Here is a 72089-nt window from a genome sequence, read left to right on the forward strand (position 1 = left end):
TGTCCCTTGACTTTGTGCCAAAGATCTCTGGTTTTATTTTAATGGTATTTGGTTGAGCTGTCATCTAGAAAAATAATACTTGTTCAATGAAACATATGTGAAACTTTATTTTTAGCAGATGTCTTCACATATTTAACATAACATATTGAATCAAATGATTAATTATTTTGTATTGCATGTTTTAAACGCCAGTGTTGAGATGTTTCACAGTGGAAGAGCGCTTACTGCAAAAAAGCGTTTGTGATTCACAGTTCATTTATATATCTTAAGTTTCAGCATATAACTGAATATTTTATTTTTATAAAATTAACTGTCTCCGCGATTACGCCTAGGTTTATTTGTTCTATATGCATGTATGAAATGTTGTCAATTTTTTTAATTTTCATATTTAACTTCATTAAAGGTTTAGGTAATATATATATATATATATATGTATTTATTATTAGAATAATAATTAATAAATATACGAATCAAATAATAATTCGGTTGAATGACACTCTAAGTCAGACCATTTGTCATATGCGCTAAGTGATCGGAAGAATACGAAACGTTTCGGATTATTGCATTTTTTCCGAATATGTCTAGAAATGCTAACCTTTGAACTATAACCATGTGAAATAGTTATTTTAACACATAGTTTACAACAATAATCAAAGCATAAGTGTATCTAAAGGACCAAAAATTGATGATGAAAAAAAAATGATTTTTGATTGCTTTTTCAAACTGCAGATATTAATTTGAAACTTTGAACAGTGATTCTCAATACTTTGGGAAATATTATAGAGCGCGTAATATTTTCCAGTAATAAATATCACATATTATATATATATATATATATATATATATATATATATATATATATATATATATATATATATATATATATATATATATATATATATATATATATATATATATAATAAGATATATATAAGATTCCATTTTTTAAAAAATTGTTTCACTTATAAAATATGGAATATTAAACTAAATTATTCGAAATGCACAGAATGTCAGATAAAGTATTTGTAAAACGCTATAATAATACCTCTCTTGTATTCTATGGACACTCGAAAAAATAGTAATATATTTAATATAAAAATTTTAACTGCACATGTACGAACTATAAAATATCTTACTTTTAAAAATTTCAAAACCAAGTATGTTGGGCAGTATTTTGTTGAACTGTCATCCAGAAAAACAATACTTGTTCAGTGAAACATATGTGAAACCTTATTTTTAGCAGATGTCTTCAGATATTTAACATAACATACATTTTAATACAGATATTTAACATAACATTTCAAAAAATTTTAGTCCAACCTACTAAGATTCCAAATGGTATCGTCGTTGCAATGAGCAGAATTTCAGTTGCTCACAGAAAAAAAAAAACTACAATGTGTGGAATTTTCTATAAATTATTGTTCTTTTAACTTGAATCTTCGAATAAATATATTGAAATTTTACAAGGCTAGAAATACACATAATATATTTTGATAGTTATAAGTTAAGTGTTAACATAAATTGAAGTAAATCATGCGCCATACGTAACAAAAGAAATAATAATGTTATTCAATATTGTCTGCTCAAACATTAGATCAACTTTTGTACTGCACTGACAGTTACTACTCTTTGAGAAATGCTTGTCAAAGGACTCAAAATGTATCAATCAATTCTTCAAAAAATTTTCAAAATATTTAAAAAAACTCAAAGACAGAAAAAGTTTAAGCCTTTTGGCCAACCATTTCTGGTACTTCATCAGTTGTTATATTCTTTAATAACGTATGTCATCTAACGAGTTTTAACTCAAAGACATGCGCCTTTTTCTCGTAAACTATTAAAATGTAATTTATATAGAAGCACCTTACTATCCTCTTTGTTTGTGCATTTTACAATGTTATTAAATTTCATAAGCATAAAAATAAAATATTTTAATATAAATTCTACTTTTATACTTGTTAACTAGAATTTTAAAAACCCTTCAAGACTTTCTTATATTTCATACGAAGTTTCTGTTTCCTAACATTCCTTTCGTATAAAAAAATTCCAACTGTGTATCTGCTGCAAAAGTTGAACTTTGAAAACTTTGTAAGCTAGCATTGTAGAGACTAGTTTTTTTTTATGCAACCTGGAATCACTTGATTTGACGAAGAGATTATTTTTAATTAAATCTCATTGTTTTCTGCAAAGAACGTAATTCCACGAAGATCTGTTTCTTGAATGAAAATTAATCTCCCTTGAGAAAGAGATATCTGCATTTCTTTCAAATTTAAAAGAGTCACTCTCGTTATTGTATGTCTTAGCAAGAAATCGAAAAATACAAACGTTTCACCTACATTCTTAGAAAGAGGAAAACATTTTGCCTTTTAATTTTGAAACAATATTGTACAATCATGCAGAAAAATGTAGTAATATTTCTTTCCATTTTTTTTTAAATTCATGATTGCTGCATATATTTTTTTTAATTAAAAACAAAGTACTACATTGATATTTATATCTTAAGACGGAGTTGTTATTTAAAACAATTTTTCAGCCAAGCCAAAAAATACCTTTAACGGAGGAATTATAATTAAAAAAGCTCTCATTATTCTTATTTTAAATTCCAAAAAAATTTTTAAGTAAAATCTTAAAACTTTGAACTGCAAATTTTTAAATTATAACATATAACCATCTAAAAAAGAATGCTGAAAGTTTTTATATATATTAGGTGCTTGCATATATTTTAATCAGCGACATCTATTGATAAGCATGCGAAATATCTATATAAATGACAATGGTTTTGGGTTTTACCAATTTACCATTACTTTACTGTTATCATTTTGAAAATTTTCTATTTAGTATTTTTGAGTTATTCAGTCTATAAAGACCCAAATTCATCCACATTGCCTTTTCGACATACATTGCTTTTTTTTATTGATTTGAAGAAATTTGCTGCCGAAGCCCATCAGACAGACATTTTTAGAGACTTTTGGTGATGCTTCTCCGTCATATCCCAAATGTCGGTTTTGATTTCAACGATTTAAGAGTGGTGATTTTGTTGTCATAGACAAAGAACAGCCAGCAGGACCAAAAAACTCCAAAGACAATCAATTGCAAGACTTATTGGAGGAAAATGAAGGAAAATATTTTGGTTGATATATATTGTAACAATTTTTCTCAATAAATGCCTTTTTAAAGTGAAAAAATGATCAAAATACATACAAGCACTTGATATTAATAATCATTTGAAAATGTTTCCTCAATGTTATCTAATTTTGACTTTAATAAAAGAATGCTTTATATATATTTTTGGATAAATTTATTACATCCTTGGATTAATTAAAGCCTTATTAGGGCATTGCATGAAGCAGGAATGCATATTCGGTTTATAATGAGATTTGTGTCGATCAGGGACCGACGCATATTTATAGAGTAAATAGATTGTAGCGTAATATGTTGTGTCACATTTATAAAAACAGATCTCTTTCAGAAAAAATATTCAAAAATTATCAAGATGTTTCTAAATAGGGTTTTTTTCCATATTCTTATTCTTATATTTAATAAATTAGACTGGATTTAACAGTCGTAGGTTATTATATATTCAGTGTTTCAGAACTCAAAAAGTACCTAAGAACTTAAAGATAATTTAAATCAGTGTTGTCTAAAGACATTTTGTACCGAAAACTGATACGGGTTTGGTATTAAATATAAAAATATCACCTCTTAAAAGTAATAAAAACAAATCCTTTCATGAAATAATAGAACTATGTAAACTTTCTTAATGAAATTCAAAAAAAATTAATTTGAAGAAATCTGCTGCCGAAGCCCATCAGACATTTTTAGAAACTTTTGGTGATACTGCTGCGTCATATCCCAATTGCTGGTTTTAATTTCAACTATTCAAGAGTGGTGATTTTGATGTCATTGTAAATTAAGTATGTCGTTTAAATTATTATTATTTATTCCTGAAATATAACACTAAATACTGAATTTCGTTACACTAAATTTGCAGAATATTTATACTGCCTGAATGAAGAATGATGGGTTAAATTCTACATGGTTCTACTTTTAAAAGAAAATACATGAAGAGCAAACTTCATGTCAAAGACAAAATACATGAAAATGTCAACAATCTGGTAATGATGAAAATAATTACATAAAGCATTAGAAGCACTGCGAATTTACTAAAAAAATTAATTACAAAAACAAATAAAATGGTTTGTGATACGTACGCATGCATGTCTCATTGAAACTCCAAAATGGTTTTCGGAATTCTATCAGAATAGAATTCTTTCTGGCTATTTATAAGCCATCAGGAGAACTCGGTTGCTTGGGTTGAAATATCACTTAGCCAAACTTTATACATCTTAGTCAAATCATGTGTCGAAACAAACTAAATGCAAAATAAAAAAAAATATCAACAGCAGACATCGAAGAAATGAGAAATTATGCATTAAACTACAATCAACTTGTGTTTTTGTGGATTTTGTGTTACAAGATCACGCAAGATCAAGTTTTGATCATGCTGCCCCACTAAATAATAGAATCAAGGTACAAAAATATAGTTATTTCGTTTTAACTACTGACAAGAAACTTTCAGTGCAAACTGAGTAATCTTTAAATTATAGAGTAGAACCCAATAGCTTTCAAAAATTTGAAGGGATGAACATAAGGAATTTTCTCAAGCAATTCAGGAAATAAAATTTTATCTAACTTCAAAAAAATGTAAGCTCTTGGAATTAAATTCAAGCATTCTGATGACGAATGGCGATAGATTCGGTGACGATAGTATATGAAGAATGTTGATGTGTAAGTCTAATAATTTATTTATGTTATATAGTTTTTAGTTTATAATGAAGAAAAGTTTTAATTTCAAAGTTCATCAAGTTATAGTCTGATAAATTCTAATAATGATATTAAAGGTTGAAAATGTGGGGTTTCGGTGCATATGTTTCATTATGTTAGTGTATGTGACATAGAGACCTTTTGAATTATAGGTTTCAAATTTGGTACAAATGTATAGTGGAAAGCAAAAATGCGCCTTTCGGCTATATTATTCAAGAAATTTTAATTATGATTAATTAAAAATTCTAGGTGATTGTAAAGTTTCTTTTAAAAATATTTTTCAAAATATTAAAAATGAAAAATTTTAAAAATATTTTTCAAAATATTAAAAATGAAAAATTTTAAAAATATTTTTCAAAATATTAAAAATGAAAAATTTCAAAAATATTTTTCAAAATAACTTTCAAAAATATTTTTGCACAAATTTAAATTTTTCACTTTTCTAAAATACAATTTTTTTTTAATAATACTACAGCAATTTTCATATTCTCTGAAATTTGAAACATTTAAACATATTTATTTACATAAGCATCAATAGTATATTTCAATGAAATTCAAAGCACTTTCAGTATTTCAAAAAATAATTATTGTATTAATTTATTATCTTAGTAACCTTTTCAAACACAAAAATATTTGCTCATTATTTGTTTTTAAATTTTATTAAATAAAATATTATGGTTGCGAAAGTGTGCCAGGAGATTTTATAGCATAAAATTCTGCCATTTCAGATTTTGAGAGAAAAAAAAACAATAATAAATTATTCATTTTTCTAAGGCTTTTGAAAGACTAAAATTTTTATTTCTCTAAAAAGAGAGAAGGGCTCGTAAAAAAATTTTATGGCTTGACAAAAGCAGTCATAAATAAGAAAGAATCAAACGCCAGAAGGAATTCGCCTCTGATGAAAAGAAACCACAGTTAAAGTGCGATAAATCAATAGCCTTGAAGTATACCTCCAACTCTAAGGCAAAAAATTGTGGTTTAAATAGTTTTTTGCTCAAAATATGACATTGTATACATATTTAAGTTTCTAAGTTGATAAGAATTGTAATCCCTAAGGCGACTAGGAAAAACAAAACACATTAAAAACGTATAAAACAACAATACATTTATTTCAAAAATCGGGAAATTTTTAAAAAGGGAAATTTGTTTTTGGAATTTTTTCTGTGTCTCTTTCTTATTTGCCTACTTGACAGACAGCAGAAAACACACATATAAATCGTTTTCTTTCGATTTTTTCTGCTATATCATGTTAGAAAAAAAAGCGTAAAGGATTTCCTGTGAATCTTTTATCAAAGACTATACCTTTGGGCTTAATTGCGTTTTTTGGGAGGATCACGAGAAATGAAGAGACCCCTCTTTCGAGAAACTTCCTTCGATACAAGAGATTTTCTTGTGCGTAGATATTGTTCACTTTTGTGAAGGTGGAGGTGTCATTTGACGTTCAACTGAGCGGAGCAGACATAAGGATTTTATGTGTTTGAATGCTTATTTTTATATCTCAATACAAAGAAATAATAAAAAAAGGAAAGTAATTGCTTTAAAAGTATTCTGTGGAATTAATCTAATAAGCATTTTACAGAGCATTTTCATATAAATAGATCTTGGCGATTTAGACGCAAAATATTTAGGTGATCCCTAACCGCATGTTTATTACATCCAATGAAATGATCAAAATTTTTATTTTGAATCCATTTTTAAATGCATAATGATCTACAAATCTTTGAAAATATTTAGAAATATGTTTATTTTTTCTGTAAACTGTAAATACTCAACAATTATTTTTATATCCAATATCTGCTTTTGTGATTATTTTAACACGGAATAACACTTCTTTTTGATTGCGTGTATGTTCTTAATAAATATCTGCTTAGTTTTATAAAGTTTTGTTTTTCGTTGTCTTCGTAACAGCGGGCTTGTCCATGGCAAGTGCCATAAGAAACAACAACAACATAAGTTTTGTTTTAAAAAGGGACATATGTTGTCATATTTGAAAAAAAGACCACTAAATACATGCATTTGTAATTTGCAACAGACGATTTAAGAATATCTAAGGGTCAGTGTAATTTAATGACACATAATACCTAAAAGTGTAAAAATTAAAAAAGATGTAGAAAAGGATATAATAAGTAGGATTTAAAATTTAAATCCCAAATCAAATATTAGCATGCTCACATTTTTCTTTTTCTAAAGAGAATCCTTGAAAATATTAGTTATCACAAGTCTTCCATTTTTAGCTTTCACTTTAGTCAAAGATCGACTTTTCTAAAACACTAAAATTAAAACAGTTTCGAAGGAAAAACGTATACAGAATCACATATTCATCTTCATCTGTCACCCATTTTGTCATTTGTAGAATCAAGTCTAATCCTTATTTTTCTTTCCCTCTCGGCATGAACAAGTTGTAGTAAATGCTGATAGTTTCTAAATCGAAGGTTTAGGAGTACAGGGATTCTAAGAAGATTAGCTATAAATGTTAACATCTTGGACAATACTGAAAAGAATAAAAAAAATCTTCTACAAGTGAGTCAAGAAAGCTTGTTGGGGAATGTAGTGCTTTTTCTATTTATCATTTTTGTTCCTTTTAAAAGAATACTAATATTAATAAATCTTAAATGTCTTAAAATCATATATTTCAACGCAATTTATTTCTAATTTATAGCCTGAATCTTAGTGAGTTAATTTTTAAGCATGGCTACTTGTGGTATAGATTTATAAAAATGGTAATAACATAAAAAAGGCTAAATTCCAATGAAAAAAATTCTACGAAACATTTTGCCAAATTATAGTGACAAAGTTGTGCTTGCTGATAATAACTATCCAAATTCTACTCCTTATTATTAACTTCAACTGGCCTAATAATAAAAATCCTCATAAATATTAATAATTCCAATTAAAATAATATAAAAACATTTTGAAAATCGTAATACTACCTTAATAAAAAATCATAATTTTATTAATTTATGAAGACAGTATACAAAGACTACTACAGTTACTGCAATAAAATATTTTAACACTAGTAGCCTATTACTAGGTGATTTCCCAGGAGTATTAGGAGCATTGGTTATATTTAATTTAATTTAAATCTTTTTGATATAACTTCATGCTTGGGATTCCGTCAAATTGTGAAGCTGTGTTATTTTAGTTATTTTACATATGCTTTGCTCATTGAATATACGACCCTCAATAGTGATATCACAGCTCTATTGAAAGCGTAAATGCCTTATTGATCTATCTTTTGAATTCTGCGACATGGAAACTTCAATTATTTTTATTCATCTTGTAAATTTCACAATTAATCAAAAAGATCCTTCTTTCATTTTTAAAAATGCAAGGTAATCATGAGATTCAATATTTAATGAAACAGAGTAAATGTTTAGCATTTCATAGCAGCAATGTAATCTATTGTCGGAAATTAAGCAAATAATTGTTTTTACAAAATTTCCAAAAATCAACAAATACGTGCACGATTATCAAAGTAGTATAATAGAAAAGGCAATTATTTGAATTTCAAAATGCGTGAAGTAAAATCAATTTTACGATGCAATATTCTCGAGCTTTATGATGGAAAATGTCAAAAGATTGCTTAATTTTTAATTAATTAAAATTTGAACTAAAATTTAAAAAAAATCGCTTCAATTTACATATTCCATCCTCCATAGAACATATGCGCCAAATTTTGTAGTTCTAGATGTCATGTCTGTAGAGCTCCAATACACACTCTTACATTCATCTTTATTATTAATAAAGATAGCGATAGATATTACAAATTGGAATGCTATCTGTATATTTATTCATGCTACATTCATCCTTTAAAACGCTTTAAATGAAAGATCATTGGATATAGAATTGCCATATTTGCAATCAGCAAATTCTTCATTAATAAATGCGCCCTAAAAAAGTTATTAAAATGTTGTTAGATTCATAACTAAAATGATTTAAAATGTCTTTTAACAACGATGGAGTTTTTTTTTTTTTTATTGAATGAGAACTATTTTTACACCACTTTTAAAATAAAAATTATAAACTTTAAAAAATATTTCTGTACAATTTTTTTCTATAATTTTTATCATATTTAAAAAAATATTTTAAAGTTTTTTCCATCAGTAATTTCATTTTTGTTTTGTAATTGCGTCTATACACTCATGTGTTTAGACAATAAATGTTGTTTTGTCGATGTTGTCGCTGTTATATAATTAAGGCTAAATTTTCCTTTCTTATATTTTTCAACTTGAATAAAAAAAAAAAAAAAGATCAAAAATTGAAAATGAAATCAACCGATGTTTCATATTCGAAGTTCGAATATCTTTTTCACTTTGTTATAATATTTTCAAATTATTGTTACTGTTGCCACTTGCAAAAGCTTGTTTGATGAAACCTTTTATGCCCTTGGGTTTTGAATATTATTTGTTAAAAGTTTATACTTAGTAATCAGATGTTTTACTAACAAATGCATAAATTTCATCAAAGCATTTTTAAATAAATTGTAATAATTCAATTTATCGTAATGAATTCATAACTTATTGAATTAATTCCAAGTAGCAATATTTTTAAAGTTTGATATCTTTCATAGAAAAACATGGTAAAATTTCTAATAATGCAAGATATTTCATGCACTATCACTGAATATATTAGATGCAAATGTAATTATTGAATATTTAATCAAAATAAGCCCTCAATACTTTAGAAAATCCACAATCATTTTTATTATCACCATACAAAAGGTATTTTTAACAATAATTAAAAAAATTCAAAATATTGAAGAATATGTGCCTGAATTAAAGAATAGAATGACTATTTATTTTTTAATATTTATTAATTCCGATAGTCTTTCTAAAATATTGTGTTTTTTTATTATAAAAACATTTCACTGGGGTACCTACAGATAAAAAATTTATGCTACATTACACAATTAGATTATAATTCTTTCTCCTATGACGTGATATTTTTTTCAACCGTTCCCAACTTTGTAGGTTACTAGGTATACAAAGAGAAAACATTGTAATCGTTAAAAAGTTTGAACCTTGGAAATTGACAAATTTTCCCACATCAGACGTCCATAAACCTGAAAAACATATTCTTGGAATTATATCAGTCTGACAACACGATAACTCAATAACTCTTTGAACAAGACGGATGAAATTAGTCGTATGGTCTGTAATCCAAATTTGCAGATGTTGAACGAAATCATTCAGAGGCAGAATATCTGTCCGATTGTCTATGAAGTTGGATGGATTACTAATTATTAAACGAAAAGGGCTGAATGTGATAATAGATGCCATAACAAATGTTATCTACATTACATCTATTATGTAGATAAGTATGAAAGATCAAATCAAATCATTCAACAGCTTAACCCTCTTTTTGTCTGTACTTTCACAATCATATAAACGCAAAGCAAGGATTTAAATATATGAAATTTGGTAAGTAATGTTGTGACTACAATTGTATTTCTGTGTTAAACTTTTATTTTAAAAGCTCAGATAAAAGCGTCCGTCATATTTTCTCGTTGTGCATTAGTCGCTTCTCAATGATTAATCACTAATAATCACACACTAATAGGCTGTTTCGCAACTATTCTTCGCCAATGGCATATGGTTAATAATTCACATGTACATTTATTAGTGAGTGTTCGAGAGTCACTCCAGGATGGAATCACTGGTTATGGACAAAATATACTCTGTAACTATCTTGGAGAAAGTCCCAAGTTGATCATAAAGTGTGCGCGTGATCTTGCGTCTAACGTTTAAGAATCATTTTGTTTCATTCCCTTTTGAAAGATTTATTTGTTATAACGTATTTTGCGATGTTTTAATGCTTATAACACTTTAAAACATTTCTAAAAGAGGATAATTTGTAATAAACGAATCATAATCGTGATAACTGAAATAATAAATGTTGAATTTAAACAAATCTTTATTATAAACAGGCAAATTTTTCTTTTTGTCGAACAGATAACTGTTGAAACAAATATCTGAATATTATGAAAATCCTGAATTTTATAACAGAATATATTTAGATATTACAGAGCATAGAATGTATGATATAGAATAGAATATAATAATTTTCTTCCGCGAATCTCAATGAATATTTTTATAAGCCACATTAAAAACATATCTATACTAATCCCTTAAAACATTTAGATTATTCTACTAAAATGTTTTATAAAAATTTATAAAAAAGCTGTGTTTGTATTATCGCTTGAGTATTAATTAATCAATATTAAAAGGGATTTAACACATGCCAATCAAATAAAAACATTTTAAAATTTTTAATTACTTATTCAAAATACTGATAAAAACAGTTGTTACATCTATGTATTGCTAATTAGAAATTTTAGTCAACTCTTATTCATATTGAATGGCGATGGTTTTTGAGAATTAAAGTTACCTGCCCATTGCTTTCGAAAATTTTCAATAAATTTCAATTTCAGTAACTAAAATAGACCATAAAATGAACGTGATCGCATTACGGAGTTCCATTAAAGGGTCTGAAAAGATTCACAGACAGGACTTATTTATATAGTTAACAATATATTTCACAAAGATGAATCAAACGCTACCTGGAGCACGACACCGATGAAAAATAATCCGAAAATAATCGCTTTACATTTAAAACAAATCAAATCAACAGGTTTTAATGTGTCAATAACCTTCAAATATAAATAGAAAGCAGTGTCTTAAAAGTTTTGACAAAAATATGCCCTCTCTTTCGCATCTCAAAAAAGAATGGCAGTCTCCCAAAGTGACAATAAGAAACAAAATATGTAAAAAAAATATATAAAAAATTAAGATAATTTTGTAGAACTTTAATAATTCCCAAAAACAGTGATTCCTGAATAAATTATAATCAAAAATATACTAAAATAATCTGGTTTTCTACTACGTTCCTGAAACCAAGCAAAATAGTGCGATTGATTTCATAGCACTAAGAAAACATTTAATGATAGACTTTTCGCATGTTTTAATCTGATTATTTACAAAATTTAAAAATACTTTCGTCAAAAATAAGAAAATTTTGACAATATGTAGTTTTTCTTTCTTTCTTAATTCTGTTGTTCAAGGCACATTAGAACACAAGTTAGGAAGCATCATTTTCCCATATGATAATGATACACGTTGTAATCTGCCGCTTCTAATTTGGTTAATAAGATGATCAATAGAGAAATAATTGAAAATTGTAATATCGGAGAATCATTGAGATTAAAGTCAAGAGGAGGAAGATGAGATTCTCGATTAAATTCTTACTTGTATAGACTGGGAAATGTCTTTTTAAAACTTTATTTGCACTCTTGAAGTCCAAGGGTTTTTGGGCCGATGGCGCTGTGCACCTCTCATGGGTTTTATTTATATTGAGTCAGTGTCTATCTGTGTAATGTGATGTCTAGTTGTGTTGCTTTCGTCTTTGTGCGCTTTGTTCCTGTGTAAATGTGCTAGCTGATTCCGAAATAAAATGTGGAAAATCCATTCGTTGCCTCCAATTCCTTTCTGACAAGTAAGGGCTTTTTGAATTATCTGTTTTCTATTGAAATATAAATGCGAATTTGAATTGAAGTTTCTCGAAATGAATTGGCGGTGGAAGGTACATAAATGTGCATAAAATCAAAAGAATGACCACAACAGCTGAGTTGAATCTGACTGTGCATTTTCTTTACATGGCAAGTATAAAGAACAAGATAAAATGTTCGAGATCTAAGATGAAGTTAGTTTTTAGTGAAGGCTTAAAATGCTTCTTGCGGTAAAATTCTTGATCAGTCTCAAGTAGAAAACAGTACCAACAATTTAATATGGTTGAAATTTAAAAAATATGTTTTAAACATGCAAATTTTTACATTTTTTTAATACTTTTTGCAGAACTGTCTATAATTAAAGATTTAATACTATTGTATAAAATATCTTCATAATTTAAACAAAAATATTTTTTTATGTTTCTTGTGGATTTAGATTGATTTGAACACGATTGAAAAGTTATTTCTTTTTCAGAATGATTTTGAAAATTGTGTTTTTATTAGTTTAATATATGAATTTTTAATAAAGTTGTTTGTGTCTTCATAAAATGTAAAACTAGTGATATAGACTAATGAATTATTATGGTTTTGAAGTATTTTTGCGCACGGAAAGTTTATAATGCGTTTGGAAGGAAAGAAAAACGGAGAAAAGCTGTTTCATTTTATGGTACGTAAGGGGAGTGCTAAATTTAAAGATGAGATATTCGTTTCGGCATTAATTTCCGTCCGATTACTCCATTAGTAAGAAAATAATATATATATATATATATATATATATATATATATATATATATATATATATATATATATATTATTAGATCACTCGATAGATGGCATTGGGACCCTACAATTGTTTTTCACCTTAAATGCGTTAGCTTGAAGGTGTTAAAAAGCTGGAATCATAATCTATAGATTGAAATTTTTTTGCCTGCTGCTGGTATTTTTCATTCCTTTTTGTTCTCATTACTGGTTTGAGTATTATTATATGGATTATTATTGTATTTATGTTATTGTATTTTTGCTTATTAGTGGATGTATTCTTCTAATTTATTGTTTTGTTTTTTCCTTTCTTTTAAAATGGCTTATCTCTTGGGCCTAATTTCAGAGAATTTTTAGGTCACGAGGAATCATTATTAGACTGTCTAGTCTGCATTCCTTCACAGAAAAAATCCCATTTTTTTTAGTCCCAGCCTGAGGGTGACCCTTGAAAAAGTCTTGAGGCCGGTTTCTTTTTTATTTGGTTTAATTTGATTTTCCTATTAACCTGAATTTTTTTACTTTATGTATATATTTCCCCTTTTTTGTTTTAATTTTAAAAATTTCAAGGAAGAATTACTAGAGGATAAAAGGTAGAAATCGTTCGTTTTCTCAAAGACATTTTTTTTTTTTTTTTGAAAATAAGATTTCTTTGACAAAGGAAATTTTTCATCTATCACACATTGTTTGATTTCTAGTAAACGGATGTGACTCCCATGTTTCTGGATATAGTATTATTGGAGGGATAACACTGTATTACTTAGAGCATTATTTGAGGAGGATATAAAAATATCTTCCTCAATACTACGGAAATGCATCATTTAACGATACTTTTCTATAGGACGGATGTCACGAGCATTTTATTGAATTTTTCCAAAGCGCCAAAATTAGAAAATTCAATATCAGATATGAATCTCCAACGCAATTTTGTTTTGAAATCCTCCAATAATGTGTGAAAGTGTTTGACCGATGGATCATTAACTTTCCGTTTGGATAATAATAAAATTAGTGCGTTCCAAATCTTATATAATTTACTTGAAAAAAAATGCTATTACAAACTTTTTTTATAACATATTTGAATATTTTTTCTTTTACATCTTTCCTAAAATTTCAAAGTTAGTCATTCTGCTAAATGTCCTTGTATGTTTTGATCCACACTGAGAGATTATTAAGAAATAAGTCAGAAATTTCATTAATTTCTGTCATTCTTTATCTAGATTTCTAGTTTAAATTTCCAAAAGTGTTTCTTACGCAATATGGAAAATTCTTAGATTGATTAAGAATGAATTATCTTTTTTCATTTTTGAACTAACAGCCTTCTCCAAATGTTCGCACCACACCATGAAGAGTACGTTCCGTCCACGACATCATATTTAGCATGCAACCAAGCCCCTATACACAGAGATATATCCCCTATATCCAAGCCACTATATACAAGGATTTTCAGTGAAATCAAATTTTAAACCTACAGTTCTCTGGCTGTGAGATTGGGACTTCACAACTAATGCTATTCTCAAAATGTGACATCCTTTGTTAGAGACAAATGAAAAAATTTGGAAAATAAATTAAAAATATTAGCTAGAAAATGTTACCTCTAAAAAATGAATTTCCCCGCCTATTCACTGTCATCGAGAAATGCTCGGACAGATTATTATTTCATACTTAGATTATATTTGAGATTTAGGTTTCAATTATTCAAAACTAAAGAATTTATTGAAAACAATTCACTTTGAAATAATCTTACTTCGATTGAAAGCAAAGGATCATAGTCTAAAACACTGTTTTGACACATGCGTTTAAAAATGGCATTATAGAAAACATTAAATAGTAGTTTAAATTCTAATCTAGAATGTAAAATACCAGTCAATTTTAAAATATTAGTGACAAAACAAAAGCACTAAGGACATAAAACATTAAATGTTTTTAAATACATGATTTGAATGAATGAATATATTAAAGAAATGACTTTAATTTTGAGATGAATATATATATATATATATATATATATATATATATATATATATATATATTCATTGTATACAACTGCAATTTTCATTAAAATCATCTTCTCAGATTGCAACTTACTCTATAAAATATACAAATTCCTATTAAACTAGTTTGTGTATAATTAACTCCTCCTCCATATTTTTCGCAATGTCCGCATGATATTTACTTCCATTTAGTCAACATCTGGTATTTATATTCAATTTATAAAAAGGAAAGCGCAAAGTTTATAATTGCCTCAAGAAATGAGCATCTGGGAAATGTCAACAAAATTCGCCAGTTTATTCAAAAGTGTATTTCTCATTGAATTTGGCGATAAGAAAAAGTATAGAATTTATAAAATTATTGTACAAGTGAGAAACATGGTGATATTTATTGCTTGAAAATAAGAAATATCTTTATTTTATTTTAGATTAAGCGGTTATGGGAAGACTTCGTTGGAAGTTATTAGATATCAACTTTGATTGAAGGAATTTTTATAAATAGAAAAAAATAAAGCAAAGAATACTAATTAAATCTTAGAATCGATCACATGATTCGATTAGTCAAAACTGTTACTCAAAAAACTTTGCTCTGTTGACTGCATAATACGAAATTTCCAAGATCTAGAACTCACAAAATTATTATTCTATTTTTATTGCCACATTGCTGTTCAATCAAACAATGCTTAAAATTTAATTGTCCTTTAAAACTTTAAAAGAGTTATTTTCTTCAAAGCAACAATAAATTATATATTAAATTCCATCCAGAGTTTTCAAAACATTCCAGTTTTTTTTTGTTTTGTTTTTTTTAATTAATTCACAGATGAGTATTTAGTTTTAGCACTGTCAGTTAGAAAGGTCAACATATCATCCACCTCCTGCAAGACGTACTTCCAATAGGAACTCTAATACTTCCCAGAATAGATGTAGTTTTGGTTGGTGACATTTAATTTAGAGAAGCTGTAATAATTCGAACAAAAATATAAAGAAGTAAAAAATAGTTCAACCTTTCAGACACACATCTGAAATCTCTTAAAGCAATGGTATAACATTTTGTCTCTTCTTTTTCATAGTACACAAGACGTTTGCTAAAGAAAAATATTTATATAGAAACAACATTTTGAATTCTGATAAAGAATTTCGCTATATTTTGAACAATTTTAATAGCTTTAAAGCAATTCAAATATTTTCAAGATTTTAGCATCTTCAATTTATAAACACTTGTCTAAGATGGAGTCGTAATTTGGGCTTATTGATAATTTTGTATCAATTTTCGCTGCTTATTATAGTGTAATCTGCATCATTAGAAATAATTACATAATTCGAAAATAAATTCCTTAAAAATGCAATAAGTGTGATGAATCAAAAGAAAAATAACTGGAAGGAATTCCTTTGGATTTTTCTAAAATGAAAAAAATTCTGATATACCATTTTTTAATCTAAACAAATAAAATATCACTTAAATTAATTGAAAATTTAAACTGAAGAAAGTTTTTGAAATGCAAAAATCAGAAATATCGGGAAAAAAACATTTATTTAAAAGACATGACAGTATCGAAATAAAGCATAGCATAAGATAACATTTTAAACATATCCTCAAATACATAAGGGATTGTACACAAACACTAATTGACATTGAAACATGAATAAATATAACTAGTCTATAATTAGCTTCTATTATCATACTAACAGTTTAGCAGATAAAAGAATGGATAATAAAAAAGGAATTAAATAAAAATGTTATTTTATTCATTGTTGATTGAATCAATGAATGCAATAGAAAATTAATTTTGTCAAAAGTATTAATTTGTTTTTATCCTTTCACAATCTTTCTTGAATGATCATCACAAAAGAAACTCTATAAAAAATTTGCATTGAAAAATACTTCAATGCAAATTAGGATCCGTGTTTATTATCTAAACAGATGTGTGCATGTTTAATCCAAAACATTCGTTTTTTTCCCCTACTGGAAAGAAATTTAGTTTATTGAAATAAATTAAAAAAGAAAAGAAGAGTATTGTGAAGAAACAAGTTTGTATCGTTTATGAATTAAACGTTACACTAACAATGACTCACAGTTTAATGAACAGATAAAAAAAATTGTAAGACCTTGGTATGGAAAAAATACGAAACGATGATTAAAATGTTAAACTACAGTTACATTTATCCGTACAGAAAGTGAATAAAAAAAGACTATTGATGAAAGAAAATTATTATTGAAGATCCTTTTTTTGCAAAGAATAATGAAGTAATATGAATTATATGCACCCTTTTAAATATCCATAAACTTAAAAGCATATATATATATATATATATGATACCATATATTTATATATTAATATTCTTCAGAAAGCAGGGATTTATTTAATGAATAACTTAGCGTGAGATATACTTTCTAATTTTTAATACTATAAAAGAAATAGACCTCCATGTTTTCATTATAAAATTCTAAATTTGGAATCGTATCAAATTTAGATTGTGGGGTACATCATAAAATAACAGATACTATCCAGTATCAGTGTCCATAAATGGATATTAATGAATTTCCCTTGCAACTTTTCATTTTTCTATATTTTTATTTCCTTTTCCAGCACCTATTGCTTATAAGTATAATCTTTTCCTCTTGATTTTATGCCAAAAGCTTTCTGATTTTATTTTAATAAAATTTGAGAGTCGGAGGGAGCTCTCATCTGGGAAAATAATACTTGCCCAACGTGTATATATGAAACTTTGTTTTTAACAGATGTTTCCATAAAGCAGTATACCCATTCACACATTCACAGCATTCTATGTTTTAAACAGAAACAGTGATAGGTATTTTAGAATAAAAAGTTTTATATTTTAAAGTGAATGCAAATTTAAAGGGAAATCTGCCTAAAATTAATAGTTTATTTATTATTTCTGAAATTTTTAAATTTGGTGAATTTTTTTAAAATGAAATTAAAAAAACAATAATATAAAGTGTGGAATATCAAGAGCTATGCTAGCAATAACAAGTTAGAATACTCTCCTGGATGTCAAACATATTTTCATTTTTTTTATTTATCCTTGTCATCTATACTTATAATAAAGCTCAGTGTGTGTGTGTGTGTGTGTGTGTGTGTGTGTGTGTGTGTGTTCGCGCTCTACAGGCCAGACCGTTTGACCTACACCTACCAAATTTGGTACATGTATACCTTGGAGGTTGGGAATGTGCACCTGGGGTTCCTTTTTTCGAATTTTTAATTAGAATTTTAATTATTAATTAAAAACTAACTTTCCCGCCAAAAAAATCTTTCATTTTTCCCCACCGCCAACTTTTCCGCCAAAAAAATCTTCCATTTTCCCCACCGCCAAATGAGAAATGCTTCAGTTTTTTTTTCTCCCAACAGTAATTAGGCTAGGGTTAAAATTTTTCGGCGGATTATTTCAATCGATTCTGTTTATTTTCTTAATGTCTGATGCTTTTAAAATTAAACATTGTTAATGAATCGATCTTTCAGATTCATTCTGAAGTACTTTTGAATTAAAATAAAACAGAATAAAGGAAATTAAAAATTTGTAATCCGCAAAGCGTTACCCCAACTGGCGTAGATAAAATCACGTATTTGCGTTACGTAACTGGCGAAGAAAATTCACGCATGCGCATTCTGTTTTGATTGTTGCCATGACAACCGTTATCAATGGATGATTTAAATTATTTTTGGGTTAGTTGCATGCTTTTGTAAGTAAATTGTATTTATGTTAGTTATATATTTTTTGTATATGCTTATAGTTTTAAGTACATCGTTTTTTAAGTAGTTTTTTTAAAACCTGTTTTCAACCGTTTATTTTAAACGATTCGTTTTATTTTCTTAGTGTTTGATGCATTTAAATTTGAACATTGTTAATGAATCGATCTGCTCATGATGAATCTAAGAAAATTTTGCATTTGAATTCCGTTTCGCATTTGAATTGTATTTGCAATATATTCTCCAGAATCTTACATCCTATTTATACAGAGAAACCTTACAAATCCAAAATGGATATGCGGGTAGTTTACAAACAGTCAGTCTTAGATTGTATTTGTAAGCCCAGTCGGTGTAGAGAAAAAAATAAACAAATAGTAACAAATGATATCAAGTGAATGACGTTTATTGCTTCCAAATAAAATTTAACGTATGTAATAAAAATTTATTTAAAAGAAAAAATATTCTTGAATTATAATATAATTTAAAACTTATAGTCTCGTGTTTTTCATTTTATGATGGCGTTTTTCTAAAAAAACTACTGATTTAGAAATAATTCACCCAAATCAGGAACAGAAACATCGAAATTTTTGATTATTTGATTCATCAAATCAAACTATATATTTTCGAATAATTCTGAAAATATTAAGATTTTCAGAATCTTTATACTGTGAATTGGTTCTTAAATGAACAGGATTTTAGTATCAAAAGCTCAATGAGCTTTCAGAAGAAGCAGATACCAATGTTAACATTCGATTTTAGGGGACAAAAAGGAGGAATAGTTACAAAAAAAAAAAAAAAAGTTGTTGTTTTTTTTTTAACTTTTGAAAGGTTATGAAAGATTATGATGTCATGTTTGTGTTTAAGGAAAGAAAAACAAAAATTCACAAAAACGAGTGCTAACAAAACTTTTGTTGACAAGTATCTTTTTTTTCTTTTAATCCATGATATTAATGTAATATTGATAGTTAGCAATCAAAATTGATTTACAACAAGGAGCAGCAATTTTTTTGTAAACAATCATATTAAAAGCAAAGATTTATATTAAAATTCACTTCCAATATAATGAGACTGACTGAACTGTTAACTCCTGAATAAATGTTTCTGCAATCCACAACTTGGTTATTTTATTTCCCATAAGAAAAATTTTAATGTTCCAAGGGCTACTTTAACGATTAAAAATTGATTTTTGAATCACCTGTCTATTGTAAAAAAAAAAGCTAAAATTTAGTTTTTATTTGTAATTTGTATCACACTTTTATCCCACAAAATATCTGTTGGTAAAATTGCCTTAAACTACACCTGTGAGCTGGTGGCTATAAAGGAGGCTTTGACTCTCTACTACACCAAAGCAATCCAAAATTCTAATGGACTTTTATTATTCTCGAACTCTTACTCTGCCCTCCAGGTCATATTAAGAGGAAACTCCCAGCTCACCCAAGATATCATCCTGATCTTAAACGAAATAACTAAGGCCCAAAGAACCTGCATTCTCCAATGGATTCCGGCACGTGTCGATATCGAGGGAAATGAGAAGGCTGATATCCTGGCCAAGGAGGCCCGGGAAAACACTCAACTTTCTTACAGCCTGACCCTGACTGATGCTGATTAGGGTTTGACGGTTTTCAAATCCGGTTTTAAAAAACTGGTTTTTTAATGTAATTTGTCACATTCGAAAACCGGTTTTTAAATTAAAAAAACTGGTTTTAAGAATTAATATTATTAAGTAAAAATTATTTTTGAACTTATTTGATTTGCTATTCATCCTATGCAACGGGCAGCAAACACATTTTTTCAACGTTGCAAATTGCGTTGGCCAGTGCTTGTGCACTGCACAGTTGCTCCTCCAATTCGTCAATTAATGTGTTTCATGAACATCCCTTTTCACTTTTTTTTCTAGGTGAAACAAAAGTTTCATAAAGTTCATCTCTTGCTTCGCGTCGAATGTTTTGTCTATCGGTATGAAGACGGTGCTAATAGAAACGTCAGCAATTTGACTGGCTCGTTTCGAAGAACGTGTGAAAGGAATAAATAATTCCCCGTTTTCTGCTTCTTGATCACAGTATTTAATGATATCATCTAAAATTTTCTTCGCACCACTCCTGAAAGCTTTTTTACACCACTTGAACTTGCCATATCAATACGAAATATTCAGTTAAAATAAAATGCTGTCAGAAAGGACATAACACTCATATACACGTGAAAAAAAAATAGAACTAAAAAAGTATCGAATGCGAGAAATCCAAGGGCAAATGTGCTGCTTATCGTTCCGCGTCTCACCCCTTAATTATTTATTTATTTATTTTTTTTGACAAAAATTCAAAAACTGGCTAAAACCGGTTTTTTTGGAAATATTGAATTCGAAAACCATTTTTTCAAAAAGTTGGTTTTTGTATAAACCCTAATGCTGATGCAATAGCCAGCCGCAGACTACTTCCTGCTTCTTTTCAGAAACACTCCATCCCTGCCCTAAATTGTGATCGTACTACATCCACAACCATTGCTAGATTGAGGACTAAACACTTCAGGGAAATGAAAATATCTTCCGATGGCCATCGAAGCTACAGAAGTTGTCCTCACTGCATTAATACTGAACTCTCCCCCGACCATATCTTTGATTGCCCAACCATTTTGGCGAAGCTCTACAAGATCCATCTCGATGCACCGCATCAATTTCTCTACTCTGCTGAGGTTATTGATGTGGCCAAAGCCGCTTCAGACACTTTTGGACAGATCTAATACTATTGCACTACTGGACAAGACAACAACAACAACATATCACACTTTAAATATCTTATGGGTAACCTATGGAAAAATTTATGTACATCAAATGCAAAATTGAACAAAACAAACTTTTATGTAATCTAAAAATATATATAATTATTCTATCATATTTTACAATAGAAGAAAATGGAGCAACTATTAGAAGTTAGAAATAGCTATCAAAAGGAGAATCAAATGGTACGAGGCACACACTTTTGATGAAAAAGAAGCTAAAGAAGGTCACTTAACATTTAAAAAGCTTTGAATCTCTAACCAATATATCTCCAAAGCAAATAAAATTCTTTGGATTAATAGTTTTAGCGAAAATATACTCTCTTATGCACATCTCATTTTTTGTGAAGAAAACAACAGCAATCCCTAAAGCAATACATCGATTTTAATTAAGTTCTTGATATCTTTAATAGAGCTGAAAAAATTTCTACTTTTGGGAAACATGATCCATTTCACAAAGAAATTTTCTGGTAATGTCATATTGTTCATTTCCTAGCAAATAGACATGTCACGCAACACTCAAGTGTAAAGTACAAAAAGAGCATTGTTTGAGAAAGGATATAACTTTATATACCTCAATAAAAATAGACACATTCAAATTCAAAGCCGTCTCTTAATATCATTGCTGTATAAAAAGAATATCATGAGCCTTTTATAGAGTCTATTCAGATGGACAGAACTGGGACTTTTGGATTCGAAGCTGTCAAAACAAATTGTTTTTGCAATCCTTTATCAATGTGCCAAAATATTTTACTGATAAATGATTAACCTTTGTTAGGAAGAATAAAATGCGTGTTTTTCAAAATCTGATATAATATACACAAAGCAATAAAATTGTCAACGTTTTCTATTGATCATTGAATTGCCCGCTTTTTTTATTTTATTTAAAAATTTTAAAAGTCAGTCGTTTCTTCCAAATTTTCAGATTTTTAGATCTGAATTGCAACGTGAAAACTTTAAGAATCTTTTATTAATAATAATGTTAGATAAATTTCTATTTTTAATAGTTTCAACAAGAATTTTTCTCAAAACTATTCTATAATCGTAGTTGTAGGTTTTTAAAAGTGCTTCCTCTATAGTAAAGATAGGGGGGGAAAATATCATTCCGAAAGTAATGTGTGATGAAAAAATTATAGGAGACAAATAACGTGCGATGAAAAAAATAACATGAAAACTGAAATGTTATATAATTTAAAAAACCTTTCACCTTTAAAAATAATGTGAAGTTGTGGAAAATGATTCTAACGTATTAGAAATAAAGATTTCTTGAATCGTGTGCTATTCCCATCAATGTACTTTTATTGAGAAATACATGGAAGAATTAACATTTCGTAAGAAAATTATGACTAAAGTTTGGGTATTACTTATTAAAAATTAAATGATTTGCCTCAAATTCATTTTAAATTATTTTATTTAGAACAAAATCATGATATCATAATCTACAACGATATTTTATTTCATTATTTTGGAAATAATATTAAAGAAAATATTGAGGAGCAATTTGCACTTTCAAATATAAAATATGACTTGCAGATCATTTTTAAATCATTAGTGGCAATTTCAAACCTCAGTAGAAGTTCAAATTTCCCTTAATATAATATTTCTTGATATAATAAATATTATATAATGATAGATTTTTTTATATAATTTATATCAAAACCATCGTCTTAAAGTCTCAATTTCTTAACAAAATATTCATATTCTTATTAAACTTATTCTTGTGTAATTGACTTCATGCTCTTTTCTTTCATATATATATTCACACTGTTTCAAATTATGGTTTTCCATTTAGTGAAAATCTGTTATTTAACTGTGTTCATTTCATAAAGAGGGTGTGCAAGGTTAAAGGTTGCCTCAAGAAAGTAGTATGAGGGAAGTATCACACTTCTCAATTTGCTAACAAATATTTAGATTTTTGTTTCCTCTTAAAATTTCGTTAAAGAAATGTATAAAATTGTTTTAGTATTTTATAACAGAGTCTTAGCGAAATTTACGAATTTCGCAGCAGCTAGTGAGAAATTCTTTTGTTATGGTTAAATGTATACCAAACGAATACCTCAGTACATTATTAGCAGTCAGTTTCGCCTCAAAGAATTTTCATGAAAGAATAAAAAATTTAAAAATAATGCTGATTAATCATCGATTCGATTACTTGATCTAGTTACACAGTTAATTTGTACAGTTCATTTAATCTACCTACCTGTTCAATTAGTCTATAAAAGAATTTCTCAAATGGCAAGACTTTTTCTATTGATTGTTTAATATACATACAAAATTCACAAGATGAAAACGATTTATTTATTAAATTCTTAATTATTGTGAATTTAATAAACAATTCACAATATATTTATTAAATTCTTAGCGATGAATCAATCTTTCATTACATATTGTCACTCTACTATTCCAAAGTTTCAAAAAACGAGGTATAGAATATACCAAGCAGCTTAAAAGTGCATGGTTTCTTTAATTCAATTCACTGACGTTGACTCAATTACGAAAACTTCAGAATATTTTGAATTATCACAGTATATTAAAGTGATAAATGTATATTATAAATGACATTACTATAGTAACACTGACTGATTCTTCTCATGTTAACTGCTTCACGCTTTATGATATTTTATTTATAATTCCTGCAATTCCAATTTTGAGCTTATCAAGAATTGAAACAAAATTATGGTCTTTAAAAACGATAGTCTGTGTCCAACGCTTAAATAAAACAAAACGTTCAGATAAACGAAAAATATGGCTATAATTGAAGAACTTCCTTCTTTTACTCCCTTGGGCTTGATGTAACAATGAGAAAGCAATTCATTTCGTAACGTTTTGATTCCTCAAAGTCTGCTTGAAAGCTCTCTACCTTATTGAAAAATAAAATATTCACTATCAATGTATAATTATTAGAGCAACATGCGTACTTAAGTACTTCAAGTGCCATGTTCTGCTAAAAAAATATATATGGAACAAATTAATGCCAGTAACACTGTCAGTTTAGTTTAATTATATTAACGTTTCGTTACAAAGCAACACTAGAGCTATTTTGGGACGAAACCCGTTATTTTGAAGAAGAGGATGACACCTGAGCTGGCACTCCTTCTCCAAGCTTCCACACCAGTGGGAGCCGAAGGATTTAATGTGCATCAAATCCGCTTACACGGCGGTTCTTCGTTGGTGTTGGGATTAATTCCTTTACCTAACCCTAGATGGCAGCGCATTCCAGTTATCTTGAAACTTATGCAGAATAGCTTGCGTGTTTTGCTTGGCAGTCAAGAAAGGAGTCGTTCACGTGATGTGAGTAATGAGTCGCTCGAGAGGAAAAGCAGAGCATATTTATTTTGACGATCACGTGGAAACTCAATGAGTTTCTCATGAAATTAGTAGTTTATGAAGAAAATAATTTTTATTGTCTAGTAGAAATATTTGTAACCGTGATATGGAATTGCTTATCGGAAATTGGATAAATAACAAGGTGTGACTCGATGTAAATAAGTGGATGAATGGAAATATCAGAAAACTGTTTCCTGATTTTTCTTGCTTAGAATCTTCTATATTTTGCAAACAGGAGCATGGGGTATGTGCTTACGAACAGTGCAGAGATACTTCGTTAGGGATATGTTCCCTTTATTAGACAGATGACATCTGTGCTCGAACTGAAAACCCTCCGGTTTCGAAGCTGACACTTTATCACTAGGCCGCCGCGGGCCATAGTAACACTTTCAGGAATATACGGTTACTCCTTATAGCAATAATGTAACAATTTTCCCCTCTATATGATATACAAGATGACTTTTATATTTACTCTATTTAAACAATTTATGATTTAAATAGTTTTAGAATCTTCAATCAATAATTATGAATCTAAAATATCTGAATTGTGTTTATAATTTGTGGATTTTTAGGATAATGTTTAATTCTTATTACTTTTCATTTAGGTCTATATCTATGAAAAACTAAGTATTCACTTGGTAAATCTTTTTCTCCTTAAAAATGTCTGTTGTATCAAAGATATAATGTTTTTAAAAAAAATTGATATTTGTAAATTATATAAAAACAAATGTACCATTTTCAAATGTAAATAAATAATAGACAATTCTAAATTATTTAAAAATCCAAAGCTGAATCACTAGAAATATTTAAAACCTGATAAATTTTCAAACAACCGAATGAGTGAAAAAAAAAACATGGAAATGCAAACTACAGTTTTTATACAAATCCCCATACTAAAAAAAAGGCATAGCTACTTAAACATTCCTTCTCAAACAAAGTAATAATTAAAATATATACTAATTAAAATAGGGACGAATATATATAGTCTATAATTAGCTCTTCTATTAACAATTCAGTAAATAAAGGTTTGTTTTGTTACTGAATAGTTAGTGAAATCTGGTTCAATTAAGATCTGATTTTATTCATTAATGGTAACATTTGTAAAGTCAATGGAAAATTAGTTTGTCAGAGACATTAACACCTTTTTTTCTCTTCAATATTTCTTTCATAATGAAGATATAAACAAGTCTGAAAAAGTTATATTGAAAAGCACTTCAGTTTAAATTAGAATCTATGTTTATTATCTAAGAAGATGCATGCATCTTAAATCTAAAGCTTTTTCTTTTATTTTTGTTTTCAACTGGAAATAAAATGAGTTTTCTGAAACAAATTAGAATTGAAAGAAAGAGAATAAAGGGAAACAAATCTGTTTCTTTTATAAATTAAACATAACATCAACAATGGATCACAATTTAATAAGCAAGTAAAGGAAATTGTAAAACCTTTATCATGAAAAATCGGTTAAATTGTTGCTGTTAATGGATAAAAGAAATATGTGACAATTGATTAAAAAAATAAACATTTTGTGATAAAAAAAAACATTTAAAAATATTTTACTTCATTATTTACGCCTTAAATACATTATGAATTATTTGTATATCATTAAATATCTATAAACTGAGTAATGAGTATTAATATAGCCTCACATATATAAACATTGTTAAACATTTAATGTTTCAATTTTTTTCATGAATAATTTAACACTGGATCTTTCATATTTTCTAAACCTTCAAAGGAATAAAGCTGCTTCAATGCAATCTAAAATTTGGAATCTTATCAAATTTCAAACTTGGGATGTGTCATAAAGCAACTGATGTGAGCATCATTTTCTATGAATGGGTATTAATGAATTGTTCTGGCAAGTTCTCATATATCCATATTTTTTTTTTCTATTTCTCAGCTGCTATTGCTTGGAAGTAAAATAATTTTCCCTTGGTATCCTGCCAAAGCTCTCTGGTTTCATTTTAATCGGATTTGTGAATCTGCCCATGCTGTCATCTTCGAAAACAGTGTTTGTTCCTTGAGCATATGTGAAGCCTTATTTTTAGCATATGTCTCAACAAAGCAACATACTCAATCAGTCAATTTCATTGTACTCTACGCTCAAAGCGACAACTTTGTTACAAATTTTGGAGAGAAATTATGTTTTTCAGTATATGTGCGTTTGACCTACAATTTGAATTATTCTTCATAATTCACATTCTTTCAGTTTTTAAGAATTTTCTGAGCGTTTTATAGAAGAATTGGGAAAATTACAATATGAAGTTATGAAGAGTAAAATATCAAAACTCTATGCAATAATAGCCAACTGAAGTCTTCCCCCTGATACTTTCACAATATTGCTTTTTCTTTGTTTAGATTTATTATGCAGTAGAGAAAATGAATTTGATTTCTTCCGCCATTTCTTACTTCTTTTTTATCACTATCTGTCCATTGATCAATTGGACTCAGTTTGATGCTGTTACAAACCTGTAATGCTGCTTCCCAGGACGGTTAGTTCTATCACCGGAATGGTTTACAATCATCTGTATTAGATGCTAATCGAGTGTCAAGTCAGTGATCTCAGAGCTTGGCCACAAACTTGGCAACCATTTGGCGACTTGGAGACGAATTTGGTGACAAAATAGAAATTAATGCAAACTCCGAGAATTTTATCAATCCATCCAATAAGAACTTAGATATACCTGATTGGTCCGAGAAATTCTCGGCCCGCCTCCCGGGAACTATAAAAGGCCGGCAATCTCAAGCTGCAATCAATCGCAGACAGTCGGAGTCATGTAGCGCGTCGTCGAGAGGAAACGAAACACGGCGGTTACTGAACTGAGCTGTGTGCAGAATCCTGTTTATTTTAAAGCAGAATTGAATCTTGTGAGGAGTAGCCAGTCGGGTAGTAGTGTGTCAGCAACTGGATACAGCTAAAGCGATGAGACAGTGGGGAATTACAGCCGTTTGGAGAGACCGTAGACTGAAATTACGCAGATTTCCTCTCCTGCTGAATTCAGTCTGGCCGCTTTGTGTGCTGTGGCTGTTATTACTACCGATTACGATCTTGTGGGCTACTATTTGTTGTAGTGTGCTGCGGAGTTTCCTGTCTTCATCCCGGCTGTATATATTTGTCGTCTGTGCACTCGTGTCCTTTGTGTCGTTTTCTATTTCTGCATCGACCATCATTTTGCATAAAGAATCCCGACGGAAGAGTAAATTCTTAAGAATACGAATATTTGATATTCAAATTTGGTGACAATTAACATAACATTTTTTTTAACTTGCTTACTGTGTTTTTGAGTTTTTATACTAATTAAAACTCAAAGAAACGTATACGGATAGATATTAAATCCCCAAAACAGAATTTCGAAGTTTTATTTATATTTTCTATTCCAATAATAAAATTTGATTTAATTTGCTGGTTGCGTTTTGAAAACATCTTGTTCACTTAAACAAAGTTGGACAGACTTCTCGAAAAAAGTATTAGAAAAAATTGTTAGAGATCTACAGTTTCTGAAATCCATTTTTGAGAAGATAGATTAACTAGAAGTTTTGTAAAAAAATCGCTTTATTGTTCCATTATTAATATTCATAATGCTATATAAATAACTATTTCCACTTCATTTTTTATTTTTTAAAATTTTTATTCACTTGGGAAAAAACATTTTTTTTTTCTGAATTAATGTTTCCATTATCAAATAAATTAAATGATTCATTATCCTCGCTTTGTTCATCTACGAATATCTGATAAGTTCATTACTCATGCTCTCCAACATTAAATGCAGTCCTTAGTAGACCGTTAGTTTAAAATAACCGCAAATAAAAATATCGACATTCAGTTTCCTCATTCAACTTACATCGTATATTTCCATTGATTAAAAATTTCAGTTTCTCCAATCATCTTTCCTCCTATGCGTCCAAACCATTTCTGTTAATCGGAGAAAAAAATATTTAGCAAAAACGGATTAAGAGTGGTTAATAATCGTCATTTCTCCCAGAAAATATTTTTTTTGAACCACTGACACATTAATGGATAATTAAAGCTCGTATTTGGTTATATATTTAGGAAAAGTATTTACTAGGCATGCAAATTAATCGTTAAGTACAGCATTTTCCGAGCACATGCAAGATTATAGATAAATAAATAAATGTTCCCTCCTTTCAACATTAACCTTGAATGCAAATTAGCAATTCAAGAGAAACCAGGGCAATTGTTTGAAAAATTTTACCACAAACCATACGAGACAATGCAAACGGCTTATGCTTGTACAAAAGTCTCTTCTATTCATTTACCATTACTTCTATCATTACTAAAATGTTCTGCTATATTGTAATATTAAGTGAATCAATAACAACTATTTCGCCTAGACCCATACTCTTACAAAATGCCTTCTTTCTATCTCATTGCTTTTTGAATTATCGCATTCATAAACATAATCGAAATCCCTTTTTGATTTAAGACAATCTAAAAACTACATTGACAACAAACTTACATTAAGTTATAGGAAATACAAACAACATTACTTACATTAAGTTAAGTTAATGACAACAAACTTACATTAAGTTATAAGAAACCATAAATCTAAAAATAAGCGAATTAAAGATAAATCAAAATCGACATCGATTACAACCACTGCTTTTAATATTTGTATTTCACACACACAAAAGTAAAAATCATACAATAGAAGTGTATCAATTTTATAGCAAATAAGTATACGTATATTATAAAACTAACTAATATTTTTTTTATCTTTAAAAAAATTAAATTTTTATAATGTTGTATGGAAAAATAATGGCTAGTTAATAGAATCCAATTTTCTCGGTTAATAATTTATTCGCTAATAACTAATTTTCCAATTACAATTTAAACACTTTTATTTAAAAATATAGAGCACTGAAAAAAATATGGAAATATTCATGATTTTAATATAAATTGATATAAATAATTGATTTATTGGTCTGGTATAAATTTCAAATTATTTTAAAGAATTAAAATTATGCAAGAGTCCTATGGAATTCACTTGAGGTTGGCTGTTTTTCACGATAATATTAGGTTTTCAACATAAGATTTTACTTTAACTTCATTAAAGTTTCCCTTAATTAAATATAGGATCAGCCTCTAAACGTACCTGTGTTTCTAAGACGTAGAAGTTAGTAAAGTTTTCCAGACTTCTTTGCTTTTAAATGAATTAAGGTGAATGACCTGTAGTTTAACCTCTTGAAATCCAAGAGACCTGAAGTTTCTTGGTTTATTTTTTGGTCTCCATGGAATCACAGAAGAGATTTTCAATTAAAACTTGGGTTAATTGCCGCATTTTTATTTAAAAATTACTTTTATTTGCTTATTTAAGTTTCCAATTAATGAAAAAAGTTTAAAAGTATTACTATCATTGACATTCGAGAAAATGCTAACTCATAGTATTGTTTGAAACATTGATTTTTGTATCAAGCTAAACAATCAGTTTCTGCATTTATGAGATACATTAGTTTTGAAATGTGAATTATAATTGTTATGATAAGGTGAATTTATTATTAAACAGAATTTATAAAATTTATGTCTTTAAGAAGACATTATATCTTAGAAGATATGTCGTTAAGAGGGTTTAAAAATTTGTTGTAATAACCAATGTTTCTTACTAATTATTGTACAAAAATGCAGAAGATATAGAGATTAGTTCAGTTTATTTTAGTAACAATAACATCCAGTTTTAAAGCAACACTAGGGCTATTGTGGGAAGAACCTCGTAATTTTTAACCGAGGTCAGATGACGAGGATAACACGTGAGCTGGCAAAACTCTCGCTAAACTTCCACACCACACCAGCGGGTGGACGTTCGACCCAGGCGGATTTAACGTGTACCAGAACCGCTTACACGATGGTTCTTCGGGGGAATCGAACCTGAAACCCTCTAGTTCCGAATCCGAGATCTTACCACCAGACCAACGCGGCTCCAGAAAATAGAGAAATAAAGCAGGTTTTTAATATTATTTGAATAAAACAATAAACTCGGCCATAGTTCAGAACAAATTTATTTACTAAAACAAAGATTATTCTTTTACATGTAATATTCCAAGTACAATTCTTATTTAAAATCTTAATATATCTGCAATTATATAGCCAGCAAATTTTAAATTGATAAATTTAAATTTCATGAATAAAACAATTTTCCTACAATCTTTACAATTAAAATGATTTATAATTTAATGTTTTAGCTTAATTTATATAAAAAAATATGTAATATGTCTTACATTTCACATGCAAGGAAAAAGTTAATAAATCATTCAAGTTTTGAAAGAATACAAGTCATTTATTTATTTATTATTTCTTTCATGTAAATGTTTAAATAATAAATATTTCGACAAAATGAAAATTGACATAAAATGATATATCCAGCTCATTTATTTCATAAACTTCATCTACATCTGCATTGAAGAAAATTGAGTACGAGTAGCAATTTAGCAATAAAGAAACTTTTTCCTTAATAAGTTGATGGCATGTTCCGAAAGATTTAATTTCAATCCAAAGCTCCAAATCTTATGAAAAAGTATTTCGAAATTTCCAAAATAGCTCCGTATTTTTCTTCTTTTAAAGATATAATAAATTCAGTTTATATTTTATTACATTTTGAAAAAAATATTAATATAATAATATAAATATGCATAATATAAATTTCAGATTTTTGGGTTTCTATCAAAAGAATTTTATAAATTAAATGAGATTAATTAAGCAAAAGATTAAAGCAGTCCGAGAATAAAAATTAATTTGCAAACATATTTTTGTTTTAAAAATTCATAAAACCAATTATAATTTAAAGTTGCTTCATTGCTCATACGTTATAGCATAAGTATATAAACAATATTTCAAAATATAATGCGGTATTTTTGTTAATACAGACTAAATACTCTAAAAGCCATGGAATAGTCTTTTATATACTGACTGAGTAGACTGCATGACATACAATTAATGAAACTAAAACTGAATAACTTCATGAATTCAAATGGTTGAAAGATTTTTTTTTTCAGAGATATATATTTTTTCCTATAATTCCCCTTTTATCAAACTTTTAATCTACAAATATTTTCTGTTTATCTAGAGTAGAGTAAAAAAATCAATCCTACAGAAACTAAATTGCGTAATGTTTGTTGCATAACATTTTATATATCCTTTTTGCATCTCTTACCATATACTTTTTAAACTGATTTTATTACCAAGCGACTCACATCAGTCCTTTTCGTATTTCTTCACAATCTATTCCTTTCTTCTCGTGATTGCTCGATGATTTTATTTCTTTTCGCCAAGTTAGATTTATTTCATCAATATTTCATTGATAGTAAGCACACTTTTTCTCTCCCATATACGAGTCCATATCAACCGACTGAGCAGTCTTCATGACTAAGTTTAGAACAGAACGTAAGAAAAATATATAGACAATCTACAAAATTTTCGATACAGATTTTTTTTTTACTATATTCCAACTCTTAATTGATGGGAACTCACTATATACAGAAAATTTGAAAAAAAAATTAACAGCTAGCTAAATTTCTAAATCAACTAAATTTATTAGTTCTGAAAAAGAATTTCATAAATTATTTTTTAAACAAACTTATTTTCCTTGGGGCATATGACATTCTTCATTGATCTCACCTCATATGTTTATTTTCTTCATATTTTAAGCTGCCAATTATCAGTTTAATTATAAAGCATTTGAAAGTAAGTTTAAACGCAAATATTAATTAAGATTTCAATTTATGAATTGAAATCTTTCAGATACAAAGTATGTTATGCACTTTATTTTCATGTCCGAATAACAGGTTTCCAATTTTCAGCATGAATGTAGTAATATAAAGTTGGTTAAAAAGATGCTGTATTTTTTCAGACTGAACTATGTCAGTAGTTTTAGAAATTCATTTTATTTAATTTAATTACAATCTCATTTTACAAGTTTTCAAAGAGGAGAAATTTACCTATTAATCTCATGGTAGTAATTTTTAATTCATTATTTTATATAAACTGTTAAAGCAAAGAGAAAAAAGCATATTAAGAAAAATCAAGGATCCGGTACCGTGGATGAATGATGAACAGAATTAAATGAACCTAATAACAAATAACACGAACGTTTTATTCTTCTTGAAATAACGAAAATAAAAAGAATAAAAAGTTGCCGAAACGTATGTAAGAACAACATTTAGTCTAAACAACAGCACATAAGCAGCAAGTCGATTTTAAATAAATATAACAGTACAAATCGCTCAAAGAGCTCTGCAAAAGAGAGAATTTGCTCGATCATTCACAACTCTCGATCATGTGCTATTTTTCGCTAACTAAACACTTGAGCTAAACTCAATTGGCTGCTTACTACTGATAATACTCGGCTGTCTACAACTTTGTCATTCGAACTTTTTCAGTTACTGTAACAGAGTAAAGAATGTTCTAGAAAGATACCAATAACTCGGGTCCTAATGAAAATATCACCAATATTCTTGCTGTTTCAGGAATCTTTGATTCTGTCTCTAAGTGGCAAGTTTGTCGCCAGGGATAATTGATACATCATCCATTCAAGAGCCATTAGAACTGTCTGTAAAACTGTCTTTTTTGACAAGAGAGCTTCTTAGCTGGTAAGCATTATTAGAAATCTGAATAGTAACGGTACATGAATTCAGACAGGGAAAATAAACATTAGTTGTAATATCAAGCTAGCATTTGGGTGGGAGCAGGTCAAACACTTGCAGTATACAACACCAGTTCACTACATAATTAGTCTAATATTTAACATTTCCCTCCTAAACGTTATTTTAGCGGTAAATCTAGACAATTTGAAATGCTTTCGCGGACTTGATAAAATCGATGAAGAAATGGAATATTTATATCCAATACTCGTTTATAGAAAAAGTAAATTATTCCTTGTGACAAAACCTGTAACAAATTTTATAAATCACCAAATTTAAAGGCACGGAGTTTTCTCCTTCATTTAATCCATTTACTGCCTTTTCTATGACTGACTATTTCTTTTTTGAAACAACTTTATTACTTTCCCATGAGAATTCATTTAATTACCAATGAATAAATAAAAAGGGCTTTAAAATTTTTATTAGTTCTATATCACCAGAATTGTATTCTGCCACAAAAGGGGCCGATGTAACAAGTCTTCATTTCAGTCTCGGAAGCTCCAGACTCGATACAAAATTTAATCAAAAAATGGGTCTAGTACATAGCTAAATTCATCAAACCAAACGCAATCCAATTAGTGTGGTATGAAAGCTTGGAAATAAAAGTGGCGATTCAGATATCGTTCTTGTCCTCGGACCACGGTTTTAACTTCGAGAAGTCCATCCGATAACAGCATTGTAACGAATTAGGATATAAATATAAATTAATCAATTAGGATAACCTTTTTCTCGTTTGAAAATAAACGTAAAATTTTAAGCACTTTTATTCAAGTTTTAAAAGAATGCTTTTATAGTTACAGTATAGTACTTTAAACCTTATTCATAAAATCATAAATTAAATTTACATTGATATGATATGAAGAAAGTCTAAGAACTCAAATTTTCAATGATTTTCTTCAATAGCTTTTTCTCAATGTGCACTTAAGTTCACTACTTCTGAATTCCACTGTTTATAAGACTTCATTGCATACTAACCATTATTAAACAATGCATCCATTATTGAAAAGTTTACTGAAAATTCACTTCATTGCAGGAATGCTTGTATATCCATGGATTTTAGGTGAAACAATACAATTTAAATTCACACATTTCAGCAATAAAAAGTATGAGAATTTCTCCTGAAAAAGGCTGCTATTCTCTTTCGCATTCTACAATTCCTGTAAAATAATTTCTGAAAGGGGATCGTATTTAGGTCATGGCGCTTTTCACACCCGAACAAAGGCGGAACGGAAGATGAATGCAATGCAAGGCGATAAACGATAAAAGAAGATTCTGAGCCGTAAGAAAAAGAACAGAAGAGGTTGGAGTAAGTATATTTGATTCAGGGAGATCTTTTCCGAACTTTAGCCTTCAGCCAACAATGTTCGTTGTCGACAATGTTGAGGTGAGAAAACATGAAAGAAAAAAAATCGTTTTTTTCCCTTCAAGAATAAAAATTGATTTGAATGCAAAGTGACGGCAGAAAAAAAAATTGAATGCCTTTAAAGCGAAATCTAAACAAGATAGGTGCTTTGTTGCGGTATTTGTTCCTGTGCCTCAGATAAAATTGTTTTCATCATAGTTTTTGAAAGGACCAAAAACCGTTTTAAAAATATATCGATATTTTTCTGTTCTATGTTGTCTTTGGAATACTTAAATATTGATTTTAAAATACACAAGCATTTTTATTAAGAAAACCATGAAATATTTATACTTTATCCATGACTAAGAAATCTCGGAATTCCTTGTCATTAGTGTTGTATGTTTTAAGTTTTATCAATCTCGTTAAAGAAACATTTTCTGTCACGTGAAGGATGTTTTTTTAGATTTATATCTGAATTTGCTTCTCCGCTATTGAATTATGTTTATTAAATTTTAATTTCTAATGTAAGTCTATAAAATACTCAACATCATAACATTAATGTTTTTAGAGAATTGTTTTCGATTCTTTTTATTACCAAATCTTATTATTCGATACTTACTCTATTAGCATTGCCAAATAATACTGAATTGAAACAATGCTATTCGTTTAAGTTGCCCTGAATAAACATTCATAAGATTTTATAATTATTTTAATATCTTCTGTCCTATTTTAAATGTAATCTTGCACATTAAAAGTAATCTAGCAGGCGGCGACAGCCTGGTTGGTAGGGTGTTAGATTCGTATCCCTTTTATTGTCCCTCTGCCAGCCGAAGACTCTCCGTATGTGGTGGTGGCTGGCGCACGTATAAATCTGTCGTGGTTACAAAGTCCTCCATGTCGAGAGCAATATCACTGGGGGTACTGGATTAGAGGTGATCGTTCTCTGGTTCAGATCTAACTTACGATCTGTGGTTGAATGAATGAAATGCATGAATGAAGTCTGCCCCGTAAAAAGGGTTGTGACGCGAGAGTAGCTAAGTCGTACTCTTGCTCCTAGGTGACGCTATTGAAAAACAAAAGACGTAAAAAATTCGGCTTAAATTTGCTAACTTAGTCAGCGGGCTTATCTTTGACAAATGCCATCAGAAACAACAGCAGCATTGTTACATCAGAATTCACAAGATTAAATCATGCACAGTTTTCAGAATTTTCTGTAATTTACTGCAGCTAAAGGAATAAACAATTAACAAAAATATAGGCTACTTATATAATTCACAATTATCAAAATCTTATAAACACGCTTAAGCTTGGACACATTCATTACGTTGTAAATGAAATGTTTATCTCATAATTCTAATTTTTAATGATATTACCCTGATTTCGTTTTTATATGACCGATAATTTTTTAAATTATTTTGCATTTTAAAACCATGGCAAATCGTTTATTGAATATCCTCATTTGGTTTTGGCTTTCCTTCCTATTGACCATGTGTCATTATTCTTACAAAATTAAATAATATCCTTTTCAGAATTGTTAGCATAATTAAATAATTCAAAATTCAATAAAATGGGTATCACTTTTTTGTCCATATTATGGCATCAAAAATGTGTTAACTTTCAGTGTTCGTATCGACACTAAGTAAATATATCGGAAGATATTTATTCTATTTCGCAAATTTCATTAAAATCATAAGGAATATTCGATATATATTTGAGGTTTAAGAAGCAATATAGTAGACAACCTTAGCCGAAAAGAAATCCATATTATATGTTTTCTTTTTCCAGTAATGTATCAATCTTGAGGCGGAAAGAAAAAAAAAGTTAAATAATTTTTTATAAATATATTGCTAAACGGAAATTTAAAAAAAAACCCAATGAAGACACTCCATTTACCTTTTCTAGGACCATGGGAAGTATACTTCTCACCAAATTCAATAATTCCTAATAAGAAGTTATGTAGGTTGACATAAATTGCAACAAATTTTTTAATAAGACTGAAATTATGACGTCTCATTTTCTAATCTGGCATAAAATTTTATGTGTCTTGAATTGTTATTCAATTATTAATTTACCAAATCAATTAATCAAATTAAGTTTATCTAATAATTGTAAATGAAGCACTTTTCTTAAGCAAATCTTAATTCAAAATATTTTAAATTATCACGACTAGAAGAAAATGGCTTTTTAAAGATTTAAATAATCAAATATAAAAACAATCTATATTATATCAAATTTTTAACATAACTTTTTTTTCTTACCATGCCAAGCTAAACATGCATTTTCAATGCTTTTAATATGTATATTTTCTACGTGTATATATCTGCCTCATTTCTTTGCTGTAAAATATATCGTCTAATCAGAATATTCCAATAATATTTGTACAACTGTGATATGTCCTACAATAAATCCTATAAAACAGGCACTGATGCTAGGAGATAATCATTATTATACGGTAAGTTTCCATCCTCCCAAGAGCCAACTTGATACTGAATGCACATCTCTATCAATGTTCTCGCATGTACCCTAATGGCTTCAAATGCTAAGTGATTGAGTGGTTGAATAGTTAGACCGATTCTCATGCAAAGGGTGAATTGAACAGCCAACAACCTTCTACTCAGCATTACTATTATCCTTTATTGATTTACTGTAGCCAGACCGGAGATTTTAATAAAAAAAACCTATAAGATAATATATTCCTGAAAAGAAAAATATTTAGTTCCGATTTTTTAAATATATCAGTTTTATACGAGAATTTTCTATAGCATTTAAAAAAATTCTTGTTTATGGACTTAGATATATAGATTGAACTGTAATGTTTAAAAACTTGGATTTTCAAATTTTGAAGAATTTTCGTGTATTAGACAACTTCAATTACAAAAAACTAATTTTGCAAACATAATTGGAAGCTCAGTGATAGGGACAGGGGATTTTTCAAAATAGAGTCTTTACAAAAAAATTGGGTGAAATTTAATTTGAAGTATGCCCAAGTTAAGTCTTTCTATTCATTTAAATGCAAGATAATTGAGAAACATAACTACCATATAAATGATCTGGTTTAAGATCTCGAAGCCAAACTTGTTGATCTATATCGAATTCTGAGTCAATAGTTCATATGTTGTATTATGTTCATCCAATTACGAAGCTAAACATGATGTGATATAATGTAAATGCATACGAAGAAGCTTAGAAATGAAAAAATAATTTATGTTTACAAAAAAAAACCCAAGATTTTTTTAAAATGTTTTCAAGGTCGATGCCTTGATATGCGCTTCTTTACAATCTGTCCAGCAAAATTAAATGTTCCACTGGGGGACGTTCTTTTTATTTTATTTGAATGCCAAATGTTTAAAGCTTGTTCATCTAAGCATTCATTTTATTGTATAAGAAAAAAATATAAGGAAAAGTGCATACATTCTGAAATATGATGACGATGTTGTGTCTGCGTTACCACGGAAAGAGGGGTGTAATAACTTCTGACCTGAGCACCCGAAGGCAGAAGTCTGACTTCTACCTCATATGAAGATGACACTCATACACTCGCTTGCACAACCCCTTTTTACTGGAGCGTTCATTCACACACCTCACAGATAGAACACAGGGTGAAGAACAACCATGCCCGAACCAGACTCGAACCCGGGAGCAAGATTACTGGGAAGACGCGCTACCATTCTCATATATCTTTTAGCATTATGCTAGTAATAGAAGAAAGTTTCAAATAAGACTCATATAGTATGAATAATTGAAAATAATATGTTTTCTTATCATTGATTTCTGGATAAACTTTTAATTAATTCTAAATATTTAAAAACATTCGTGCTCTGCTCATCGAGTCAAATATGTCTGTTCGTGTACCTGGTGATTATAAAAAAAACTATCCTGATATATGAGGGCGTAACTAATTCATATGTAGGAAGGAAATAAAATTTTAGTTCAAGTTATTTTGAGATATGCGCTCAAGAATAATATGAGAAAGTTAAACTCTGACAATGACGGTTACAGTGACAAAATTTCGAAATTTTAAAAGGGCAATACAAATTTTTTTTATTGGAACGTTTCTTCAGAGCAAATAAAAAATATCGTTGGAACAGTACCTGTAACACGAAAATCACCAGAGTTAGACTAAGAAGAAAAGAGGAAACTAATAACAAATAAGCGACAGAAATCAAAAAATTTATTATATTTCACAAGCTTTCTACTTGACTTACTTCAACTACGATACTTTGTATGCAGCAGATGGTGCTTAGAGCCAAAGTGCATTTCATGCCAAAAAGAATCTGCAGAAATTCAAGTCTCTGGTAGGCATACCTCAGTTTTCTTTTAGCTTCTAAGCTGGTCTTCTGTCTAGAACTGGTGATTTAAATGCTACAGGTACCGTTCCAATGCTATTTATTGTTTTTTGCCATACAGAACACATTCCAATGAAAAAAGGTTTATGTAGCCATTTGAAAATTTCGAAATTTTGTCACAGTAACCGTAGCTGTTAGAGTTTAACTGTTGTTTTTCATATGATTCTTGAACGCATAGAATATTTTAAACCAAATTTTTATTCCATTCTTGTGAATGTCATGATAGTTAAGATCTCATATATAGGGATTATTTTTTTATAATCGCCTTGTACAACTATTCTGAATATGCTGATTAGAATCCACAAAGCTACTGCTATGGCCACTAGTTGTTTTTAGATGACGAATATCTTCCAAAAAATCTTCATTTTATCTCATTTTCCGTAATTCCTATAAAACTTCATTTTAATTGTGAAAGTGTACCAATTAACAACCTTATTTTTTACTTAACTTTACTCGATTTCTTATGTTTCATGAGAGTATATGAAAATATATATTCAAAATAATTGATCAACTGAACACTAGAAAATTAAAAAGTCTTCCAACAGGCAAAAATTCTACTAAGAAATTCTAGGGAATTTCTTATCTTCAGCTGATAAAGTACGTACCCAAAAAGAATTCCTCTTGGACAAGATTCTTTTCATGTAATATGAGTAAGTCTATTTCTAAGGTACATCTATTTTACCTAGAGCACGTCTGAATAATGAATGTACTCTGATGAAACATATTACCCAGTAAAGCTTGTCTTCCAACTTCAAAGAATGATTAAGAATGATATTCAGACATTTTCCTCTTTATAATACTTTCTTTTGTAATCTACATAAAAGGCTCTATATGGTGATCTCAACTTGAACTGCTATTTTTAGATTTCAGTTGCCAGTAGTTATTATATAAAGCATACATCAAATTTCAATAAAATATGTTCATCAAAACAGGCTAAGAATAGATTTGAGCTATGTAATTTTAATTGCAATGCTTCTAAATAGAAAGTTTTACAGAAATTTAAATTATTCAAATCTTGAGAAAAACTCAGCCGATCATACTTTTTAATAATGTGCCAAGCAGAGCAGATAGGACATTTCACTATAGAAATTGTTTGAAAGTACGAATTAAATAGTAGAAAATATAGATAAAAAATACTAGAACATATTTATTTCTAGAAAAAAATAATAATACTAGAAATATTACAATACAGATTCAAAAGAAAATATTGATTAAAATAAAAATAAATACTAGAAAATATTAGAAATACTAGAAAGTAATTAAATATTAGAAATATTGATTAAATACAAAAAATAGAAATGTTGCAATACTAGGAATATTGATAAATACTAGAAAATAAAAATAAATACTACAAAATAAAATAAATACTAGAAAATATTGATTTCGACAATTAAGAAGACATAAATTTAAATACATGCATTATAGTTTCGTAAAATTAACTATTTTCAATGTTTTTTAATAAAAATTATATTATAAAATAATTGACAATCGGATATTTTTTTGAAAGGAAGTTAAAGAAAAATGATATTTAATGAAGGCGAAAACACATTTTATATGAATAAAATTTCAACTCCTGATTTAAGAAATGAAGAATCTTTAAAATATGTGCACATATATAGAGAGGTTATAAATCGCCATAATTAAAAGTTAGAATATTCTATTTGAATTCATATATCTTCATTACTTATTACAAACAATTATATATTTAAGAAATGAAAAGATAAATTATATACTAGGGAACTTTTATATGTCATTAAATGGTTAGGCACTGACGAAATTGTGTCAGTTCAGATCTTCTTTCTACCAGAAAAATGAACTAAAAATGCATAAAACTCGATATAAATTTTAAGTCAGAAATACAAAATTGTAGAAGTGAAAAAAGTATCTTTACTTTTCATAAACAATAAAGAAAATTTTAGATGCGTGTGAATTTAAAAATGCAAACTTCCTTTCCTTGATATTATTTAAATGCAATTGATAGGAAGCTGAATTTGTTCATATTATAATAAATTCTAAATAAAGCGTATTTATCATGTTATACTATGACAATGGGCTGTACTATGGACTAAAAGAAATAGGAAGTTTGTTGTTTATTTATATTAAGTTCCTGTTTCTAAATCAACACTAGAGCTATTTTGGAACGGACCTCATAATTTTGAGCCCCAGTCTGTTGACATGAATGAACCTGAGCCGACACTCCCTCTGCAACTTTCCACACCACACTAGCGGGAAGATAATCCCGCCGGATTTCACATGCACCAATCATGCTTAAACAACAGTTCTTCGGGGGAATCCGGTCTTGAATCCGGGACCCTTCACTCCCGACGACGAAACCTTACAACAAGACAGTCGTGGCCCAATAAAATGGATAAATAACGTCAGTGAAATATATGTATATACGTTTACTAAACCAACTAACCACATAATTTTATTCAAAAAAATGTAAATTTAAAATGAAAGTTCAAGAAAACTAGTGAAATTGTCTATTTAAAATATACTTTGTACATTTTATTTACAGATCATTATATCCAAAATACTCTATTTTAATGGCTCCATTTCAGTTTCAATGGATTTATGAAGAAAAATGTACTTTGCACTGATTTTACTTAGATAATACGGTTCTATTTCTTTCCTCAATTTTTTTTAATATGTTTGTGGAAAGTCGTATGTTTGAAGATTCAAAAGAATCAGACACATAAATTTTAAAACAGCCACAATTCTATTTCCTGAATCATTATATTATTTCCATGTCGAAGTATCTCTAATGCTTTAAGACGTGGAAGCAAATTATAATATTTTCAACATGTTTAAAAATAGTTTGACTTTTCTTGAAAGTAAATAAAAAAAGAACAGGTGAATATTTCAAGGCAGATTCTCAAATAATCATTATATCTTCACTATGACCAAATTTTAATGAATCATTTCGCAGAAAATAAAAGTGGGATTTCTAAAAATATGCTTTACTATGCTTTACTAAATATGCTTTACTAACCAGAATGCATATGCATTCTAGAGAAGATGTCTTTCCTAATTAAAAATAGAAACACTCTTAAAAAGAAACAAATTTCTTTACTCGCTATAGCCTATTTCCTAATTCATTTCAGATGTTAATCTATTTTCCTAGAAACTGCAGACTCTCTAAGAAAGTGAGTTTTTAAAATATATCAGCAAATATATATATATATATATATATTCTACTTTGATAAAATTCCTTGAGTTAGGAAACAGTAATTTATTTGATATGTGGAACACACGTGTTCAATCTTCTCATAATTCTAATAACTTGTAATTCCTTTCATTCTTCTTCTTCTGAATACATTTATATCATTAAGAATCCTCATCTGAATTATATTAATACATAGATGAAATTCTGAGAAAGTTTCCTGGGTGAAGACATTTCAACCCAAATAACTAATGGTTCTACATGGAATTATTTCGTCTGTCTCAATTTTCAAAACTTTTCAAATAATTTATCAACTCAAACTTCCAATGCAAACTATGAAATTTCCTCGACCGGGAATTAAACTTCCATAATCTCCAATATTAATGTAGTTCTAAACTTTGCTTATATTTTCTGAAGTAAAATAACAATGTTTCCACATATGAATAAGTTGTTCCCTCATTTACACTAATTTAACATTTTAATTCTAAGAATGAATTATTTTTAATGACAATTCGTAAAAAGGAAGATCCATAAGATGTTTCTCAATTATCTTATTTTTCTAAATCCAATCAATGACTTTTACATAGGGCGTATCTGAAAAAGGGTTCTTTGACACAACTTGATCCGTAAGTTATCCGTTAATGACTGGTTGATTCACTCATTTTAAACGAAATCTTATGATATTTTGTTGTATTTCTTTCAATAACTCGTTCGTGCAAGCCTTGGTTCGAGATCTCTATATATATGGAATCAAGAGACTTTTAAACGCATTAATTATTCATATTCAAGACATAGGTAAAAATTTAGAGTTTTTTATAATTGAATCAACCCGATCGAACTAAGAATTACTTTTATTCATATAAATATAGATTTCTAAACTGCGACATCAAGCTTTGCTGCAAAGAATTTTTTTTGAAAAATTAGCTTTCGAACTAAAGTTATTTTTATAGTGATGTCTAAATTTTAACAGAAGATCACCATAACCGAGAATAAGAAAAAATTATTTCGTGAAAACAAAGTGAAAAGATGAAAAACAAGGTACTACTAATAGGATAACTTTTCTCTATAATATGATAATACTAATGAGTTATTTGATATTGAATAGCAACATCAAATTAATATATTTCTTGCCCAAGCATCCGTAAGATTCAAACAAAAAAAAAATTATTCTTTTCGTTAAATTCATTAACTTGAATCCTGAATAGCAAGTAATATTTCATTTTCGTCCAATAATTGATTTTTACCTTTAAAACTATACATTAATGAATATTCATGGATCTACCCCACGACAACCCGCCTACCCGATAGGGTGTAAGACATTGAAGGTCGCAGGGGAGAGAACCATTATTTATTAAAAGGCTTACAGCCATCGCCAGAATATGGGCGGTATATAAGGAAATAAATTGTGGTTCATTTGACTAAAATAAAATATTTAAATTAAATAGATAGCAAAGCAATTCTGGGTTCAAGAGATTAAGTTGAAAAGTACATAGAGAAAGCAGTAATACAAGTAAGCATAAAAAAAATATCACCATGTCCAAAGAATGGAAGACATAGTAAATGTAGTAGCATAGTAGACATACATCAAACAATGCACCAATATCTAAAATCATACATCTATCCCATTACATAAAGTGAAAAATAGGTGAATGACACAAATACAAGGTGAAAATACAAAGCATATCTAGAATGGCAAACATATAAAAACAGCATTACTAGAAGGTAAATCAAGAATATGAACAGAAACGTACAATTTTTAATAATAATCATAAATAAAAAACAAACAACAAAAAGCTGCGTCAGATACTTACATAAATAAAGAATCAATTAAATGAAGACTTCAAACAACCCAAGACACAGATCCGCCATCTTAGCCTCTTCTGAATTTCTTCACAAAGATCTCTGTAGACTCCGCAAATCTTCCCCGCCATCTATAGCGAAGACTCGGTCCTGAGTACACTAAGAAACTAATGAGGCTTGGATTCGCTAGAGGGGCGGGTGAGGTGATAAGAACTAGTGAGCATGCATGCAAAAGCGAAGTGGTCGGCGTCCCCCAGACCACGGCAGATGCAGAATGGGATATTTATCATATGAAATCTAAGTAAATAAAAAGGAAAATGCCCAGAAAAAAATAATAAGTATTTATTACGTGTTAATAGATTAAAATCTACTCTGGGAACATACCCTCTGACTCTTGCACCTTTGTTTGAACTATTCCAATATCATTGCCATTCATCCAAAACAAACTTTTCCAATTTTTTTTTCTTTAAATATGAATACAGGGCCGGAATTGCAATTAATTCTCCTCGGACTTGGCATGATGGTCAGCTAACTCATTACCAGGGATATCATAATGAATGCTCTTACAACATGAAGTCATTCTAAGATTTTCAAACTTAACTGATCAAGTTAACTCCTTAATAATTTTTTTTAACTTTATCATTGAAAACTGCCAGCATTTCTAATTATTTATTTGATAGAATAAAATGATCAAAAGTTTCTTGCATACTCTCTTTTGCAGCTTCTGGATTAGAACCAAATGCCTAATATTATTAGATATTTGACAATGACAGTATTCATTTTCTTGACATCCATGCCTATTGGGTGGCTATTTACTACACTAAGAATCAGAAGAAGAGAACAACACATTTTTAAGAGTGTTTTAACACTCTGATTGCGCAAGATCATTCAGTTCATTTGAAGTTCGCTGGATTTGTTAAATGAAAGGAGGTACTAATTGAAAGAAATGAGTAATATTGACTTCTTGGTTCGTTGAATTTTATTAAATAATTTCTAAGTGACTACATATAAGCTTGTGCAACATGTCTGATTTAAAATTTCAGAAACATTCAATTTCGCTAACGGCAATATATATCGAATAAACCCTCTAACTGGAATGTTTTTAGAAAATTCATTTACTTAGCATGTACTTTAATGGACATTAAGTTGTGATATTGTAAACATGAGTTAATGAATATTTATTGAATATTCGAATGACAGTGGTAAGTTATTTTTTGTATATTTATCTAAATATAAAACAAATTAATATTTGAAAATAATTTTCTCCTTTGATCTCCAAGTTTAATATTTATGAATTTGTGTATGTTTTTGATTATAAATCTATTTCACCAGAAAAATTATTTAACGTAGGACTAGCTTCTGCGCCTGATATTTAAGTTCAATTAAAATAGTTTTCTTAGACTAGCATGAAATGAATTTATTTCTAAAATATTCCAGTTGCATGATTGTTTAATATAAAGTTACAAAATGGATATATCGATACAATTGCATTTAAATTTTAAACCAGAATATTGCCATACATTAGGGAATCATTTCAAATCTGAATGGGAAGCGTTTCCAAAAGGATAAAAGGTAAATATAAATGTAAAAATTAATTAATATATAAAGTATACAAGTGATGCGTTAGCAAAATAAATTCATTCTCCATTTTGTTGAATATAATCTAACATTTTTATTACTTTAGAATAGTAAATAACATTTTCCCCTTTGTTTGTGTAACGAGGTCTTTTATCTATTGCAAAATTTGCTCACACATTTAAATACAAATGCTATATACGAAAGTCTAGAATTTTATTTACTTCTATAACTTTGTCTTTTTTCTCTTTTTAATTTTACTTTTAATTCTTTTGTAAATTATTTTTTAACATTTTTCCTGCATCTATTTACTTGCATAGAATATTTTCAAAACTGAAATTGACTTTTAATTCTCATTGGAATTATGCTTTTTGTTGTTTATAAGTTGTAGCATGTTAGTATTTGTGAATTCTTTCTTGTATGTGCATTATATATTAGTATTCATTTTTATCCTCCTTTGTTTTATATTTTTGTATGTCTCTTGCTATATATTGATGGTGAATATGAAATAGTTAAATTGTAAACAAATAATTCCTCACGAAATCAAATTCTAAATAGAATATTGAACTCAGCTATATAATAAGTCTTCTGAATAAGGAAATTTAATTCTTTATTTGCAATTGAATTTGTAATAAATATTTTATTAAAATATGTCAGATAAAGAATAAATTCATAACTTCTCCGAAAAAATGTCCGCATATTTGTAAAAAGTAAAGATATATCGGTTGATTTATAAGTTTTCAATTTCTTCTTTAAATAAAATGAGATTTTGCAGAATATTTAAAAAATGCGGAGCAAATTTAAAAAAATTGATATTTCGTAAAAGATTCGTAAAAGATTCTACATAGAAATGATGTAAATAAAACGAAATTTATCACTACAATATAATTTATTGGTTGTATAATTTACCATATCATTCCACTTTTCTTTGTATGTCCTATTCTTTTTAATGAATACTAAAATGAACAAAATAATTGTTCGCAAATGTTGAAAAGGTTGCCCTCTAATCAGGAGAAAGATATCGGATGAAACATCTACCGCAACACTGAGCACTTTTTTTCGCTATGAGAGAACATAAACTGAAATGCTGCTTATTTTTTAAATAGATGGTTTGAATATTGATTTTTATACTCAAATTTTCAGAAACGGCTCGTATATAAAGTATTTTGCTATTGCATGTGCTCTAAAATATAACGAAATACTTTTTTTTCAATCTTTACTCTATTAAACAATCAGAAATGATCTAATAGTTTTCAGTATTTTCTGGCAGTGATTTTCCCTGATATTAATGCCATTGAGAAAATCCATTCTTATAATTTCAAAACTTGTATTTTATTTCCTAAGGTATCTTTCCTTTTCTCTTACTTTAATTTCAAACTGAATTGCAAATTTTCCAAATGTACTTTTATTTCATATGTTAATTATGATTCTATAACTATAAAGCAGCGCAACTACTGCTGCAATTCGTGGCAATTGATGTAGGAAATGGTGCAAAATTCATAATGTTTTTGCAATTAAGTCAGCGTTAATGCTAAGCGATCATTTGTTGAATTTCGGAGTAAGTTTTACATTCCAAATTATCCAAAATAGCCTAGTGCACCCGATTTAAATTTTGTATATCACTTGAATTTTTGTTAATTCGTTCTCAAGTCCAACAAGTATAAAGGATATTACTAAATTCAGATTAATACGATTTTTTTTCTGACAGGTATTTAGGAAAAAACACCTTGCAAATGAAGTTAGAAAAATGCGTCTGCATCCTATATCCAGAATACTGAAAATGGTGCAAACTGGAGATGACAATATTCGCCCTAAGTAATTTAAAATCTTAAAATACAGGAAGAGAATTCTCGAAGGATTCGATATTTTCATGACACAATTTCTACTCATTTATCGCATATCAATCATCTTCAATTTCTTTTGCCCGAAGTAAGGTGTTTTAATTTTGGAATATTCCATACTTGAAATGCTCCATGTCATGTTTTTTTTTCTTGACTTATTTGAAATCTGTGAGCAGCTCAAAATATTTTTATAAAGTTAATTAAAATATTTCGGTAGGAATTCAAAGAGAAATATTTTAATCTAGTCATTATCCTAAATTCTCCTTTAATACGATTCCTTTTGTAAGATCATATTGTTACGTTGCAGTTCCGTAATATAGGAAAGAGATATCACCTGTTTAACAAATGATATTCCTTTTCACCAAATTTAATCACGGTTATTTAAATATCAATCATTTTAGCGTCCTACCAGAGCCATAAAAATTCTGAAATTGTGTTATTTTATCTACGAGTCGTGTATTATATAATTAAGTCTTTTGCGTTTAACAGTAAGATGCGAGGATGGAAAAAAGGCCAAATTTAGAAGCCGAGTTTCTTTTGTGAGGGTTATCTACTTAGTGTCATTCAAGATTTCTGTCTATTAATGTAAAAAGTATTTATTAATAGTATCTTCAAACTTATATTAGATGTTAGAGAAAATAAAACCGAATAACTCATTCAAAACTTTGAAAAAAAATTATTCGCAAAAACGCAATGTAAATTGTGAATTTAATTTGTATTTTGGAGAGAAAAAATTTCAACTGTATTTAAAGATTAACTATTCCGATAATATAGTTTAATAATAAGCAAAAGTAAACATAAATTCACGTTATTCTCTTGAATTAAAAATAGCAAGAGAAATGAAGATATAATCAGCTCCAATAAAAGCATTGATTTGTTTTTTACAGCATTTGCATTAAATTAAACCAAAATGAAACAAATCTGAATTTATAAAACGCATTTTGATTATATTAAAAAAAATTTGACATAGTAGCAGTTTTTCATTGATTTTTTTTCCGATCATAATTAATATATTCTAAATTTCTTTTATTGTAAAGTTAATGAAATTACACAAATTGAATCTTTCGTATCATTTCTCATCATTTCATAGCAAATCATCAAGTATTGAATCTTTCAACAGCAACAAGGGGAAAGACTTGTAACACAATCTGGTGAAATATAACATACCTGATTTTTTATGTCGATATTTGTAGATTTAAGTAGCTAATATTCCCTTCGACTTTTCAAAAATTATCTGCCCTTAAATTTATTTTAAATTTGGCATGAATGACCTAAACTATAAAACTCATTGCATTTGGCATTTGAGGTTGTTAAATGCACCATTATTTCAAATCATTGTCAAATGCATTCTTAAGCTGTACTGAAAACTGTTAGTTCTTTCGTCAGTTACATGTCAAATTTTGAGGATGAAAGATGGTTCTCTAAATCTGTAAGACTTCATATAGTATTCAAGTCACGAAATCGCACGAATCAAGATTTGAAAAAGGTGTCTGCACCTGTTATGTACCAATTCAATGGCCAGAAGCGTAGTTTTATTATGTGAAACTTATCATTCGGATTCTCGTCTTTGAGATGTTATTCTGCAAATATCATTGACCATAACAACGAAAAAATATATTGAAGACAGAATTTAAAAATCTCTGAAGCTGTGACTTGAACGGATTTGATGAATAAATTGATCAAAGAAAGGATACATACTCTGATCATTTTAAAAAGCGTTCATTCTACGGCTTGTGGGGGAAAAAATGTAGCGCTGCAAGGCTAGTTTTGCTACCAATGATTTACTAGTCCTTGTAGAAGATAAACCATATATAGATTCTGAAATCGCCAAATTTTCATTGCAGACAAATAATAAATTATTTAAACGCATCTGTTTTGAAATATAGGAATTACCTGTAGTTTAATATTTCTTGTGCATCTAGAATATTTTTAAGGAAAGATGTAGGATGCACTGTTCTTCCCACACATAAAATAAGCATTACATAAAATTCTTTAAGCATAATATGAATCTGATGTAATCTAATTCCACATAATCTGATTAATCCCTCAATCAGTTACATAGAAGTAACAGAAATTGAGGAGGAAAAATTTGCGACAGAACAAAAAATTTCCTACCTGTACTTAAAGATTATTTTTGGAAATTCATTCCATTATAATAACGTACCTTTCTCGTAAAATGTATATGCAATTGTTGTAGAAGTATTCGTTAAATTTTTAAATGTAGGAATAAATTTTATAATACTAATAAATAATACTTATATTACTGTATTGAAAATAAAATTTCAAGCAAATCTAAAATTCTCCGAATTTGTCTCATTAACGTTATTGATTATATAACCACCATCTTTTGATGCATACATTTTTGTTCCGATTAGCAAACGCTAATTTTTGCAGTTATGAAAACCCAAATTGCATTATATAGCTAGAAAGAAATGCCGAAGCGAATAATTTCAATGCAAAATATAATAATGTTCAATGCAAAATATTGACTTTGCTTTCTACATTAAGGGAAATGTTTTTATGAAAGAATATTTGTGGAAGAAGGACTCAATTTAGATTTTCTTGTCTAGAATTGAAATTTGATTAGGTGACTTGTTACTCTTTTGTCGGATATTGAGAAAAACATACAAAATTTAGAATGAAATGTTCGCAGAAATCAAATTGGGTTGTGTCGTGTAAGGGGTGGTTAAGATGTGTACTATTGCGTTATACTGTTGCAATCTAGTTAATTATAGGGCTAATCCGTCAATCAGTTACTAATTGACAGAATTGGAGGTTTAATGCATAATACGTTAATTGTCTTGGTGAGTGATATGGGAAGTCAGTGAAATGCGGATTGTCTTTGAGGATGGCGTCGGTTATGAATGGAATGTGGATTGTCTTTGCGGTTGGCGTGGGTTATGAATGGAATGGGGATTGTCTTTGCGGTTGGCGTGGGTTATGAATGGAATGGGGATTGTCTTTGCGGTTGGCGTGGGTTATGAATGGAATGGGGATTGTCTTTGCGGTTGGCGTGGGTTATGAATGGAATGGGGATTGTCTTTGCGGTTGGCGTGGGTTATGAATGGAATGGGGATTGTCTTTGCGGTTGGCGTGGGTTATGAATGGAATGGGGATTGTCTTTGCGGTTGGCGTGGGTTATGAATGGAATGGGGATTGTCTTTGCGGTTGGCGTGGGTTATGAATGGAATGGGGATTGTCTTTGCGGTTGGCGTGGGTTATGAATGGAATGGGGATTGTCTTTGCGGTTGGCGTGGGTTATGAATGGAATGGGGATTGTCTTTTGCGGTTGGCGTGGGTTATGAATGGAATGGGATTGTCTTTTGAGGGTCGCGTGGGTTATGGATGGAAGGCGGATTGTCTTTGCGTGTGCATTGTGATAGGAGTGTGTGGAGTGTCTTTGCGTGTGCAGTGGGATAGGAGTGTGTGGAGTGTCTTTGCGTGTGCAGTGGGATAGGAGTGTGTGGAGTGTCTTTGCGTGTGCAGTGGGATAGGAGTGTGTGGAGTGTCTTTGCGTGTGCAGTGGGATAGGAGTGTGTGGAGTGTCTTTGCGTGTGCAGTGGGATAGGAGTGTGTGGAGTGTCTTTGCGTGTGCAGTGGGATAGGAGTGTGTGGAGTGTCTGCGTCTGTAGTGGGATAGGAGTGTGTGGAGTGTCTGCGTCTGCAGTGGGATAGGAGTGTGTGGAGTGTCTGCGTCTGCAGTGGGATAGGAGTGTGTGGAGTGTCTTTGCGTCTGCAGTGGGATAGGAGTGTGTGGAGTGTCTTTGCGTCTGCAGTGGGATAGGAGTGTGTGGAGTGTCTTTGCGTCTGCAGTGGGATAGGAGTGTGTGGAGTGTCTTTGCGTCTGCAGTGGGATAGGAGTGTGTGGAGTGTCTTTGCGTCTGCAGTGGGATAGGAGTGTGTGGAGTGTCTTTGCGTCTGCAGTGGGATAGGAGTGTGTGGAGTGTCTTTGCGTCTGCAGTGGGATAGGAGTGTGTGGAGTGTGGATTCCTTATGTGCGGCTTAGGGAATAAGTGATTTTTTTATTATTGTAACCTTCTGGCGACATGCGACGTTTTACATATTTGTGCATAGATTATGGGAGTAAAAGTATCTTCAGGCATTAGTGTGATCTATAGTGAGAAAATATTTCTATTGGATGATTTCAAAATCTCTCCTTTAGGTTCTTTTGTAATTCACTTCTGATATATAGGTCGTATTGCACATGTTTTGAATGTATTTAGAAGTTTTAAGCACTTTATTAAAACTTTCTGTGAAATATTTTAACCAATATAAAATTTAAATTTAAATTTTCGGATTCAACCTGGTTTCTATACAGATATATTTTTTCAAATGAGATTTCTGAATTTTCTGAATAGCACTTATTTTGGCAAAACATTTCCACTCATTTAAATCTTTTAATAGGACCCCGTCATTCTATTACTTTTCAAACGTACAGGCTGTAATTGAGCCATTCAGATGCACTATAATTCGATACCAAATTACTTAAGTCACTAACACTGAAAGTATTCCATGAACTCTTAATTGAATCATTAAGACAAAGCTGTGAAAAGGAATGTGCCATTTAATTAAATCTACGGTTAACAGTATTTCACTTTAATTTATTAATTTATAAAAGAATCGGATGACATAAATTTTTCATTAAAAACTCTTGTTTTATTGAAATCTTCATTGCAAAATAATTTAAACAAAAGTTCGCAAGGATCATGAACATTCACCTAATAAAAAATAATTTCAGAATATAATTAATCTTATTTTGCATTGCAAATTTTTACAAAACGTCGATACACAAGCTGAATTGAGTAGTGTGACACTCTTTTCATACTTGAAAGAAATAATTTTGAAACCTCCTTTTCTGTCCAGAATACTTTGTCCATTGATTCATTTTTCTAACAAGTCTGTAAAATAATCACTTTAATTCATAATCGGATATTTCAAAATCTTAATAGAGTTAAGTATTTTCTTTCGCTTCCCTGAATTCTATTGATTAATATTCATATGAATTCTCATTATATGGAATTGTCATATATATTATTCAAAATTATAAACGCTGATCGAGTTCAATTGGTAAAGAAAAGGGGCCAAAGATCTCCGATTCTTTTCAGTTTCGTGACTATAATACTGTATAAAGTCTTTAAGGTTTAGAGAATCTTTTTCGTTCCCAGAATTTGGTATATAACTAAGTGGGGAAAGTCGTTTCGCAATGTTGAATTAAAAACTTAAAGTATTTAACATAGATCAAAAATGACGGTGCACTAAAACACTCGAATTCATTAAGTTCGATAGTTTATAATTAATATCCATGCCAAATTCTAATAAATTGAAGATAAAGAATTAATCTGTTTGAGAAAAATTTAGTTGAAAATAACGTTAGCAGCTTAAATTTGTGTATAGCGACTTCAATGAGCAAGACTTTTGGAAATTATTTCTTAAGATAATATAGCTATTATTTACATTAAATGTTTGTTGCTGTTGAATGATTAAACATTTCATAATTTGCTCATTTAAAAATATAGTAATTAGACGAAACTTGGTACAATTCTCGTTTAGAAATTCACAGTACAAAACAAAGTAAATAAGAAAAATAAACTGAATCGCGTCAAAAGCAAACATCCCGCGCTAAACACGCAATTAGGACTTCTACAATTGAATAGTTTCTTTTTTTTACTTTAATTTTTTTACAATACTTGTATAGTTAAACTCTTAATTAGTACTATACATATTTCTGTAGTACTGTACATTAGTACTGTACATACTGTTTTATTGATATTTTTAATTTAGAATAATATCTTGAAATTAAGTTTATTCTTGCTTGTAATTATATTGTAAAGTTTCAATAATTTTTACAGTGGTTTGTAAAAGGTTATCTATTTAAATTCTAAAAGTGCGCGCAGTTTTTACAGTACCTTATTGAAATGTCTCTTTACTTTTAAATTCGTATTTAATTCGTATGAGTTATCGTAGACAAACTGATTTATATTTCTATATTAACAGCTGTGTTTCATACGACATATTGTATAAATATATATCTGAACATCCTACTATCAAAACATAAGTACATATTTTAGCGTATTAAAAAATCTAAATTCTTTAAATAACATGTAACAAGATAATCTACCCAAAAAAGTTTTAAATATTTTGGGTTTTTTTCCTGCACATTTAAGTCTTCGCATCTTGTAAATTAAGATTTAATAGCCCCGAATCCTGAGCAACGTTGAACTCGTCAGTAAAAAAATTTTTAACTGTTCTTAAGTTTATTAATTCTGATACATCAAGAATATTGGGATTATGTAAATCTTTCAACCCATTTGAACAAAATGAACATATATAAATAACTTATAAAATCTGATTAATATTCTGCTGAAATGAGCAATAGGGAAGCGAATTTACATAATAAAATAAAAAGGTGATTGTTTTATTTTAAATGTTTTTTTTTAAATAATCTAGAAATTATAATTTTTTCAACTGTAAAAAAAATATTTTATCGAAATATTTAGATATTTTTTAATATTTGTTCATTACTATCATAAGAAAACGCGCTTTTTACTTTTTTGCAATTAATAAATTAAGAAAGTATGCCTAATTTTAAATGATAAAGAATGATCATCTCCTTGTGCACAATGCGGATTTTCAAGCAATGATATTTCTTCATTCCGGTCTTTATTCCGGGATCTAGAAAGTCATTTTTAGCTATATAAAAAATATTTTATTCTAAAGGAACAGACTTTGGATATGAATGCTTGTTAAATTAAAAGTCAAAAGGCTAACTGCTTTGTCAAAGGCCGCTAAATGGGTGGAGTCCCTAGTTCTATTAGCAACACATTAAAATGCTGAGAATACGAAGATTTTCTTCACAGTTGCCATTTTCAGTAACTGCAGATTATTTATCTGGTGAATATTGAAATCAAAAAGCAGTTGCTTCATCTCCTGATCCTGGACACCCTTAAATATACCCACTCAACCCTCCACCACTGAACTAAGCAGTATAGACCCGATTAGTTGTGGCCAATTGCAAATCCAATCTCAGACCTGAAGGACAAATCCCTATTAAGGTAAAACTTCCTCCATATTTTTGAAATATCACTATTTAAAGCAGATCTTGTAATTAAAACATGTATGTAATTATAAAATTTAACATTATTTTCAAGCTAGAAATGCTATAATTTTGTTTTAAAGTAATATAAAATAAATACATCAAACTTCGCTTTACTTGTGACTTATAAAAAAAAATCTTTCAAACTCAATATCAAAACATCCAGCAAATATTTAAGGGGAAAACTTGTCAATTTTTCCTTAGTGCTTTAAATTTTCAAAATTTATCAAACAAAAGCTATGCAAAATCAATTATTTTTATCAATATCTTAAATAGTGCATTGCTTATGAAACAGAATTAGAAATATAGATAATTAAAAAAAACAGCTATTTGGTTATCTCAATACAAGACGTAATTTTTTCTCACATGAAGATAATCAAATACAAAAATATTTCCAGAAAGAATGCACAACCAAATGTTTGCATTTTATAAATATTAACGCATAATTTCGCAATTGCTAGATGATAGTAAGTGACTAGTTTGACTGCAAGTAAATGTCTTATAGAGAATAAATTTAATCGCTACAAGATTCAAAATTTTTAGTATTTAGTTGTCATTGTAAATTTTGAATTTTAATTAAAAATATTAATTTGATTAGTTTGAATAAAAAAACTTTTTGAAATTAATGAATATTTCTAAAAGATCCTATTGCTAATAGTTTATTTGCATATTGATTCTTATACTGTTTCATATTTAGGCTCAAGATTATCTTTGTTGTTCTGTGCGCATTTATAAAGTACAGACTAAAGGAATTTCTATAAGTAAGCTTGAAATTTTAAAATTTTACTAAATTTATGGTATAAGTCTGAAAAGTGTAGTGAAATCATAAACAATAAAAGTTCTAATCCAAGTGGTATTACAAATTTAGTGCTTGCTTGTGACTTTAGTATATTAGTATTTAGTAGTATAGACATAGAACAAAGAAGTAAAATTTCTTGGCATTAATTTTTTCATTAAATAATTGAGATTATGTGTGAAATAAGTATACATAATTTTGATAAGATTTTGTACTACGTACTTTCATTTTTTTATTACACTGAATATATGGCTATCAAATATATTGGTATTGAATGCACACATTTTAAAAATCGCCATTTGTAACATTTTAACTCATAGCCTATACCTGCTGAACTGATTAATCGACACCTTTTTCGAATTTTTAAGCCATTGATTCTTATTCATGTCATCATTTTTATGATAAATGGACCATCTTCTCCTTTTCCAATTATCTTTTTTATAATAAATATCCATGTTCAATTTTCAAGTTTTCTTAAACAATCTTTTACCAACTATTTTTCATATTTGTTTACTGCATTTCACGATTCTACTACTTGCTATGGCAGCATGATCTAATAATGATTCTTGAACTATAAATTTCAAATGCAAGTCTACCGTATTAATATTTGATTTTGAAACCTAAAACTATATTTTTGGATATTATGAATCATATTATGAATCGACGTTAATTTACACCCATAATTAATGTATGTACATATCATATACAATTTCTTCATTTCTGATGAAAGTGCAATTTTAAGTCATTTCTCTGTTCTATATTTTATTCTAAATAAAATGAATTCCTTTATATATTCTGCTTATTTTCAGATTTCAATGGATGTCTTGCTTAGATGAAACTTCATATAGCGGCAATAGTAAACAACACCAAAAAACTAGCTACCTTCATCATTCTAAAGCAGCCACGGTAAAATGAAGATCGAGCAGTCGCAGCGACATAAGCAGCATTGAGATGAAAATAAAACGAGCTCTGTTAAGATGCAACCCAATCGGAGAACACTCAAAAAGAGGACGGAGCAACATCACTATTGAGGAAGCTTAACTCCATACGATTACTTAACCCACTTGGGAAGTGAGAAACTATATACGAGCTTCTATATTGTTCCTTTGACACTATAGTTGCTAAACTGTAAGCAAGAAATTTATTACGTCATCCCGTACATCTGAAGCAACTCCAACAAAAGTATGAAGGAAGGAAAGATAGGATTTTGTTTCCGATCAGGGTATGAAAGATTTTTCTACTAAATAGATGTAGAAACTTTGTTGGAAATCCAGGATATTGCAAGAATTGCTCCATATTAATGTCAATTTTAAGAACTTGGGATTTTTTTCATAAAATCGTCCTTTCTTCTGCGTCTATTTTTTGATACTGCAAAACAAACGGTAGAAACGTGGAAGATTGCATATGTATTGTAGGAATCTATCTGTAAACTTTTTATTTTTTCTTGTAAAAAACTTTTTAAATGGTTCGCCTAAATTCCTCTCTTTAAGTAGAAGTTATGTTTAATGTCTAGTTGTTTGAGGCAATGTTTTTTCTTGAATTCTTGTAAAATATGAAAATTAAAGTTGTGATATAAATACGTTTAAAATTCTTATAGAAATTTGTGTATTCAGTCATTTCGGGTGTTATTACTAATTTATTTTAAGTTTCAGTAGGAAATTTATCACTATAAAATCTTTTGAAATACTCAAATCGAGAACATTCACTTCAAATTGTTTTTGAAAGGCAATTTATCTCAGTATAAAATCAGTTTTCAGATTCATGTACTAATTTCTTACCGTTTTATGGCTCGATTTCCGACTTTTTAAAAAACGTTATTAAAGGAATTGGATAAATAGTGGAAGGTAAAGTTCCTCGATTTTTTTTACCCAAATGCAAATTGCAACATAAATTTATAATTTATTGCAAAAATGTACACATAATCAATCAATAGTAATTAAGCATTCCTTTCGATTGTACTTTCTTTCTTCACTGTCCCGATTTCTCTTTGTTGTTAGGCTACTTAAATATTATCACGCAAAAAAAAATCTGGTTTTGAAGATTTTTTTTTTCTGCGGGATCTCTGCAGAAGCAAAATGCTCCTCTTGGCAAATGTTGGATAAGCGTTTGTCAATATGCTCCTTGTGGACTAAAATTAAGCTTTTCATGGAAAATTCTATTCAGACTCAAAAATGTAATCTGTACCACAATTTCACAAATCTATACCAAAATTTATTGGTTCATTGCATAACTAACAATATAAATCTTTCTTTGTCTTATACATTTTATAGATTGCAAAAATGAGCAAAATAATTGTTTACAAAATTTCACTCTCCAATGAAGAGTACAATATCGGAGGAAACACTTATCGCCACATTGAGCAACTTTTCAGTTATGCCGGAATAGGAACAACTGAAATGTTGCTTAATTTTTTAAATAGTTCTCCAAAAAAATACTTTACAAGCCTTTTCTAAAATTTTAAAAATAAAGTATTTTGCTATTTCATTAGCTCTACAATATATCAAAATAAGCTTCAGTGAGCCCCTGCTCAATTAAACGGTAAACTATTAGATTATTTTTTGCAGTTATTAGAAATAATTTTGTCCCGATATAAATAACATTGAGAAAATCAGTTTTTAAATTTTCAAATTTTGTATTTTATTTCATAAAGAATTTTTCCTTTTATCTCGTACTTTGATTTCAAACTCAAATGCAAAGTTTTTAAATGCAGTTTCATATCGTATGTTAATTATGACTATTTAATTATAAAGCAGCTTAAGTACTACTATAATGCGTACCAGTTGATACAGGAAATATAGTTACAAATTCTTAATTTAATTTTTAGATTAAGTGAGTGTTAATGCTAAACGTCCATTTCTTGAATTTCGTATAAATTTTCATATTACAAATTATCTAAAATAACCTAGTGCACTCGATTTGAATTTTACATATCATGTAAATTATTTTTTGCTAATTTGTTTTAAAGTTTATTAACAAGTATGAAGGATATTAAATTCATATATATTGATACGGTTTTTTTTCAGACCAGGCTTTGGAAAAAAGATCTCGAAGAGGAAGACTGAAATTGCTTTCTACACCCAAAATACTCAAAATAAGGCGAACGGGAAATGGCCTTTTTTTACCTGAAGGAAATGATTTAAAATCTTAAAATACAGGAAAAGAATCCTTGGATGATTTAATTTTTTAACGGCACAACTTATACTCATTTATTCCATTTCAATCATCTTTATGTTCTTTTGTCTGAAGTAAGGTATTTTAACTTTAAACTGTTTCTTGTTCAGAGTGTTCCATGCCATGATTTTATTGTCTAATTAGAAATCCGTAAGCAGCTGAAAAATATTTAAATTTTTTGAAAAAAATGTTGGTTTTTGGAATTTTTTTTGAACAAACAATGGTTTAAAAAGTTTTAAGATTGTTAAAAAAAATTGAATCTTTAGTCGAAATTTGATTACTATCTTATAAATCTTTAAAATATTTCGGTATCAGTTCGACTACAAATAGTTATTACCTTAAAATGTCTTTCAATACTATTACTCTTGTAATATCTTTTTGTTATATTTTAATTCACAAAATATAAGAGATGATCTCGCCTTTAACAAATATAGATGTTCCTTTTCATCAAATTTAATCGAGATTATTTAAACATCAAAACCTTTCGAACGTCTCTCCAGAGCCAACAAAAATTCTGCGATTTCGTTTTTATTTTCAGTTTTGCCTTATATAATTATTCATAGATTTTGGATTTAATGTGAGAGGCGAGGAAGAGAAGAAAAAGTTAAATTTAGAAGCTGAATTTCTCTTGCAAAGATTATCTACTTTGTGCTATTTAAGAATTTTGTCTTTTAATATAGTAATTTCTTGATAGTGATATCTTCAACATTGTTTTAGAATTCAACTAGAAATACTTTATCTTAAATTCTGTTTAAATACTTTCCCTTTTGTAATATATATTTCAATCCGCAATATATCCAAGAGGTGATCTCGGCGATTTAACAAATATTGATTTTCATTTTCCCCAAATTCAATCAAGATTATTTGAATATCAAAATATTTTTATCGTCCCTACAGAGCCAAGTAAATTCTAAAATTGTGTTAAGTTTTTATTTCATTGATGAGTCTTGTATTATATAATTATTCATCGGCTCTAGGATTTAACAGCGAAAGATGCGAAGATGAAAGATAAAGCTAAATTTAGAAACGAAATTTCTTTTATGGGAATTACTTTCTTAGTGCTATTCTTTAAGAATTCGGTTTATAAATTCTTTATAGTAGTATCTATAATCTTGTAATAAATTCTTGAGAAAATAAAACGCAATAATTTATACAATTTAAAATGTAGAGATTGAGTCTCGTACATAATTTGTAAGCAAGATAATTTATTATCTCGTAAGCAATATAATTTTTATTCAACTTGTTTTAAAGACTTGCTATTCCGTTATTTAGTAATAAACTAAATTAACAATAAATTTGAGTTATTTTATTAGATTAAAAATAATAAAAGGAATAGATATAATGTGCTAAACTAAAAAAATTGAATCATTTTTCTACAGCATTAAAACTAAACTTAGTCAAAAATTTAAAAAAAATATTGTATGAAGCACATTTTAATTATATTAAATTTAAATTCTTACGACGCGATAGCTGTATGTTTTGGATACTTGTTTCCAATAACTTAAGTCTTTCGTCTTATTCTTCATTTTTTCAAATAAGTAAATTATTAAGAATTGAAACTTTCAATAGGAGCAAAAGCCTTTAAAGATGAGTTATACAATGAAATATGGTATAACCTTTCTGTTTTTTTTATGTCACTATTCTTAGATTTAAGTATTTAATATTCTCTTTCATTTTTTTAAAGTAGATTTAAGTATTTAATATTCATTTTTTTAAAAATTATCTACCCTTAAATTTATTTGAAATTTGGCATAAGTAATCTAAACTACAGAACTCAATCTATTTGAGGTTGTTAAATGCACCATTATTTCAGATCATTGTCAAAGGCCTTCTTAAGTTCTTGACTCAATATAGCAAAATGTATATTCCTCCGCCAGTTACATGTCGAATCTTGTGCAGGAAAAATGGTTCTCTAAGACTTTATACAGTATTCAAGTCACGAAATCTCGGAAATCAAGATTTGAAAAAGGCGTCTGCACCTGTTATGTACCAATTCAATGGCCAGACGCGTAGTTTTATATAGTTTTAATTTGTGGAACATATCATTCGGATTCTCATCATTTGGAATGTTATTCTACAAATATCATTGTCCAAGCTACAAGGATCAGTTTTGAATCTCTTGACTGAAACAAGATATTCAAGACTGGGTTTAGGTTTAAAAATATTTATAAACTGTGATTTTAATTCATACGCAGACTGTATACATAAATTTATCAAAGGACCGATAAATACTCTGATCAGAAAAACAGTTAAAAAGAAAAAAATCTATGGCGTGTGGAAAAAAAATGTAGCACTATACAAGCTAGTTTGGGTATCAATGACTTAGTGCTTGGTAATAACGAGGAAACTAACGATGTATAGATTCTGAAACCGTAGTTTTGTATGGACAAATATTATTTTTTTAAATATAAATCTGTTTTGAAATATAGGAATTATCGATCGTTTAATTTCAAATGTAGTAAGGACATTTTAATTACGAGATATGAGATTCACTCTGATCTGCTAGCACATAAAATAAGCTTAACATAAAATTTTTTAAGCATAACACGAATCTAACACAATCTACTTACACAAAATCTGATTAATTCTATTTTAAAATCTACTTACATGCCCAATCTTGGAGTCGTTAAAGTTTTCCTAGAAACAGTTTAATCAATATATAAACTATCTTTACCAATGCAATGGATGCTTTATTTGCTGTAGATTTGGAACTGTGTGGACTAATATGTTCTGAAATTTTTTCCCTTGTATATCAAAAACATTCCTTCTTTACTTACATTAACCATAAAATTCAGTAATGATACTGTATAAATTTGAATTTTAATAACTAATATTGTTTCTGTATTCGGTTTTGGTCATTTATTGTGTTAAATTTAATGTTTTTCCGGAAAAAGCGTCCTCTGGTGGACATTTTGGAACTTTTTTTCTTCCGAAATTCCGTGAGCGCATCTCGTGTATAGCCTATTTACCAAATTTCGTTGCAATCTGTTTGCGTTGTAAGATGCTGTTTATAGAAGAATTTTAATTATAACCACCCTGTATATAGTAACTTAAGGCCATGTACAAATATTTGCTCTAAGGATAATATTTCTGATATTCAATTAACTACATGAAAGTAACAACAGCTGGGAAGAGGAGATTTCAAAACAGACATAACATTTCATATCTATATTTAGATATGGTTTCTGGCAATGCATAAATATTTAGTCATGCATATCGTAATTTCTAGTCAAGTGAAAGTGCTGCAGAAGTATTCTTCCTATATTTAATATGGTTATATATTCCGTAATACTAATAAATCCTGTATTTAAATTACATTATTGAAAATAAAACTTCGAACAAAGCTAAAATGTATCTCATTATTATTGTTAATTATATAAACATTGTCTTTTGATGCATAAACTTATAATCTGATTACTAGAATTATTTTAGAAGTAATTGTTGCAAATTTATTTTTTACTTATAAAAGCTCAAATTGCCCTGTAACGCTAGAAAGAAATATCGGAATTTAATAATTACTAGTGCTGGATGCAGAAAATTGACTTTGTATTTGAATTGAGGGGAAACGTCTTTACGGAAGAATAAGAATGTGCAAGGTCTAATCAATTTACAGATTTTCTTGCTCTGTGTGCAATAAAATGTGGGATAAAAATGTGACGAGGTTACTCACTGATCTGTTCAGACATTTTTAAGAAAAATATGTAGGATTTAAAATGAAATGTATTTGTAGGGAACGAAATAAGGATCATGATCTCTAATAAATAGAATGGATAAAATATGCGCTATTGTGTCATACTGTTGGAATTTAATTAATTATAGGGCATGGTAATTAAAGGCTTCATGCATAATATGGCGATTGTGTTGGTGACTGGCATGAGAAGTCGGTGAAATGCGGATTGTCTTTTGAAGGCGGCGTGGCTTATGAATGGAATGCGGATTTGTCTTTGTGAACGGCATGGGTTATAAATGGAATGCAGATTTCTTTTTGGACGATGTGGGATTATGATTGGTACGCAGATGAGTCTTTTGGGGGCTCCTTGGAATGCGAATATAATGCTAATTCCTTTTGAAGATGGTGCGGGATATGAGTGAGTGGAATGCGGATTTGTCGTAGTGGTTGGCGTGGGATATGACTGAGTGGAATGCGGATTTGTCGTTGTGGTTGGCGTGGGATATGAGTGAGTGGAATGCGGATTTGTCGTTGTGGTTGGCGTGGGATATGAGTGAGTGGAATGCGGATTTGTCGTTGTGGTTGGCGTGGGATATGAGTGAGTGGAATGCAGATTTGTCGTTGTGGTTGGCGTGGGATATGAGTGAGTGGAATGCGGATTTGTCGTTGTCGTTGGCGTGGGATATGAGTGAGTGGAATGCGGATTTGTCGTTGTGGTTGGCGTGGGATATGAGTGAGTGGAATGCGGATTTGTCGTTGTGGTTGGCGTGGGATATGAGTGAGTGGAATGCGTTTCTGTCGTTGTGGTTGGCGTGGGATATGAGTGAGTGGAATGCGTTTCTGTCGTTGTGGTTGGCGTGGGATATGAGTGAGTGGAATGCGTTTCTGTCGTTGTGGTTGGCGTGGGATATGAGTGAGTGGAATGCGGATTTGTCGTAGTGGTTGGCGTGGGATATGACTGAGTGGAATGCGGATTTGTCGTTGTGGTTGGCGTGGGATATGAGTGAGTGGAATGCGGATTTGTCGTTGTGGTTGGCGTGGGATATGAGTGAGTGGAATGCGGATTTGTCGTTGTGGTTGGCGTGGGATATGAGTGAGTGGAATGTGGATCTGTCGTTGTGGTTGGCGTGGGAAATGAGTGAATTGAAATGTGGTTTGTCTGCATGTGACAGCTTAGACACTGGGCGTGATTTTTTATTATTGCATCCTTATGACTATGAGACTTTACATATTTGTCCATAGATGTAAGTCAAAGTATATCTTCCAGCGTTTGTGTGATCTGAAGTAAGATGAAATATTACTTTACTTTTGGGTGATTTCAAAAACTATCTGCTTTAAGGTTTTTTTTGTGATTCAGTTTTGACATATAGACGGTATTAACACGTGTTTGGAATGTTTTTACAAATTTAAGGCATTTTATAAAACTTTCTGGGAAATATTTTAGCCTATGTAAAACTTGAATTTTTATTTTCTGTTTCAAACTAGTTTCTGAAAGGATACGATTTGTTTTTCCAAATTACAAGGCTTTCAAATTTCTTGAACTGCACTTATTTTGATAAAACATTTCCACTAATTTGAATCTCTTAATAGCAAACCCGTTCTATTACTTTTCAAACTTAAAAGAAGAAATTGAGCCATTTAGAGACGTTATAATTCGATACCAAAATTTCTTAATTCACTAACGCCTAAAGAGTTCCATGGACTCTTAATCGAATCAAGACAAAAAGGGGATGTGCCATTTAATTAAATCTGCAATTAACAGGAATTCACTTTAATCCCTTAATTTAATGAGGAATAGAATTGCCTCGAAAATCTTTTCGTTGAAAATTCGTGAGTTATTGCAATATTCATAGCAAAATAAGTCTCTTACTTGAAGCAAATGTGCACAAAAATCTTAGAAAATCTTAAACATAGAAAATTTGATTTCAATATATTATTAACCACATTTTTCATTACAAAGTATTAAACAAAACATCTACGCAGAAGCTGAATTGGATAGAGATACATATTTTTTTTCCTTTGATATATAAAACAAATGTTGAAACAACTTTTCTATCCGGAGTTCTAATGAATGCCCTTTGATCCCTTTTTCTACAAGTCTGTAAAATTATGGCTTTAATTCAAAATCGGACATTTCTAAATCAAAGTATTTATAAATAAAGTTATTTAAGTATTTTCTTTATTATATGCTATATTATCTCTACAGATTAACATTCCAAATGATGAAAATCCGCATGAATTGTTCCATATTTTAAGGCAAACTTATGGCATATGCTGATTGAGTTGAATTGGTAAATAAAAGGTGCAAAAGACACTTGATTTTTGTGATTTTGTGACTAGAATTCTGTTTAACCTTTAAGGTTTAGAGGATATCTTTCCTTTACAGAATTTGGTATGCGACTGAGGGAAAAACATAGATTTTCCGTATTGAATTAAAAACTTAAAGCATTTGACAATCTTTAAAAAAACCGGTAAACTTAAACTCGAATGCATTGAGTTCGATAGCTTAGGATTTGTACTTGTGCCAAATTCAGATAAATTGAAGGCAAAAAATTAGTTAATTTTACGCAAATAAATTTAGTTTAATAGCATATTATCAGCTAAAACATGTATATATTGACTTCTATGAGCAGGACAGTTGGAATTTATTTAAGATAATATAACTATCATTTTCATTAAATGTTTTTGCTGTCATTGAACGATTCAACACTTGATAATCTGCTCATTTGAAAATATAGGAATTAGACGAAATATTCAAATTAGATCAAAATCACTGTAAAAAAAGAATTAACGGAATTATATCGAAAGCAAAATGCACATGTTATGATACATAATTGCCGCTTTGAAAAGCTTTAATTGAAATGTCCTTTATGATTGAACGCAATTTCTTTCTTTCGTTCGACATTTCGTTACTTTACTTTCGTTTCGGAATTATTTGTGTAATTAAACTCCTAATTAGAACTATGCATATCTCCTTTTCATTTCATATTTTAATGCATATTAATATCTTGAACTTAAGTTTACTCTTGCTTATAGTTTTATAATTACAATGATTTTTTAAATGGTTCAAAGAAGGTAATCTATTTAAAATTTCCATTTAAATTGCGCGCAGGTTTTGCAGAATCTTTTGAAAAATGACTCAACTTTTAAATTCATATTTATGAGTAGACAAGTTTTTTTAGATTTCTATATTAATAGTCATTGTGTAATTTTTTCTGAAGACATTTGTGTAAGTTTCTGTTTGAACATCTTACGTTCAAAGGATAAGCACATATTTTGCGCATTAAAAATCAGAATTCTTTAAATAATGGTAAATTTAAGTAGTGCATGATCCACTCAATTTTCAAAATAATTTGGATTTTCCCTTTACATTTGGAATTCCTCGTATTTTTTAAATTAAGATGCAATAGCATCAAATCTGGAATAAATTTGAATGCATGAGTAAAACAAATTAAAACAATTTTTGAATTTGTTGGTTCTGAGACATTAAGAAAATTTAGATTATTTAAATAGGGCATCACATTTGAACGAAATGAATAATAATGATCTAAATCTCATTAAGTTCTCACCTAAATGAGCAATATTAAAGATTTTACATGACGAAAATGAAGCAACTGATTTTTTTAAAGGAAATGAGTCACTGATTAATAATGAAAAAATCTGGAATTTATATGCGAGAAATACGCTGTTTTCAATTGTAAATTAATATTTTATCGAAATTCTTAGATTGTTTGTTCACTCTATCATGAGAATATGCTTTTTACTTTTTTGCCATCAATGAATTAAGAAATGGAATCTAATTTTAAATAAAGGAAAAATCATCCCTTATGCACAGTCTCAGTTGTTAACCATCAATGATTCTCAAGCAATTTTATTTCTTAATGTCTAGTGCTTTCCTTTTTTTTTTTTTTCCTCAGGATCCAGAAAGCTATTTTCAGCTATATAAGGATATTTTGCTCTAAAGGAACAGACCTTGGAAATGAATGCATGTAAAGTTTAAAGATTTGTCAAAGGCCACTAAATGTATGAAGTCCCTAATTGTATTAGCAACATATTAAAATGCTGAAAATACGAAGCTGGTATTCTTCACTGGTGACATTTTTAGTAACTACAAATTAGTTGTCTATTGAATATTGAAATCAAAAGCAGTTGCTCCATCTTGCAATTCTGTATCTGAAGGACAAATTCGTATTAAGGTAAGTTTCTCCATATTTGTGAAACATTGATATTCAAAGGAGGTGTAGGTAATTAAAGTGATAATTATAAAATTAAGAAATTTTCATTTTAAAATGCTACAAATTGACAATTTTGTTTTAAATTCATTTCTGTTATGTAAAGTAAAAAACCAAAATAATGTTGGAAAGTATCTTAATATTTTTAAAAAGGTACATTGTTTATGCAACAAAATTAGAAGTATGGATATCTAGAAAAGTTTATATATAATCTCAATAAATAACACAATTGTTGCTATTCACATGAAGATTATCAAAAATAAATTTCCAGTATGACTTCGCAATTAAATATGTCTGGTATTCATAAATATTAGTGTACGATTTTGCAATCATTAGATAATAGTAAGCGACTAGTTTCTAAATTGCAAGTACATGTCAATGCAGACATTCATTTTACTTTACAATTCTCTCAAGATTCAAAATCACTAGTATTTAGTTACCATCGTAAATTTTGAATATTAATTGTAAATATTTTTTCTCAGTTATTTACTCATAAGCTTCTTGAAATCAATGAACATTTCTAAAACAGTCCGGTTGCTACTAGAGTGTATTTGATGCATATTGATCTTTAAATTAGATTATTTTATCTTTAAGCTCGTGATTATCTTTTCTTCTATGTGCATCAGTTACATATTGAAGACTTCAGGAATTCCCATAAGAAACCTTGATGAATTTAAAAAATATTTTACTAAATTTACAAAGTTCTGAAAAGTGTAACGAAATTATAAACAACAAATTCTAATCCAAACGCCACCTCAAATTTGGAGCCCCTTTGTTATTTTAATAAATATATTAGTACCTGTTTACAATTCAAGTTGTATAGTCTTAGGGACAAAGTCAAACTTCAAGATATTGATTTTTCCATTAAATAATTGATAAGATGATGAAAAAAATAGTGATTTTGATCAGATTTCGTATCACACACTGTCATCTTTTGTTACACTTGATACTATTATACAACCATATATGGTGCAGCTATTGTCAACCATAGCTCTAGCATGTCTATCAAATATATTCGTATTGAATAATCATATTTTAAAAACAACCACTTCTAACATTTCAATTCATCACTTATATCAGCAATAAACGCGGTATTTTTCAGAATTTTTAAAATCATTGGTTCTTATTCACGTTTAAATATCTATATAGTATAGACCATTTCACTGCACTTCCGATTTTATCTTTTCATGATGAATATGCATGTTGCATATTTTTATAACAAATTTTTATCAACTATTTATGATATTTGTTTACTTTGTTTTATGATTCTACTACTTGTTATGGCCGCATTATTCAATAATAATTTTTTGAGTTATAAATTCTAAATGTAAATCCTTCATTTCAGATTTTGAAACTTTAATTACATTTTGGATATTATGAATCATCATAGAAAGAATCATGGCGTTAATTTAATCCATATCATATTCAATTTCTGCATAGTTGATGAAAATGCAATAATTTTGTCTTTCTTCTGTTCTTTGTTTTATTCTATTTAAGAATTCTTCAGTAATCTGGGGTTTTTTTTTTCAGGTTTCAGTGGATGTCTTACTTAGCTGAAATTTCATACATCAGCCAGGGTAAACCATAATGTTCCAACCCCCTCATTCCAAAACAGTCACTGTAATATGAAGATCGAGCAGTAGCGGCAACCTAGTCAGTGCTGAGATTAACACAAAACGGACGCTACTAAAATGCAAGTTAGTCGGCCAACACTCAGAGGTACGACCCGACATTGGTTTGGAGACAGCTTAAGACTACACCATTACATAGCCACTGCGATATACTATATACGAGCGAGTATAGTTTCTATAAAATTATATACGAGAAATTTAGATGACACTCATCCCGGACATCTGCAGTGACATCAATGGGACAAAGGTATGAAGGAAGGAAACATAGGATTTTTTGTTCGACCAGGATATGAAGGACTTTCTACTAATCAGACTTGAAACTCTTGTTGAAAAACAAGGACATTTCAAGAATTATTCCATAAGGTCTAATTAATGCCAATTTTGCAGAACTACATGCATTTGTGTACAAATATTTATTTTAATACTTGCAAATAATTCAGATAGTAGAGGCATGAAAGATCCAATATATTTTATAGGAATTGTTTTTGTGAAAACACTCTTTTTAAGCGTTCGCCTTGATTATCTCTTAAAGCAGAATTCATGTCGAATGATTTAGTTGTTTGAGGCAATGTTTTTCTAAATTCTTGTAGAACATGAAAAATTAAAGTTGTGATATTTTATAAACATTTTAAAATCATATAGGTCATTAGTGATGCCAGATTAGTTAAAACATAGTGTTACTGCTAATTCGTTTTACGTTTTAGTAGGAAATGTATTGTTATAAATACTGGGCTGAAATATTTTTGAAGTACCCAAATCAAAAACATTCATTTTAAATTGTTTTTGAAAAGCAATTCAGCTCAGAAAAAGACTTTTTTTAGATTCATGCTAATATTTTATCTCTTTGATTCAAATTTCCGACTCCTAAAAAGCAGATCTATTAAACTTTCTCATTTATTTGTCGAATATAAATTACAATAAAAATTTTAATTTTTACAAAAAATTACTTATTATCTACCGTAAAAGTTCTTTTCGGTCCCCTTTCGCGTCTTCATTACTGAAAAATCTGGCCATTGTTGTTAGCCTACTTAAATACTATCCACAAAAATATATCTGGCTTTTATTTAGAAGTCTTGAAAATGCAATTCTTGATAAATTTGGGGTAGGCGATGATCTATGTACTTTTCTTGTTGGTCAACATTTAAAAGAATTTTCTTGAAATTCATATTTGACTACGTAAAGCTATTGTATAAAAGCTAAAGCTACGCCAAAGCTATTGTATTTAAATGGCACGAAGAGCGCCAAATTTGTCTTTTGAGTCATTATATTTAAGTTAGGCTGCTGTCAAAGAAACGGTTTCTTTTTCAGTTTGCTTATTTGTTTTTCTGAAATGATGTGAATACGAATAATTAAATGCTAAACGTATGGAATCATTCTTCAAATTTTGCACCAGTTCATTATTCAGAATATTAAATATGGAACATCAACTTTCTTTTATATATTGATACCGTTAAATTTCAAAGTTGAAATGAAGTACATTTCTAATGAGTAGCGAGTTCGCCAGATAATCTCAGTGAATCCTTTCCAGGATTTAATAAATAAGAATAAAATTTGATTTTTATTTAAAATAATGCTAACTCAGTTTTATAACTGAGTTTAATATCTGTGGACGATGAAAAGTAACTCGTAAACTTACTCAGGATTCACAGAAATGTATGATAAATCTTTGACATGAAATAGCAAATAATTTATATTTCCTTTGCAAATTTAAATTTGATGGAATTTTTATCGTATGGTTCACTTATTGTCAGCTATTATTCAGATTGCTCCTTAAAATTTTAAGTTGTAAATTAGATTCTTATATTTTGTATCTGTACAACATTAGGGATACTTTACAATTAAATGAAAATATTTGAATTTAATATTTTATTAACTACTAATTATCTACTAATTGCTATCTTCAAGAACTATTAATTGCTATCCAATTGGATAGCATTGAATATATTAAATTTATCTATTTAATAACATTATAAATATAAAATTTATTATAAATTTTATTTGAGTTTTATTTCAGTTAGAAATCACCAAGTAAAGAAAATACAAAGTTTTATTTGAATCATTTTGATTTAGTTTCGATTGTCTTTACATTTTGTGCTACGGTTTATCTTTTTTATCGCATCTGTTACTTTGTTCAATATTTTGGTTTAATTTTAAAAAAGTGTTTAAATTCTAAGCTCCAAATTCTAAATATTAATTGCGCATATATAATAACTTGTAATATAATAACAAAATTAGCTCATTACTTTAGTGCTTAAAATATAATTACTGAATTTTAACTATTTTATAAAATCTATATTTTTTATTTTCAAACAAAGGATAACTGCTTGGCTCGGCCGGCCAGTCAATCAGGAATCCATAATTTTAAGAAATACTATTTGATCGTCATGACTGATCACCATGGCGATCAACATGTTTTCAGAGAATATGATGTAGTTAACTTTAACTTAACGTTTTAAAATTTAGTTTTGTAACTAAATTAAGATATTAAACGGATGCGATAAAAGCATATTATTCATTTTCTTTTATTCATGGTATTCAAATAGATATGTAATGATGTTTTAAATGCAATGATATGATAAGTAGAGGGAATAATTTTATTGATTTTAAAGAATGTTTTTAGAAAAATTTATAATTTCTTGTCTTGAAAGAAAGGCAAAGCATCCAAAATTTCATCAGTATCCGCCTTTTTTTTATTCATAGGATAAATCATTGAAAAGGTAAAATTCTAGAATTATACATTTTATCAAGTTAATTAAGAATTTAGAAAGCATGGCAAAAGAGTAAACAATATTGTCTCCCTCGCCTTATAAAACCCTTAAAAGAAAAAGAAATCGTTTTAAATACTTAATTTCAAGATCATTATTATTAAAACGTTTTATAGTTTTTAAACGAACTTATGCTTACATTTCTTCAACTAAATTATTTTACATTTTTAATTCATATACTTTAGTTTTTAAAAAATTGATGCTTTAAAAAAGTGCTTTTGCATATATACAACTTAAAGGGTTTTTAAAATAGCAGAAATAAAAGTGCAAATATTTGTGCATATTATCAACTTGTCAGAGAATAGTAAATGGACTCGGTTCTGTGGCGTTCGTATGTATACATGCTTTTGTAGTTGTTACGATTTATAAAAAAATTATGTCTGGTGTTTTTTTACTCATTCATTATGCCAGTATAATATTTATTGCCCCAAATTCTTGTAATTTTTAACTGTAAGCAGTTTTAAAAAAAATTGTTTTAAGAAATATTGATTTATATGGATTTTATATCGGGTTTTTCGAGGAATGTAGACTTTTAATATTTTTCTGAGTTATTTTGTTCAAATACTATTTTTGAAGCCACAAGGCTTTACATCAGTTGAAGTAAAGGTGACATTTTTATGAATGTTCTGTAACTCATGTGCAGCAGAACTGCCTATGGAAAAAATTTCAAATTCGAAAGTCTTGAATCTTTGTAAATTTCGCCTAACAACAACAACAAAAAAAAAAACTTAAGCAGCTGAAAGAAATTTGCAACTCAACGTAGTATGAGATGCATGAAAACATTTCCTTAAAGGCATAATGAGAAAAATCCTGAAAATTTGGGATTTAATAATTTTTTTTAATTTTTATAAATACTGTATAACAAATATCAGTTTTTTTTATGGGGCACAGGATATTGCAGTTTGATTGTATTTTTTGTCAAATAATTCCAAATATTAAAAATAAAAATTGTTTAGCCAGTATTATATCATTTAGTTTTGAAAACAATATTGAAAATTTGTTTGAAATTTTATCTAGAATTTTGTGTTTCATATTGTCTTAGGAAGAATTTTGTTATTTTTTGTTTTTGTTGTCATAATACGATGTATAACAATGATACAATATCCCAAACTTATTATTCCTTTCTTAACCCCTGCA

General features: G+C 28.9%; 1 long non-coding RNA gene across 2 annotated transcripts; it reads left to right on the top strand.

The window, feature by feature from the left end:
• The first annotated feature begins 45090 nt into the window (after positions 1 to 45090).
• Positions 45091 to 56999, top strand: LOC129976308 (uncharacterized). Of its 2 annotated transcripts, XR_008785125.1 has the most exons (4): positions 47476 to 47682; positions 54312 to 54646; positions 55385 to 55448; positions 56293 to 56999. It is a non-coding gene; the product is annotated as an uncharacterized LOC129976308 (long non-coding RNA). The 2 variants fall into 2 exon arrangements; XR_008785124.1 differs by lacking the exons at positions 47476 to 47682; positions 54312 to 54646 and adding an exon at positions 45091 to 45380.
• Positions 57000 to 72089: the final 15090 nt, after the last annotated feature.

This window comes from Argiope bruennichi, chromosome 1, assembly GCF_947563725.1.
Source record: "Argiope bruennichi chromosome 1, qqArgBrue1.1, whole genome shotgun sequence".
Classification (NCBI taxonomy): Eukaryota; Metazoa; Arthropoda; class Arachnida; order Araneae; family Araneidae; genus Argiope; species Argiope bruennichi.